This window comes from Epinephelus moara, chromosome 1 (genome assembly GCF_006386435.1).
Source record: "Epinephelus moara isolate mb chromosome 1, YSFRI_EMoa_1.0, whole genome shotgun sequence".
NCBI lineage: Eukaryota > Metazoa > Chordata > Actinopteri > Perciformes > Serranidae > Epinephelus > Epinephelus moara.
In genome coordinates this window covers 37425205-37497293 of record NC_065506.1, presented here as the reverse complement: position 1 = coordinate 37497293, position 72089 = coordinate 37425205, and the positions used below count along the sequence as shown (strand labels likewise).

The 72089-nt window shown below is 40.4% G+C and overlaps 1 protein-coding gene across 1 annotated transcript; it reads left to right on the top strand.

Moving 5' to 3' along the window:
• The first annotated feature begins 28323 nt into the window (after positions 1-28323).
• On the top strand, positions 28324-67052 carry smad3a (SMAD family member 3a). The gene is made up of 8 exons (XM_050053277.1): positions 28324-29035; positions 54505-54698; positions 54963-55097; positions 56255-56377; positions 58396-58608; positions 58762-58899; positions 61388-61532; positions 64542-67052. The coding sequence occupies exons 1-8, from the start codon at positions 28833-28835 to the stop codon at positions 64663-64665; spliced, it is 1275 nt and encodes a 424-aa protein (XP_049909234.1). The 5' UTR covers positions 28324-28832; the 3' UTR covers positions 64666-67052.
• Positions 67053-72089: the final 5037 nt, after the last annotated feature.

Here is a 72089-nt window from a genome sequence, read left to right as displayed (position 1 = left end):
AAGGCTTTTTGTCCCTACGAGGCCACCGTCATTTACCCGACGGGAGGGGTGAGCGAGTGAGCCCTGCAATCTAGAATTTGACCACTGATGTCACTGTTTTCAACCCATTTTACACACTGGCCCTTTAAACACAGATAGGAGTCTGGACACAATCTGGTGTCAAGGTCCTGCACTTTCAAAGCCTGCGCAGCTCATGAATATAATGTTTTGTTACCTGTAAGAAACATTGTCTCTGAACATAATCCAGGCAGTGATTACATTGCCACAACAACCTAATGAAGAAAGCCGTTAAGTAAAACACAAACCTAATTTCTAGGAGACAGAAAATTTGTCTGCTTAAATTTTTTGACCACCGAAAATGTAGCATGTCAACTATGATCCCTGTGTGATAAGCGTTTGACAAAAATGGCCGACATATGCCAACAACAAACATGGTTATGTTTCAATCAACACATTCTCACTGTGACTTTGTCACATATTGCCACTTGGTCGTGGACTTTCCATGTGTACACACGACGTGCAAGGTAGCCTAGGTGTGTATGTTGTTGACATTCTGGGAAGCCGTGTCAACTTCAGCATATTACATGTCTTTTCAAAATACACTTCCTTTCTCACAGGAAATGTAAGTGGACTGCACTTATATAGCGCCTTTCTAGTTTTCCGACCAGTCAAAGTGTTTTTTAAACTACATGTCACGTTGACTTGTTCACACACATTCACACACTGGTGGCCAACGCTACCATACATGGTGCCACCAGCTACTCAGTAAGCATTTGCACGCATTCACACACCCATGGAAGTTCTTGCCCAAGGATACATCAACATGTGGACTGGAAGAGTCGGGATGGAACTGACGATCTTACGATAAGTGGACAACCCGCTCTGCCTCTGAGCCACAGTCATCCCATACAATCTCTTTTCGCCCCCTTCGCTTACATTTTTGTCCGGCTGTGTTTCCCCCTGATGCCATCAGGCGTCACATCATGCAGACGTGAAAGGATGGCTTTTTTCATTTGTGTCTGACGTGGAAGTTGCCACCCAAGCACCGGTATTTGACAACTTCGAAATGAGACTGGGTTGTTTCAGTAGCGTCGTTCAAACAGTGCATGAGACATTTTTATTTTTCTCATGTCAGAGAAACAAGAAATGGTGATTCAACTGATGATCTCATGGGATCCATCGAGTGAATGAAAACCAGAGTTTGACGTAGGGACTGATTTTTGGATCGAGGTGAACGAGGTGGACAGAAAACATGTAAATAAGATTTGCATGCATAAAAATGTGCATGTGGCCTCTGACGAGTTTTGCAGAACCTCATCTGGCAAAAGTTTAAAATTTATTAATGCTGACTGGGTTGTCTCATACTCACACAGTGTCCCTACATATTAAGAAAACATGATTCAGGAATGATTAATGTTAAATCACAGACAGGAAACTTTCCTCTCCGGGTTCAAGACTAACATGTCATTTTCCCTGCATGCTTGAAATGGATGCAGTTACATTTTTTTAAACAGTGAAAACATATACAACACATGGTGGTTAAATAGTGGTCCAATAGTGGTTAGTGTAAATATCATGCCTGGTTATCCTGGCACACAGCCACACCACCCAGACAATAGCTGCAGCACATTTCCAGAGACAAAGAGGATGTTTAAGTATTTTCATAGAAATTTTGATATAATTCATTTTACAAATCCATAACAAAGAGCGATTCTGCTCCAAGACCACACAATCAAGTATCAAACCAACTCCCCTTCTGTTTCCAATTTGTTATTGTTCACAGATAAAAGGTTTCCTTTACAAAACTCGCATTTACTCAAAAAAACAATCACAACCAATCTATGACTTGACTTTTCTTCTTTAAGAGGTCTAAATGTTTTCCATATTGCGGGACTCTAAATGGATGCAGGAAATGCTGTCACTCCACTCTGCTTTCCAAACTTCCAGAATGAGGTTTTGGCTCTGGCAGATGCCAGTGCGGTAGATTCCAGCGCCGTACCGACCCTGCTCAGGTTTCCTCTCGCTGGGAGAGAGACTTCAGGAGTCTCCGCCCTCTCTTGATTCAGATGAACACAGTCATTTCCCCCCTCACTGTCCATTCAACTCATTTCACATCTCGTGGAAATGTGTTTGCTAGACTTGAGGTCAGGCTTGATATTTCCTTCTGGGCACTGCATCCTACTAAACTGACCCAAAGGCATCTAAGTGTTGTTGACCAAACCCATATTTCCTATTGCAAACAGATCTTCCGTCTGCTCAGCACCAACATGCACATAACCGAAGCAGTTGACGATGTTTGAGCTGAAAGATGAACTGAAGCTGTGAGGAAGGAACAACTGGAAAACACAAATACATGCACTGACACTGTAAAGAGCAAGAGAAACAGAAAACAGATGAGAGGTGTGAACATAATAAGATGAAGAAGGAGAACAAATTGTGCAGATTTTACATGTTACATCCAGACTGGTGACATTGTTCTGCAGTCTGGGAGCGTGTGGAGTTCTGGGTTGGGCCCGTCAGAGGTGTTGGAGATCGTATAAACAGCATTTAAAAGTGACAGGAATCAGTGTAAAGAATGAGCCTCTGGCTACACCCTAACGAACCCAGCAACGTCATAAGTCGTTAAACTCGTCTCTGTTCATTTAGAGACTGCGGGTGTATCTATTCCTGAAAACGCTGGGAGGGAAAAACAATGGGAACATTACCTAAGAGGGAATTCTACCAAAAAACGTGAACAAAAATGAAAGAAGAAATGGTAACATTTAAATGTTAAAGACAAATATGTTTTAAAATATATTCTCATACCGATACAGATGTGAGTGCATTTTAGAACGTTATTTTTTGTATCCAAACTAACAGTGATGGATGACAACACAATATACAGCATATACTGTATATTACACTACAGGATCAACTGGTAAGGACACACTGGTCTCTTCAGTTTCACTTGCTGATGGCTGTGCCAGTTGCCAATATAGCCAATGCCTTTGCCAGTGTCAAGAAAATATTCAGCTTGTTTTTCCATGTAAGCTACGTATTTATTAGCCTATTTTTATTATTGATTGTGGTAGTAATATTAAATTATTATTAAATTTAACTTGCCCCATCATAGTTTCACGTTGGCGTCCCCTTGCATACAACCAACGCATGTGACACCAACCAAGAGACAGACCAGGACAGGGTGCTTTTCAAGGTGTGTGTGTGTGTGTGTGTGTGTGTGTGTGTGTGTGTGTGTGTGTGTGTGTGTGTGTGTGAGTGTGTGTGTGTGTGTGTGTGTGTGTGTGGGTGGGTGTGTGTGTGTGGGTGGGTGGGTGTATGTGTGTGCCAGCAGCTCTGTGAGACTGTACAGTGGTGCTCAGTTTGAGCTAAATGCTAACATCAGCATGCTAACAGGCTCACAGTGACAGTGACCATCTTTAGTTTAGCCTCTCACCATGCTAACATGCTAATTATAGACTGTATAAATAGTGGATGTAGCTTCTGTGACGTCACGCTTTGGTTTGTGGACTGTCATTTTGAAGCCTCGAGTTCAGCATTTCGGCCGTCGCCATCTTTTTTTTTTTTTTTTTTGGAGCAAGAAGTGAACATATTTGAACTAGAGCTGTGGAGGAGCAAGAGGTGGATCTGACTCACAGACTGTAGCGATGCCTCGCAGCCTGCCTGTCACTCAAGCCGCCCCACCCTTAAATATACATAGCTTTGGGCCTTAATGAAATGTAAACAGGTAAGTTATTAAAAACAATTTCACCCCTTGTACAGTTGTCATGAATATTGAAATAAGCTGCAGAGACCAAAACTGTTTTTGTACCAGGCTGTAAACATGTTTATTTATGCTGTTAAGTTGAGCATTTTAAGATGGAGGTCAATGGGGATTGACTCAGTTTTGGAGCCAGCCTCAAGTGGCCATTCAATGAACTGCAGTTTTTGGCACTGCTGCTTTGGCTTCATTTTTCAGCCTCAGAGGTTGCTGCTTGATTGGCACTGAACACAAAGTAAAGCTGAAGCTGATGGGAATATCATTAGTCCTACAGGTATTTGGGCATAAACTGAAGTATTGGATGAATTAAAGATGAAAGGTCAGGGGGTCATTGAAGTTATCACAACTTATCCTTAGGGGGACATGAATGTTTGTACAAAATTTATTGGCAATCCATCCAATAGTTGTTGAAATATTTTACTTAAAATCACACGTGTACCTGCTGGTGGTGCTAGATAAAAAAATAATCAGGTTATCACCAAAGCCATTAGGATCCATCGTCTGTGGAACATGACTGTCTGTTCAAAAATTTGTAGCAACTCATCCAATGTATCTTTAAATATTTTAGTCTGGTCTAAAGTGGTGGACTGACTCAAAGACAGTCATTGCCATCCCTTAACATTAAGTGTGGCTAGAAACAGAAAAAGGTGTTTGCTCTATAACACATGTTGTTTTTCCTTCTACTTGCAGAAAACACCTAAATAAACATCAATTAGTTTTAAGTTGTTCCAGAGCTTTTGTTCCACAAGGCTGTTTTCCCACATTTGATCCTTTTGTGTTTGTGTTATACAGCTGTTCAGATCACACTCATTATAGTTAACCTAAACTAAACTAATAACTAAAACCAGGTTTGAAGAAACATTTTAGCTGACTGAAAAAAACAAAACAAATTAGACTTCAAAGAAAACCAAAAACTAATTGAAACAATAATGTATGCTTACAAAACTAAATAGAATAATAATTAAAAATACAGGAAATGTCTTTAGTTTTAGGTTTTGCCAATTTGGTCAAATCTGTCAACACAACAGACATGAGGAGGTAGTGGTGTGTATGTTAGTAGAGACTGAGATGGCTACATGACTGTGAGTCGATTGCCTTCACAAAGGGTTGTGTTTGTATTGTAATACCTAATTTGAACTTTTTTAATCTTGCTCCTGACAAATACCCCCATATTACATAAAAAGCCTAAAACTAACAGTCTACTCAAAGAAATAAAACTAAAATAAAACTAAATATTTTTAAACAACTGAAACGAGCAGAACAGTGCCCTCAGCAGAGTGCAGATCTCCACCAGGCGGCCATGTTCAAGCTGCCCAAGCGGATCATGGTCACTCGTGACTATTCTTGTAGTTCCAACAGACACAGTGCAGCAAGCTTCAGAAGATATGATATAATTATGATGATGAATGTATCTTTAATAACTATAATACAGCCGTATCTCTTTGACCAATTTTGTTTATAATTGTACTTTTAACAGTATTAACTTTGTCTGTAGGCGACAGCACATCGTGTATCATGCCTAACTATAACGGATCATAACATATCGGGTATGGAATTAATCTACAGATGCTCTGAGTCACATTTTTTAAGGGTGTCAGTTATGAGCCAGAATGAAGGCCAAAGTGTGGCCTGCAACAGACAATGAGGCTGTTGTCTGTAGGTGAGAAGATTTCCTGATGAGAGGAGTGAGGATTCAGCAGCCAATGACTGTATAACAGTCAATAAAGCCCCTTTTCTACTGCACGAAAAACCCACTAACACCTGCTAACCATAGGCGTTTCTAGCCCATTTTTGGGGGTGCTCAAGCACCCCTAAATTGAATCCCAGCACCCCTAAAATTTGAGAGATTTTTTTTATTTATTTTTTTACTGTATGTCCTTTTTAGCTAGAAAAGTGTCAAAACCATACAATACTTGGTTGAAACATAATATTCTGATCCCTCCCACCTTTCCCCGACTCGGCTTCTGAGCGCTCTATCTGCACAGAGCAATGCGCTGCCTTCCAGAGTGGTGTAGTGGTGTAAGTACCTGGCTGAAACCAGGCTAAGTGGCACATTTCTTAACTTCTACCACTCAATACCAACACATTATTATCATTACCAGTCCTCATTTTTGCTGCATTTAAACGTAGGTCGCTGTTTATGTTGTTAGGTAGGAGTTAGCTGACATTTTTTCTAGCTAGGAAACGTTACAGGTGGTCAGTACCACTGTCCTCTGTTTGATTGGAATGGAGAGAAGCTAGCTGTTGTGTCATGTGCATGTGTTAATATTAAAGCCAAGGTGCTACTGACTAGCTAACTGACTGGATGCCCATTAACATTATAACTCCTATTGTGTGTATTTGTTATTATTATTTTGTAGATTTCAAGCACTTTTCTTTTTTGAAGTGTATTTTTATTTATGTATTTGTATTATATAATACAGACAAGAAGGAAAAAGGCAGAGACAAACATTGAAAAAGTCGATAACTGTTAATGTGTTAATGTTACATGTTGTGCATTGCATTTCAAATAAAAGTCCAAAAAATAAGTCCAAGGTCCATTTTTGGTATTTTTGGTACTCACTATAGGGGGCTGGTATGTGTATGTTGAGGAGCTGCTGTATCAAAATGAGTTGTCTTCCCCCAGAAATTAGGGTTACGATATGTTTCTTTTATGATTCCAATCCATTCCTCTTTTGCTGTGGCTCAGCATTTAAATAACCTTTATCAGATTTGATGGTTTAGTCACAGAGTTTCCTAAAAAGTGTTGTGCTTTTCTTTCACAAATGTGGGAATGAAAGTGAGTTAAAATGTACAAAACAGTGAAATTTATCTTGCCTGGCCGGGCAGCTCTCTGGGTGCTCAGCACCCCTAAACCTCTGATCCTAGAATCGCCCCTGCCGCTAACATCTGGCTGTTTACCGCAATGGGAACAGTTTCACACCCGGGTCAAACAACTCTGCATTAGACACGGGTATTTATTGCCTCTGGCTCCAATCGGCACTGATGGAAATACTGGGTTGAACTCGGTAATTTCAGCTCCTTTACCGGTGAGATGCAATGACATGCCACTACGAAATACTGTCTATCTCCGTCCAAGCAGCACTCAAACATTGATCCAAATTAGTCTGCAGAGAGTTTGAAAGAGAGACTGAATAACTAGGAAATATATAAAAAGAAGTAACCACCATAAAGTTTTCAAAGGCCTCCATCCTTTCTACTGTTTTCCTGTTCTCCAGCCTGTCCGTGACGTTGAACGTGACAAACCAAAAAACAAAAAGGAAACACTTACACAGAAAGACATGTTTGTCTGTTGCAGAGCCACTCTCATCCACTGGCAATAGGAAAGGAGTTGTTAGCCTGTTTTTTTGTGGGTTTATCCATGTTTAAAAACTTTGCATTCACACACTAATTTTGGTAGAAAAGGGATACAACTCTTAAAAACGCCAAATGACCTTCACAAATCAACTCAAAAACAAAGAAATTAAAAATTCTGCCATGACAAAAGATCTAAATAACAGTTTCTCCATGCTAACAGATGGTGTTTATGTGTGTCCACATTATTGTTTTCAGCTTTCAAGTTATTGTTCAGACGATTTCACTAAATTGATCTACATGTATATAAGACAGGTTTTTCAACAACTGTGAATCACCACAACCAAAAGAGATCCCTGAGCACACACTCATAAATGTGCACATAGAATATTAGGCTGAGTTGGCTTCATTTTTAGCCCTTGAGGTTGCTGCCTGACGGATAAACACACTGACGCACTCACATGACCAAAGGCAAGAAAAAAGGAAATAAGAAAAAATGAAAAATTAAAGGGAAGTATAAGATCTCTGGTCCAGAAGCATTCAGATTTTTAATCAGATAAAATCCAACTAAATTCTGATTAGCTGCAATTTTTGAACTGCTCCTTTAAAGTGCCCTCACTGTAATCGGCCTATATTCATAAAATCATTACAAATCATTAATTACACATTGGAAAAGTAATGGACCAGCTTCAAGCCTTTCATCTTTGTAAGTATAATTACCAGCGCTCTAACCAGCTGTGTACGCACGTCATCTATAAACTGTGGCATCAGCGTTATTTGTGCCCGAGACTTAACTGTACTTTAACATAAAAAAGTGCAAGTCTACATCAGACAACCCCAAACTGTTGGAGACATTAAACGTGACTCTTTCATCTCTTTCCCTTTCTTCTTCCCTTTCTCTCTTTGACACACACAGACATTATTCCTCATATCAAAGCGTTTTATTGAACCGTGGCGGCTAACTGAAGCCACAAAGCCTCATTGTGTGACCTCCTCTTGAACCAGTCAGACGTTATACAGCCATTTTTCATCTCGCGCCCTTTGTCTCAAGCAAGGTGTTAAAAACAGAAATAAAAGGGGGGGAACGGAGAGGTCTCACTTTCAGAGACCTCACTCTCAGCTCGTCGTATTGACAAGAGGAGATAAAACTGCCTTGTTTTCCTGCAGCAGTAACCAGATAGTCTTTCAAAGGGAGAGTTTGGGTGTCGAACAAGAGATGCAGCGAGTGAAGCATCAGATCGAATCAAAGCTCGTGTTCAGGTCTGCGCCGCCGAAGTGTATTAATGGGGATTCTCTCGGGTTTTTTGCAAAGCCGTCAATCAAACCGAGGCGGAGGTGAGAAAGCTATGTCGGCCTGTCAGTGCGCTGGTGTTGCAGGTACTAGCCTGAGCCCTGGAGGCAACATTACCACGACTACTGATGTTCTTAAGATTGTCGGAGGAGTTGTCAACACATGCCCTGCAGTGCTACAGTTGGCCTTCGCTGCTGCATCAAAATCTGATATCTCTTTGCTTAGTGTTTTGTTCTTTTCATTTCTATTGTGGTATGCTGGAAAGTCCTGAACATCAAGACTTCCTCAAGGCCTCAAAAAGCACCAATGTTCTTACAGAAATGAGGAGGAAACCACAGAAATGTTGGTGTAACATTGCACTCAGGTTTGCTTTGTGCTCCAAGATCAAATCTTCAAATGAAATACTCTTCATATGAGAGATGAGACGTGCTAGTTATCCTTTACATGTGCATTGTCGGACTGACACAGGAGACACATTCACACTTGACTAAAAGAATCTGAGGAAGTTTTTTTGAAGGTATTTTCCAAATACACGTCTTTGTTCTTACACTGTATCCAGACTCTTAATTCAAGCATTTACAGAAGAATAACTGTCTCATATTTTCTGTTACACACCCAGTTACTGGAAAGATCAAACCAGTGTGTTTGAGTTATTCGGTCAATTTAGAGTTAGAACTTGAATGGACTGTCTTTTTCCAAACCTCCAGGCAGACTTTGGCTTCTATTTGTTTCATTACAATAAAGAAATCCATTTGTCCAGAAATCACCACAGCATGTACTGGAAAACTGATGTTTGTCATTTAAAGGACCAGTGTGTGAGATTTAGGGAGATTTAGGGTGCTGTCAGACCTAGAGTTGTCTTGCTTTGGTCTGAATCCGGGACTAATTTTTTTACAAAGTTGTATAATTGCCTCAAGTTGGTTCGTGTTCGGTTCAGCATTTGCAAGCGGACCAGATAAAATGCCTTGCGTGAGAAAGCTGCTCTTGATTGGTCAGAATTTCCATGATCCAGAAAGTAAACAGCACGTTGAAGAAGAGTACACGTGCAAGATTAATGTGACACTCTCTAATGTCCAAATTAACCGAACTTATGGGGGCAAACAAACTTGAGTTTGATTGAACCCAACCAAACAGGGCAGGTGTGAAAGCACCCTTAGTGGCACCTAGTGGTCAGGATTGCAGATTGCAACCAGCTGAAACTTCTCCCAGTTAGAATTGCTTCAGTGTTCATTGTTCAGGAGAACAAATTATCAGCAGAGGTCTCTTGCTCTCCAAAACAAACGTACCATGTGATTTAACTCAGAATAAAGCAGTTTCACGTTAAAGAAAAAGATGTTTTTCTGATGCTCTTCTCGCAGGAGGGCTTCTAAATACGGTGGCTGACACGAAAACAAATTTGGAGCAACATGACAGACACCGTGGATGAGGACCTGCTCCCTATGCAGATATAAACAACTCATTCTAAGACAGAGGTCAGCAGCCTTTAATATCAGACGAGCGATTTTGGACTTTCTTTAAAATTTGTCTAGAGCTGCAATACAAATTTGTTCTTTGAAATAAAGGTAACACAGTCTATTAAGTCTTTAGCCTATCATCATTACTAATAGTTCTCAATGTGCATACATTTATATGTTTTACCACAAAGTTGTTACTCTCCAGTAGACTATTTATAATTATTTGGTACTTTTAACGTTGCAGCTTTGGTTGCGAAAGCAAACAAATCTGTCCAAGCAGTATAAAATTCCTGATTATTCTCTTAGACATTTTCTTTTCTGGATTTTTAATCCAAAGCTAGCCTTGCTAGGGAGACTCAAACCCAGCCCCACTACCGAGGTTCACCATCAATAGCTTACAATAATGATAAATGAAAATTAAAACATTAAAATGTTGTTATTCAATTCCATAGAATTTTTGTCAAAGCCACATAGAGCCACCTGAGAAGGGCTGAAGAGCTGCATGCAGCTCCAGAGCCTACCTCTGTTCCAAGATAACAAAAACTCAGTTCTTATTTTAAGATAATTATACACTAAAGAAAAAATACCTGTTAAGATTGTATACCATTTCTGCCAATAGATGTCCCTATTTCCCAATGTATACAAGTTTTACAGTAAAACCTTAACTCAGACAGTAACAGTATGTTGGCACAGTAAATGTCCATGAATGGGAGTATATTTAGAAACACCAATGCCATAGACAATAGCCTCTATACTGAGGATAGTCAGATAATAATATAACAATCAAACTGTGTGTTGTATACAATGAAAGGTCTTTGCAAACATGTGACTTTTAAACCAGAATCTTTTAAGTTGTGACTGAGACAATAGGATGACAGGTCCAGGTGTTTCAAGAATACTGATTTCTTTCTCAGTTGAAAGTTCTAATATCTCACTTAGTAATTAATGTTCATTTATTAGGTTAACAGGGTTTGTTAGGTAGGCATACATTACTATTGAATGTTTAGGTTAACGCTGCTTTCTTGTAGTGTCATAATAATCAGAAAAATGAGTTCCCAACAGAGAAAATTCACATGAACACTTCCGCAAGTCAGAACAACAATTCAGAAAGTCAGCGAAAATTTTAGTACAAGCTGACGTCATATATGCAAAACATGGTGGATGAAAGTAAATGTTTGGTTGATGGTAATAAACTTTTTTAACAAGGTGCATGTCAATGTTTTGCTCACATGTAATTTGTAATATGGTGTTAGGTTGTGACCGTCAGCTACTGTCCACGTAGAGTGACCTAGATTAGTTAGAAAGGTTATTTATCAGCATTATTCATGTAATGCATCATTTTAGTAGTTTTAGGGGATGTACTGCTGCTGCAACAAGTCTGGGACAAAATCACTCTGTAATATAAAGCTTCAAACTGTCATCAACGTGTTCTTTAAATGCTCTAAGCGATAAAATACAACATATCTTTGTTGTAGCATCCATGTTGTTTCCACATAACGACTCAAAGCTTATCAACACACCAAAGTTGGAAGAACGACTTCCCAACTCAGGAAAAGGGACATTCCGAGGGGTCCATGAATGCAGCATAATTCTATGAAAACAGAACTCTTCTTGATATAAAATACAGTTTTAATACACAAAATATTATATTCTGAATAATTCACAGCCGACTTTCCAGGAAAAACGCCTACAAATGAATCATAGCAACCGTAACATCAGAAACTCTGCTGGCTGTTTTTCTTTGTCCCGACTGTTGCTGAATATTCTCTGTTAGTGTATCTGAGTGTTCCATAATTGGGCTGCTGAAATCTCTGCAGGGCATCAAGTACCTGGCACTTCTTCAGATTAAATCATCTCTGGCAGCATGTTGATGTTCACACCTTTGTTTTATCAAAAGATGTTTTGTACCTGTCTGGCACAGATACATTGCCTAAAACCATCCTGACTGACGGCGAATGCAAATCAATTACCAGTCAGTTACCAGCTGGTACCCACATGGATCTGAGCCAGAGACACACCAGCAAAAACACTCACCTAAACTTTATGTACAATTTTAGGCTGACAAAAGGCTGTGTATCATCATAATACGCAGTAAAACTACGTTTCATATATACTGAAAACATGTTGCAGTAATTTAAATAAGACCACATACTTATTTAAAAGTAGGATTTTAAAAGAGAAATCTTTTTATATAAGAGACATAATAAGGTTAAGATTAGTGGGGTTAGATTTCATTCTTGTTCAAGCACATGACAAAAGATTTATCATTACATCTCATCACAAAAGCAGCCTGCACCAAAGTTAAAATAAGGTCAGTATACTGGATTAACATTACACACTAAAAAAACCCTTTTGCTTAACAAACAAACACACCAACTCCCTTCCCTTCTGGTTTCCATCCTCTTACACAACCATAAAATGGATCTGATTGTGTTTTAACATAATGTAAACAGCTGTTAAACAAAACAACAACACGCCAGACATGGGGAATTACACTGTGCATCTGACTCTTCCTGTTGTGATGCAGATATGAAGCACTGTTGACCACACACTCAGACAGACAGACAGATAGTGACACAGATGGACAGATACATGGACAGGCTGGCTGGCAGGCAGACAGGCAGTTAGACTGTCTGGCTCCAAAGGACGCCTGGACACACACACAGTCAGACTTTGTACCATGTCTTTACTTTCTCTTCAGAAACTCAATCCTCCGCTGAGAGTGCTGTGGAGTAAATGATTGTCTTCATCTCTTGAGTGTTTCGTGTGGTGGGCATAGGCGTAGACTTCGTGGAGGTGCACAGGGGACACTTTGATATTTAGAACATGTGCACCCAATAAAACAAAATAAAATGATAAATAAAATAAATTGATGCTGAAAAAGGCTCGAATCGGTGCATAAAAGACATCATATTGCAGGAAATTAATTGTTTGACGCTGAAAATTTTCTCACAAAGGAACCCCAAGCCCTGTTTCCTCCCCACAATACTGAAACAAAACCTACACCCTTGATGGTAGTGATGTTTATGAATGGGCTTTGGATTTCTAAGCTTTTCGGTCACACAGTGGGTTTTTGCTGCCATCTTCTGGCATCAAGTCATACAATGTTTTCTGAGCTCCATTCATGAAATAATGAGAGGAGCTTTTTTCTGCTCTCAGACTGTCCTACAACACTTCTTTGAGTATGTATTATGGCCCTTAACATTTACAATAACTGATACATCCATAACACAATCCTTAATCTTAACTGTCACCGGGTCACATTACAAACCTTAATCCTAAAACAACATCTTAACCCTAAAAAGCTAAGACTAAGGAGTATCTAGTTAGAGCTGTGGTTCCAAAGCTGGCAGTCAGGACTTATGTTTTATGATATAACCATACTGACAGTAACCGTGAAATGTTAAAATGAAATATTGATATGATGTTAATATTACACATATGATAATATTGTGTAAATAAATTAAATTAAATAATTTCTGTTTCTTTCTGTCCTCGCATTGTCTCCCTCTCCATCACCATCTGCTTGCCATTTCACTATCCTTTAAATGTAATTGCACTTGTTGTTTTTTTTGTTTTTTTGGGTTTTTTTGCCTTTAATGTATAGGACAGAGTGAAATGGGGTGAGAGAGAGAGCGGGGGGTGACATGCAGTAAATGGTTGCAAGCCAGACTTGAACCCGCGACCACTGCGTCGAGGCATCGCCTCTGTACATGGGGCGCCGGCACTATCCACTACGCCCCTGTAATTGCACTTCTAGTATGATTTTATTGTTACAGACTCTGGCTCCTCCTCCATATACTTGAATTCTGAGTGTAAATTATTAGACAAAAAAATTAAACAAAGCACACAATGAACAAAGTTAAAGATGCATTTGACTGATGGCATGATGATGATTATTTTTTATTTTCAAATTTTCCATAGATATTGCAATAATACCGTTACTATGACTGCTGTTGGCCATGATAATCATGTAGTGAAAATCTGACATCATGCCAGCCCTATTCAGGATCCATGAGGTGTCCAAAGATAAATGTGAGGACTCACATTAGGGTTTTTTTCTGATGTTGATCTGATTTTTGCGAAACACTGGATACTTTTCCCCTCTCAAATGGACAATGCAAGAAGTAAAAATCATCCTTTGGTTGAACTACTCACAGCCTGTGTTCAGACTGAGGCTGTAACTTTTGATGCGGGGGAGACATTGTTTAATCTGAAGACATCAGAAGTTAAAAACATTGCAATCACCTGTGTTAAAGCATCCCAAAACATCAATCAGCTTGCATATTGTTACAAAAAAAAGATGACACCGTACAATAAGTTTGGTGAAATTATATTATATGACAATATGAGGCAGCTGTTGCTCAGAGGTAGAGGTCCACTAATCAGAAGATCAGCGATTCAATCCCTGGCTCCTCCAGTCTGCATGTCGAAGTATTCTTGAGTAAGACACTGAACCCCAAATTGCTCCTGATGGCTGTTCCATCGGTGTGTGAGTGTGTTAAAAACTGAGTAGCAGGTGGCACCATGTATGGTAGCCTCGGCCACCAGTGTGTGAATGTGTGTGTGTGAATGGGTGAATGTGACTTGTCATGTTAAAAGCTCTTTGAGTGGTCACAGGACTAGAAAGGCGCTACACAAGTGCAGGGCCATTTGCCATTTATTAGTTATGATATTAGTTATATGATATTAGTTACATACAGCCAGCTGGCAAGAACTGGTCCGCCAAAGGGTCCAATCCAGCTCACAGGATGACTTTGCACACCCAATATTGCTGCCAGGAGCAAGTTACACAGTGAGTAGCTTGATTCACGCAAAATGCTGCTTCAGAGAATTTTCCACCCTGAGCAAAATACATTTCTCTGAAGAAAAGGATGACTTATTATGGTCATATCAAAGATATTGTGCAAAATATTTTGAATCAGCAGCTTCAGTACACAAGAATCTGTATCAGACTTCTATCTTAAAACAGTATTGTTGGACCTGTATTGCTAAGGCTCTGCCAAAACTTATGATTTGTGATTCGATTTGTAAATGGTTTGTAAGGCAGGGAATAACTTAACATGCTTTCTCAATAGCTTACACTTTAGTTTGGTGTGGTGATGTCAGCATTTCTACACAGGAGTGAAAGTGTGTAGAAAAATCCACATTTATTGACAGTGAGTTGAAGACTGACTGAACATGGAAAATCTGAGATATGTTGTTGAAACTGCACTTATTTTTCTTAAGACATCTCAGGCCATTCATCATCTGTTCGTAAGTTGATGACATTTTCAGGGATTTCTTTTCAATGTATGTGTTTATTGCTTTTTCAGAGCATAGATAAAACATAGGGAAAAAACAAAGCCAACAGGCAAAGCACATTATATGTAACAGTGGCCACAGTCAGAGTGATTAGTACAAAGTAGTAGAGGTAAAAATTACATAAACAGAAGTGAAAAATGCTCTTAATATGTATACAATTAACTGCATGGTCGGAAAGCATGTGCTAAAATGCTGATTGTAGATATACAGTGGTTACAGACAGGTGAATTTCCAGGGGAAAAAATGAAGGTGTTCTTATGTATAGCGATGGTTTTACTGGTCCAGCCCACTTGAGGTCAAAATATGGGACCCATGGACTAAAGTGAGTTTGACAGCACAGGTCTAACTTTATTCTCATCATGACACCATGATCTGTTTCCATCATCACCAGTAATAGTGTTCGTGTCTTTATTTCAAAATGACCAAATATCATTGCAGATTATATCTAAAAAAAAAGGTGGAATAAATTGAGATGAGCGGCACAAATGTGAGTATCTCATTTCCATGTTGTTCATAATAGAGGACTCTCATTTCCAAACAACATTAGGCAGATCACATCAATGTCTTTGTTTATGCCCCTTCATTATGATCAGCTGCAGCCATTTTTAAAGGCTCATGGAATTTGATAACAACTGCAGCAACAATGGTGCTCCTCTCACTCATATTGTTCAAGTGCAGCAATACAATGGTAGCCCAGGGACATTATTTGCATATTGTCAAGGGGTGTGTGAATAGGGCTTAGGAGAATGAGAAATTATATCAGCCACAAAGAAAAGCAATGGTCTGTGACCAAATGCTCGATCTTCTATGCATATGTTATCTGAGATTGAGGGGTTTTGTTGTCATATAAATGCAAATGGAAAAGCTGGTATGCAGGGATATAATGTGCAATTATGGTTCAAATAGGAATTTTACTCGATCTAATCCACTTTAGTGTTCTGTTAAGTATGATGTGCAGTGGACAGTGTCGCACAAATCCCACATGGTAGTAGCATGATTTTAGACATGATCATTTAACATGTAATCAGTAATAGTGAGGGCTTGTCATGGTGGTTCATCTCCTTCAGGAAAAAAAAATAACATGATAACAATTGGAAATGATAAAATCTAATTATTTGACTGCTAACATGATAGTTTTGATAATTATGGTTTAATTTTGTTCATTTAAAGGAAACGTGAAGTCAAACTGCTCCTCTGTCTCAGCTGCTGGGGATATCTGTGTACAGTAGTGCACATGCTTGTAATTAATCAATGTTGCCACTTGGTGGCGCAATATATCAGCTTTTCTTTCACCAAAAAGAGACAAAAACGAAACGTTCAGAGTCAGCAGAAGCAGCGGATGTTATCTCTCTTTATCATGTGTGGTCACTCAAAGACCTTCACTCAAGAGGGTTCAAGAGGAATCAGTTTCTATAATAATGTTCCATTTGAATAAACACATATTTATTGTGCTCTGGTTTTTGACGCACCTATACATTAAAGATGTTTATAAAAAAATGTTACCTTTGTTTTGAAAAGAGATGGAAAGATTGAATTAAGTTAAAAGGAATGGAATTGACTAAAGGCTGCACGGTTTCCAGTTTAAAGTCCTGGATCAACTGGGAAAACCTGCATGAAGAATGAGTACAAAAAAGGAGATGTTGCTAAGAAGACATGCATGATCAGGAAAACCTTTTATATAGACTACAAAAAAAGCAAAGCAACAATTTGGACTGTACAGTCCTTTACGGCAGGATTTTTGTTGTCTTGTTTGCTTGTTTTTTTGTTAATAAATCCCATGGATTTGATTGTTTTAAAGGTGTCTTATGTGGTTATTTTGGGTCAGTGGTGGAGTTTTGTTCGCCTACAGGGCCGCGCAAGGGTTGTGCATACTGTAATATGGACTTACTGGGAGTATTACAGACATACGGACGTCCTCATGTGTTTATATGACCACCAATACCTGCATTACAGTGCATTTATACAAGTCTTCATAGCCCTTCACTTTTTTATTTTGTCATGTTGGGCTTTTTAAGCAAATTTATTAAAAATAAAAGAAGAAATGTGACACTGACATACGACTCCAGTACTCCCATCTCTCTTGATCATCACTGCAATGTTTCTACGCCTTGATTGGAGTCCAGCTGTGTTATATTTAACTGACTGGTCATGATTTTGAAAGGTGGTCTCACAGCTGACAAATCAGAGCAGAGAAGAATCCAACCCATGAGACCGAAGGAGTTGCCTGCAGAGCTCGGAGACAGGATTGTGTAAATAAAATTGTTTAACAAAAAAAAGTATTTTGCTCCACCCTCTGTACAGAACTAACCCAACTGATGTGCCACCTTCAAAGGAGATGTATTTAGGTGACTGACAGTGTACTCTATGTCTGGCAGGAGATCCAGGTGATTGTTTATAGATTAGTTACATTATATTCTAGATAATCCAAGCATTTAGAATAATTAGTGAAACCATTTATATGGCAGCAGACAACTATTTGCTATGTAAAGATATAGTGTGAACATGTAATTGTCTGAAACATACAGATACACAAACGTCCGCATTCCCAACACAGTGATACAGCAGTGTTGCATCCACCAAGACAGAATTCACGAAGAACAAAGATCAGAAACAGAAATCCCTAAAAAATAAAATGTTAAAAAACAGGAAATAAAATAAATGCATTTGTGGTTTTGGTTCTTTCTTTAACTATGTGTTGGACAAACCACTGTGATATCAGATATCTCTTCCTGCGGTACCTCAGATAACTTCAAGCACTTGGAGGGTGAGTATTTTTAAGGTATGTGTGTTGACTGTTTGTGTGTATCCACGCAACAACACTTAATGTGTCCTCGCTGACAGATATTTCAGCATTAAAGTCTTGGAGGTGACAAGACTCCATCAGCTCACAGTTTACAGGTTATTTATATGTGTGATGATTAAATACAGACGAGCAAAACAGGAGAATGACGACACTACTGTGAATTCTCATTTGTTCTAACAGCGGAGTAAACAAGGACCAGTTAACTTGATTTTCAAGTCAGGTTTACACTAAGCTAAGAGACATTAGTGCAGGGAAATCAAGCTTCTGTGTTTTTATTTTTTGTGTGAAAATGGTGACAAGTTCTGGGATCAGCTATCAGAGATACAATGTAGTATATAAGTAGTTTTATGAATTTAGTAGTAGTTAGTCTAGTCAACCTTGTTAAAGGTGTTGTATAAGGTGCTCAGAGCATTAATACAGCAACAAACAACCTCTTGCTATGTAAAGATCTAGTTAGGTGATGATGTCCTGAGCAGAGAATGAAGTCATGCTCCCTCTGTGTGTGTGTGCTGTTATCAGAGCTTCTCTGTTCTTTGTTGTGGTAGACAGCCTGGCTGTGTGTGCATGTGAGTCCCTGTGTGTGTATCCTACTGGCTAGCAAAATTCCACGACTCTGCACTGTGCCGACACGCCTGTTTCTCTTGATAATGGCAGCAGCGTCTTTGCGAAAGTGTAGCACCCACCATCCCACCATGGCTAACACTCTTAGCTCTGTCAGCACAACCCAGTCTCACTCCGAAGAAAACTGAAGAAAAAAGTCGTCATTTAACGTCAGCATGATACATGGCCAGTCGCTGTTATAGTTTAACAACGCTCTGTGGCGTCAGGGTGAACCGCGGGGGGACAAGAGCGAAAGTTAAGGCGGCAAAAGTCCGAGTTGGGTGGGTGGGAGGCGTGGAAGACAGGTCCCACAAACATCGACCTTCACCCGGGAGAGTGGTGTTTGTGCCCCGTAAGATTGTAAAGCCAAACCCTGTTCTTTTTTCCTAAATTAAACCACGTGCATTAGTTAATGAAGGAAAAAAAAAAACTTAAATTCATAGCATTGTACCGACGTAGTGCGTTTATTATTAAAGAGACTGTATGTAAACGGTAAATTTCCTGTGAAAACAGAAGTGTATTTTGAAAGAAGACAATGCATGTAACAGGCAGAACTTGACACGACGTCAGAGAACATTAACAACCAACGCACCCAGGGTACGTTTCACGTCGTTCATGGATGTGGAAAATCCATGACCCAGTGTCGATATGTGACGAGGTGGGAGTGAGAATGTGTTGGTCAGCACTGTTGTTGTTCCCACTGGTCGTGCTGTTAGCACCTTCAGCTGTTAGCCACCGGCTCAGTCACCTCCATGTTGAGAGCCACGTGCTGGTGATCCCAGTGCTCTGACGGTTGCTGCTACCCACTCAGGATGAACCACCAGTAGGGATACATCTATCAGAGTGGACTACTTCCTCTATAAATGTGGTCATACATATTTTTTCAACTCTGAAACACACTGCACACTGTGTTAATTCTGTGGCTCACAGATATGTTCTTAATGTCATCTAGTGCTTCTTTAAAGACAGGAGTGTGCTCCTTCTCATGTCAAAGACATTAACATGATGAAATAAGACAGGCAGGAAGCTCCCACTGACCGTCTCACTGTAATGAAATCTGTGTACATTGAGCCAGACTCATCAGCAGACATACTATTGAGTCATTTGTAAGAGGGATTTCGTTGGGTAACGGATTACACACTCTCAGCAGCTGATTCTTTGAAAGAAAATGTTTGTCTCTTCCTCTAATGCTCATCAGGTTTATAACTTCAGCTGGATCAACAGCCCAAAGCAATTTAGTCCGAGTTCTCTGATCGAGCATGTGTTGTTAAATGATACCAAATGACCATCTCATGTGTGGCACGGCACTCTGTGCTGCTCGCCTTTGCACAACATCTCAAACTGCATGACCTCAACTCAATATCCTGTCTGCTATCAATGAGATTATGCAGGCATGCTAACAACAGGAAATTTGCTCTCACAGGGATTGACCAGCAGCCATTTATAGTGACTTGTGACTCAGAGGTAAGTCATGGCAGCGGTGCCTCAGACCGCACTGTAAGACAAACTTGTGTTTTAAAAATCAGTCATGGTAGGCATAGGGGGTTATATCTGGGATTGTCATTTCACTCGATGAGTCACAGCTCGGGTGGAGATAAGCTGGAGGTGAAGTTTTCTCGGCAGCTACAAAGATTACGGTCACTATGACTATATAAGGAGCAAGAGTGGAGCTACCTGTGCTGTGAGTCATGTGTTTGTGTTTGATCCAGTCATGTGTGTTCACATAGTATCAGGGAGAAGTGGCATCAGCACAGTCACACAGTGCCGATGAGCAACACGCTCATGACTCTACTGTACCAGTCTGTTACTACAGGACACTCATGCTGGCCCAGTTTTCTTTGTGGGTTTTAGCCAGTGCAGGGGGTCACCCTCTCAACCCTGCTTTAAAGACAAAACGGAAATTTACTCGTGCTACTGTGACAGACACAGAGCGAGCTCCTACTAAAAGCACTAAGGTCATGCCTTTGTTTGCCTTCTCCACGTTTTGGCGAGCTGTGTGGAGTCTAGTAACACATGATAGTATTTCATTGACAGATTCCAGTAGTTTTTGACTTGCAATATTTAAATTTGACAATTTTAAGACCAACAAAGAAGAAAAAGGAGGCGGTATCTGGACCCTCATGTTGGAAAATAACAGTAACAGATAAATAATGCAGGATTTCCTTAAAAAGCAAACATTGTATAGACTCATACAGAAGTAAACCCTCTCAAACATCATTTATGACCCATGTGAAGTGTGTGGCGGTGCATTAATCTGCAGAGACTCTGCCCTCTGCCTGTACTTTCTTCTTATTTTTTGTGTTCAGGACATTCATGGACGTGTTCCCAACAGTTGTTAATGAGGTCGGGGCTTTATAAAAAGGTAGCGACCAGGTGGCTGACCGTAAGCGGCAGACATCCAAGAGACAAGGTGCAGAAAAAATATAAATTTATAGCAAAGCCAAATGCCAACTGAGAGTGAATCTGAAGTTGGCTTTTACTTTCACTTTTGCTGGCGAGCTGTTTACAACAATTTTGCATAGTGTACCTTTGGCCTACAAAATCCTGGCTACAGCCCTGAACTTTTACCAGCATTTTTAATTCCTATAAAGGAGTATGAAATTGAGTTGTTGAAAACACATCACACACTCAAAGCAAAACCTAGAGAAGTGTAGAGCTTTTACAACATGTCTTCATAAATGAGAACACTTCTTAGGCTCTCCTCTGTACACTGTAAGGTTAAATGTTCAGCTGTTACAGTTATCTGGATTTAGTTTGAATTCTGTCCTGCTTTCCTTGAAGAAACACCAAATTAATGTTGTTTTTCAGTTTTGTTTCATTAGAACATAAACACGGTATTATTTTACAGTCCACTGTGGTCCAAGCTGGCAGTACATATACTGTACATTATAGAACATCCAAAATTAGACAGACCTCTAGTATGTATAAGAAGACAACAATCCTTGTGTATATATAGCACACAATCACAAACGTTATTTGTACATAGTTTAGACCAGTGGTTCTCAAATGGTGTGTTGCGGCACATGGTGTGCCATGATGTAAATCCAGGTGTGCTCTGGGATTTTCTGATAACCACACATTATTATTGCAGTATTCAACTGGGCACAAAAAGTTATGAATTAATTTTAATTGAGTATATCAGTATCTTGTGCACACTCATTTCCTGATAAAGAGGCAAACTCTACCTAAAAAATACAATTTAATTTAATTTAATTTAAAAAACGTTCACAGGGAACCTATTTGTCGCCGTTCGTGTGAGGGAATTTAAAGTTTGTGGCACATCACATTATCTTACATTATCTTCCTGTTAAAATGGATGTGTTACTCGTGCTTTGATGTAATTTTAAAAAGTTTAAAATGAGTTCTTGAACAATTTCGATAATAAATATTTCATGATTTATAGTTGGTTGTCGATTGTTATTTGATAACAGTAAATAAAAACAAACATTTATGTCGTGATAAGAGTGATAACACACGTTATAGAGGCTATAGTGCACAGATGTAAATGCAGGTGTGCCATGAGATTTTGGCTTGCCCTTTGGTGGGCAAAAAAAGTTAGAAAACCACTGGTTTACACTGCACAGTACCAACCAGATCACAACCATGTATATACACTATCAGTTACAATCTAATCTGTAAATAGATACTGTTCCTATTTCTTGCCTACAAATAAACATTTTTTGTCTGCTTAACTGTTTTTGGCTTTTTTTGTGAGTTCAGCTGTTTGCCTACATTTGTATATTACTGTGCATTTGTTATGAGCGCTCTGTGTAAGCAAATTGAGAGCAGTCAAATTCCTTGTGTCTGTCAGCCATACACTGTATGAAAATAATGAACGTAGCCATGGTGACTGCACCCATTGTTTGGTAGACTTCAGTTTGAAGCCTCACATTTGTCATTTCAGCTGTTGCCATTTTGATTTTTTGAATCCAGAATTGACCATATTTGGACGAGAGGGTGGAGTTGTGGAGGATTAAAGGGGTGGATCTGACTGCCAGACTTTACTGATGCCTCACCTGTCAGACAGCCTGTCACTCTAGGTGGCCACACCTTTAATTAAATGCATAACTTTAAGCCCTGATAAAATGTAAACAGGTGAGTTATATAAGAATTCACCCTCTGTACAGTTGTCATGAACGGTGAAATTAGTACCAAAACCGTTTTTTTGTACCAGGCTGTTTATTTCAGCTGAAAAGTTGAGCATTTTAACATGGGAGTCTGTGGGGACTGACTTGAAAGCACTTGTCCAAGTCCACAGAGGCTTCATTCCTCTCTTTATTCCTAAGACAGGTGTCCACTTGTTCAAACCAAGTTAATAGTCATTGTATCATGAACAAAACACATTGCCCACCACCAAAATTCAAGCCTGAAAATGTCTGCCCTTCCTCAATTGATTGGTATGTGGCCTTTTGCTGTAATAGAGGGACTAACACAGGGTAACAACTGTAAGTTATTGATTCAAATATTTGTTTACAACAGGAAAACAGCCCTCTATTTTCAGTCATGACCAGCTGACAAAATGCCTCAGCACATCATTATAAAAATGTCTCCAAAACAAAGAAAGTTTAAACTGATCTCCAAAGCGCCACATCTGAAGTATGTTATTTTAACAAACCCAACCTTTATACGTGGTTTGCATTCATGCACACTGCAGCTGAGGATTTTGCTAAGTGACAGGCAATTACACTGAGAGGAAAAATAGCTGTCTTCCTGTTATTCATACAACAGTGAGTTGTGCAACAACCTGAAGTTTCAAAAGATTTGTCACTGGGGACCTATGATCCGAGAAGTGTTTCCTTTGCTTAAGTGGATTATCTGATGCAAACACTGGTCACACATAAATAAACACACGTTTACGGGAATACATTTGTATATAGGTGAAAATGAAGGGAGTGCAAACAAAAGTGAAAAAGACTAAATGTCATCCAGGGTACTGAAATGAGAAAGGAGGGGCCAGCTGAATGTGGAAGGGTGCGTTTTGTGTGTGTGTGTAGGAGGGTTGTGATGTCAAGCCTCCGGTACACCATGTGCTCGTTGGAGGAGCTGTCAGGAGCTGTTGAGCGATTGATGGCTTTCTCAGAGAGAAAACACACTGTGTCACGTTATTGCCAAGGAGATCAGTGAAAACACCTTTATACGTTTCCCAACACCCAAACTGTACACATAAAAACACAAGATTCTGAGAAAAACTGAGTTGTGAGGAGATATTAAATCTGTTGCTAAGACACAAGAGAGAAAGTTGTGACCCCACGGACATTTGTGGCTCCATATGTACAAACTGTACACATTTTTCTGTAAAAGTATTTTTATAGGTAGATTTATAGTTGTATTGCTCCTGATTGATTTGCAGGTTACCTTTTAATTTACACACACAAACCATAATCAATATGATGCATTGTTGTGGATTACGCTACTAAAGAGTATGGTAATAAAATGATCTCCATCTTGAGCAGCTGTAACATTAAAGGTCCAGTGTGAAGGATTTAGGGGGATATATTGGAAGACATGGAATATAATATAATAAGTATGTTTTCCTTATAATGACCTGAAAATAAGAATTGTGTTTTCGTTACCTTAGAATGAATTGTTTATATCATAGGGAGCAGGTCCTTGTTGAGTCTGACATGTTGCACTGCTATGTTTTTACTGCAGCTAAGAACAGACAAACCAAACACTGGCTCTAGATAGAGTAGTTCGTGTTTTTGTGTCAGCCACCATAGTAGTCAGCCACTCCACAATAACAGCATCAGAAAAACACTAATTTTTTTAACGTGAAAATGATGTATTCAGAGTTTTTCCTGTTTAAATCACCGGGTCTGCTTGCTTTCCAGAAGAAGAGACCTCTGCAGATAATTTGGCTCCCGGTAAAAACCTCCCTAAACATCTGGACCGTACATTATCAGAGCAAAAAGATGAGCACATATTGGCAGGTGTTGGGCTAGCAGCTCATCTTCAAAATGCTGAACAGTGTCAGAGAAACACTGATTTGAAACATGAAACTGCTTTATTCAATGTTTTTACCGGTTTCAATTACCAGGAGCCAGATGCATAAAACTATGAAGATTTATAACTAACACTGTGGGTTTGCACAGAGGCAGAAATATACATAAGCGTTGTTTTTGTCAGATTTATAAAACCATGTGTACATCTGATTCTATTTTTAAAATCGTGATCATTGTGGCATCAGACACATGTGCACAAGCCTCATTTCCACACCCACACTTTGCTATTAAGACACGTAGAAACACCCTTAAACACATACTTGCTCCTCCACCACTCATCAAACCTCAATGAGTAATACGTCAAAGAAAGCGTGAGGTCACCAACTGAGTCGCCTTGGCACGGTTCTCTAACAGTGCCCAGGCAGCTGCTAGTATGCTGATATAAGCATGATGTGATTTATAGCATCTGTGCTACTAATGGTGATTCAGTCATAAATTAATGAAAATTACATTTAGAAATGTGCCTTTGATTGACATTTTACGGAGTATTGTGTAGCCGGCAGAAATAATACCACAGTAAGTTAAGTTGGCCAACATCCTGAAAACAATGGTATCCGTCTCTAGGATCATAGCAGCTATCTCGACTAAAACCACGTGTACGCCTGTGCTGAAGAATGCATGAGGTGCGGGCATTCTCGCTGCACTTTCTTCTTATGTGTGGAAAAGACATTAGCATGGCTTTTGTGGGTACACATTGTTTACGCATCTGACCCCTGGTCTGTTTGTTTTGGAGAGGAGGAGACCCTGAAAGATAATTCAGCTCCTGGTAAAAACTTTCTGAACAAAAATTACTGAAGGACTGTAACCGGGAGAAGTTTCAGCTGGTTGCAATCTGCAATCCTCACCACTAGGTGCCACTAAACCCCCTAAATCCCCTAAATCTTAAACACTGTTTCTTTAAAATACATACACCATTTTGAATGCAAGGTTCGCACTTAATTGTAGTGAAGTATTTTTTGATTGAGGTATTGATACTTTTAACCTGCATGATCTTAATACTTCTCCAATTGCTGTCAAATATAGAACTTCCTCTTTTATATTTCACAATCCTGAACTTTTTAAAGACACAAAGTAGTTAATTACATGGAAATGTTTATAAAATAATGAAAAAGCATCTGCACTTTTCTATTTTTGTTTAATATAACATTACTTTTTATGCAATAAAAGTGTGGTAGAATATCACAGTGTTTATGTATTTATATATACACTGTAAAATTATACCACAGATGCAAGAGTTGAATGTGTTGTTGACAAGCACTGGGATTATTTTCTAATCTTTTAGGTTTTTTGGATACTGGATTAAAATGAAGAGGTAAATGCACTGTACAGGAACTAAATAAGTAAATAAAGTAAACTCATTGTGAAGATAAGTTTTAAAATGAATTAAGTAAGTGTTTATCAGCATAATTATAATTTCCTCTTAAAATTGGCCAAACATTGGTCATCTGCTTCCTTATCACATCTATCCAGACACCCACAGTTTCTATTCTTTCTGACCCTTTTACTCCATGGGGACACCAGCTGACATCACACACACACACACACACACACACACACACACACACACACACACACACACACACACACTTTGGACCAAGTCCCTTGGGGTCGAAGCCAGCACAATGTCATTATCAAGCATCGGATTGTACGTGGTCACTGCCCATTCAGTCTTGCTGACGTGCCTTTTGTGCTCTGTAATTCTTCTCACAGAAGGACCCCCCCCTCCACACACACACACACACACACACACTCCACAGTCCCCCAGTCCGCCCTGTCCTGCCCCCCGTCTACTGCGGCCCATCTGTAATCCCATCCCCCACCCTGCACCCCCATATCCGTCCAGTCTCGCCCTGCACTCCTCCAAAACAAACCAGCTGTCTTGGCCGGTCGTGTCCCCGGGGGTGTAAACAGGTGCCGAGAGGGCCGCAGGGCCTCAGCATGTGACACATGGCAGCACGCTCCTCCAGTCTTCTCCTCCAACCTGCCAACACACCAGAGAGGAGAGAAGAGAGTGGTGTGTTTTACAGCTGCAGACTTGATTGTTATCACAGATGAGGAGCTGTTGATGGCTAATAGCAGCGAAACCACAGCATATAAAACTTTCTCATTCCATCAAATCATTGATGCAGAGTAAATGTTCCTGATGGTTAAAAAGTTTATATTTCACAATTATTAATGTAGTTAATAAAGATTTTCTACGTTGTATGTGACATTTTTATTTGTATTCATTAGTGTGCAGTGTGAATCTATTTATCCGACATCTTTTGGCTGTGAGCATGAAGGAAGAACCTTGACATGCCTTCAGAGGGTATAAAAATATACATCGCTGTGTGATCAAAATAGATAAAAGGAAAGGGGTCTGTCCTGCTGAGCCTGAAGCCAGCTGTATTTTTAGCACAAACTACACACTGTGCACAGAGAGGGGGACTGTTGGACGCAGGTCAATGCGCCTGTACACACAAACCAAAATGGTAACCACAGGTCGATGTTACTATTCGTGTATAAGTGTGAACTGTCAATGGAGGCACTGATTCTCTCTTAAAGATAAGATGTGGGATGGTAAAGTTGACAGTACTCCTTCTTTAATTTTGTCTCAATCACACAGTTTAATTTGGTTGTAAAACACTTAATGAATAAACTTTTTGTATGCATATTTTCCTGTGCTATTCGCAGCCTTTCTGAGGCCCTAAGTGTGACGTTATTCTGCCTTTGCCAGCTGATACCTTTTTGTTTTACATTACTTTAAAGTTGGAATTTGTAAATTGACAACCAACAAGTGCACCATCTCCTTTGTGCAGAGCATTGACAACTTTTACAACTCTTTCAAGCGCTTGCAAATACGGCACCCAAGTTTGGAAACTGTTTTTGAACGCAGTAAAGTCTTCCTTTTGAAGCCTAAAGAACAAAGGCAGCCTCACACCCTAAACTGTCCGACTATCACTCTCTCTCTGTGGTGAGCTCAGCTGTGGAACACACTCTATTGTACATCTGGCACTTTGACTCCTTGACATTGTGTGTGGACTAGTGAGTGTGCGAGGGAGGGGGGTGCAAGCATGTGTAAGCGTGTGCAGACTATAGCTGCGGTTTTAGAGGGCTGAGCCACGCTGCAAACCAAACTGCCACCTTGTTGAGTAGGCGTCCTGTGTTCATATCTCTAACAAGCTGAGGCAAGTTATTGGCTCGGCTTGTGTGTGTGTGCATGACTTTTATCACCTTCCATCTTACAGCAGCTCCTAGGTTATCTACCCACGTGGAGACAAACAACCCAGTAGCAATGGAAGCCTTGTGTCAAAGATGATGAATTTCAAACCCCCATAAGTCTTTGCACAGTAAACACACACAGGAATGGATCCTTATGCAAAAGCAGTTAACATGGCTGCCTGTTGGATAATTAAGAGTGTGTGGATTTCCAAAAATAAAATGTAAAAAAAAGAGTCCTCTTAAAAGTTAAAAAGCTCAACTTTATTACCCTGCGGAGGGAAATAAGGAGGTAAGAACATCATGGCCCTCTTTGGACTATAATTACGTTACGTAGATAAACTGAAACAGATGGATGATTTCATTTTGGGGAGTTTTCAAGAGGATTCATAAAGAAAAAAATAAAGCATATTTGTGTATCTGTGCATGTGTGTGATTGTGACAGCTTACTAAGGGCACAGCCACATGTCATTTTTATCAGGGAGCAATAGCAGGGAAAAGGCAGAGATTGTGCAATATCAGGACAGAACATTTGGTCAGCTGCTCGGGCTGGCCTCTCGCAGGTCTGCTGTGCAGTCTGCAGCCTGAATGGTAACTCTCAGCAGCAGCCCCTGCATTTGCATTTGATGCAGACTTCTTGCAGACTTTAGTCGGGGGGACCCAGCACGGCGGATGAATCTGAACTCAACAAAACTTTGCTGATCGGAGGTTAACGCAGCAAAGTGGGGAAAACACTAGCGAGGTACATTTGCTTCAATGTTTGAGCCTTTGGTGGAGTTAAAGACGTAGTTTAGGTGCGACTTGCGTTGGTTGTACTTAAAATAACTCCGGTTTGAAGAGGTGCAGACGGGACTAGCTTCCCTGGCGGAGTGGCACTAAATCCACAGCGCAACAGACTACCGGTGCACAGTTCACCGCTGAGCTCGAGCCAGACAGAGTGCGCTTAAACTGGAGGGTTTAACTCCGGGATGCTTCTGTGTGGCGTCTAATAAACAACAATAATATATATTTTAGCTCACTAACAACTTCATCTCCACTGTTTGGACCGTCTAAGGAGCAGTTTGTTTCCGTGTTTTGTCCAAACCGCCGGGACTTCTCGACACTGGAAGGACTTTAAACTGAACTCAAGATGTCAATTTTGCCTTTCACTCCCCCCATTGTCAAAAGACTTTTGGGCTGGAAGAAGGGAGAGCAGAACGGCCAGGAGGAGAAATGGTGTGAAAAGGCGGTGAAAAGTCTGGTGAAGAAGCTGAAGAAGACAGGACAGCTGGACGAGCTGGAGAAAGCAATCACCACCCAGAATATCAACACAAAATGCATCACTATACCGAGGTAAGGGGAGTTGGAGCGCTGTGTTGATGGTGACCGTGAAGTCAGCATCCTAGCTTGCTGAGGGGGGGCTACTCCAGTCCAGACGTTTAATTACAGATTTGCTACACAAAACTCAAATGTTATCCCAGTGTTTAGCTAACTGTATGTAGCATGTTCACCTATACCTATATACACACATGTAACGTTACGGCATCCTCACTTGACTGATAAGTTTCCACTTCCTGCCTCGCGTCAATATTTCAGAGTCCTGCTTTCCTTTACGTTGATTACACAGGTGGCTAATATAAGTTATGTAAGTATGCTTAACGAGCTAACAGTGGTCCATAAGGAAAGCTAGCAAATCATCGCAGTCAGTTAGCTGCCATGCCATCATATGTGCACTTTGTTTAAGTGACCTGAAACATTTTCAGCAGTTTCTTGTCATCGAATTGACATTTAACTAAAGTAATGTTGTTGAATGAGGGGACATAGTGAGTGCATTGAGTGGCCAGCAGCGCACATGCAATGCAAAAGCACAAATGGAGTCCAAGTTATATAACTTGGCCTTAATCTGGGACGCTTTCTATCGCTGTGGGTGTTAGTGCGTAGGCGAGTCTGTGGAGCTGGGCTCCTGTGTCTCCTTTCATTGCATCTGTACAACCATTTGTCCATCAGCAAGTTATTTAAAATAAACAATCAACACCTGCATTCAACAACAAATTAGTTATTGTAGTTTTATGCATTAGGCTCAATAATAAGCACTCACTTCCATGCCTTGATGAGAGGCTGTTACAGGTAAGAGCTGGTGAGGTGTTGTTTGTAAACAAAGACGATGTCTGACAAAAGTCTGAGCAACAAAATGCAGTGTAGCATCTAACCAGAAATAAAGTGCAGAGTGATGTAGAAATACATAGTGGTAAAATGGACATAACAAACAGTAAGGGCTAGATGTGAATACCCTAGGTATAGTGAACATTTGCAGCAGTTACAGTAGGCATGTGTAGTGCAGATCCTAACACACTACATGTAAATTGCATTTTGAGATAAAAGGACAGCATCTATTATGTACACTCAGAGTCAGTTTTCTTTGCACACTCAGCAGAATTTTGTACAATTTACATACAGTATATCAGTGAGGGTGAAGCTGCAGTGACAGTAATTATAGTCCATTTGATAATCGATAAATTATTGGAGTCATTTTTCAAGTGAAAATATTGAACATCTGTTTTTTCCATCTTTTCAGTTGAGAGGTTTTGATGTTTTACTCTGTCATATGTGGTCGTAACTAGATATCTTGTGGTTTTGGACACAAAACTTTTGAGTTCATCTCCTTGGACTGTGTATTTAAAAGGCATTTATAACAATTTTCAGGCATCTTGACCTAACAATAAGTCGATAAATCAAGGAAATAATTGGCAGATGGATCAGTAATGAAAACAATCCTTTGACTGTATTATAAATAATGGAAAATAAGTGTTCAAAGAAATTCAACAGCCGCACAATCGACAGCCTCCTAAATGATAATGAAGTTGAATCAACGCCTCTTTATAATAGTCTCAACAAAAACTAAACATTGGAACCTTAATGAAAGTAAGGTATTGGTATTGCAGGGTTGTCATATTAGACTTCATTAGTTTCAGTTAGTTGTAACTAATAAACTGGCAACAGAGTGTATGTTCGCAGCTATTTTTACATCTCTACTATTTTTGCAGGTTGTAAGTAACAAATAAAGGCCTCAAAGGTTTGCTTGTGTCCACAGAATCTCACTAGCATGTGTGGGCAATTTAGATTTAATAGCATACTGTGTGTCAGATGAAAATTGAACCCCGCGCAGGGCACTCCCACATTCTTTATTGCCACAAGTGTGCATATCACAGCTTGCACAGGCCTGGGCCAGCGTTCAAAGTTAAGCCTACCCGGAAAGTTAAATAATGTTTGTCATGATCCAGGTTTCATGTTGCCCACCACTAATGCAGAGGGGAAGAGGGAGAGTGCATTAAGATGACCCCAGATCAGAGCTGGCTGTCAGTGTGGGCTAACAGTGTCCCTGGAGAGCTGCTGTTTCTATTAATTCCCCAACGTTCTGGCTCACTGACAGCAGCTGCCTGCGTGTTTAGGCCTGTCCATGAGGAGGTCAGCTCCTATCTCTCTGACATATGAACTCCCTGATGAGGCGCATCGCTACCCCTCTTGATGACGGTTTGCCGTGATGCTGAGTGCCTGAAGAAGCAGGCGATGCGCATTGATTGAGTCAGTAGTTGCATCCGGTGGTGGATTAGCAGATCAAGTATCTGTTGAGGGAATTTTAGGTAGGATTATCAGTACTGAAAAAGGGGGAAACAGGCAATTTACTCATCACAGCTGATTCAGATGTCATCTCTTAAAGGGCCATGTGCCAGAAGTGGATTTTGAAATCTCAAGGCTTATGTTTTCCAGTTGTGTCAAACAAAGTTAAGGCTGTTTATAGGTTTGTCTTAAGTAGCTCCTTCCAGTAAGTTTGTCCTTCGATCTACCTTGCCAAGTGGTAAAAAAATTAGATGGTTAGGAGATTTAGGAAAGCCAGCTGTCAGCTGTCAGCTAGATGACATTTAAAACAGCATGACGGTCTCTGGTTAGAAGCCATGGTATCACAACTTGGTGTGTTTGGTCCAGACACAGTTATTTTTGGGTGTGGGCGGTGTGTGGGTGGTTTATGTGGGCGATGTGTGTGTATGTCCCAATATGTTTACACTGGAGATAAAGCCCGCATTCCATGAAAAAACATTTGTCACAGTCACTTTGATTTAAATTCCAATTCGAAGTAGGAAACAAAGGCCTTTTAACAGCACATCAGGTTGTGCCTATCACTCGGGCAGGGCTGCTGCTTTACGTGCCTTTTAGATCATTGTGGTTTTCACAGTGAGCTGTTTTCACTTTTTTTCAGGAGCAGTAAGCAAAGTGAACGCTGAGGCTCCTGTCCAAGTTCAAGCCTTAGTCACTCAACAACAGGCAATTGTGGCATTGTGGTGTTGACCTACCCTCCCTCCCTCTTTTTCTCCCTCTTTCTCCTTTTAAAGTCCTCTCTTCCTATGAGCTGTAAACTTGGGTTAGTCACAAACACTAGTGTGTAAAATGCGTCAGGCCTTGAAAGTCTACTAGTTTCCAATGATGGATGTGAAGTGCGGTAGCCGGCACTGTTTGAACTTGAAAGGATGACTAACAAAAATGACTTTACCACATCGTGCATTTATTAACAGAAGCTAAGTCTGTTTCAGTTATACCTGTGTGTTGGTAAATATGTGGTTAAAATGCAAGTGCCCCATAACTAAATTTTCCAAAGCCCTCAGTGGCCATTGAAAATTTGACTTTTGTCCCAATTGACGACACCAGCAGTCAGTGTTATTTTCTTTTAGCAATGATTGTTCCTTGACCTTAACCAAGACGATAAAGGTCCTGTAACCTTAAGGAAGTAGGGATTTTACCCAAACCACAGTGTTTCCCTAACATAAACCAAAAAAGTTATTTTAACCCTAGTCTCACTCACCAGACCTTTCTCAAGAAAAGAAAGGTCTGGCTGGGCCGACTCTCACTTTGAAATTGAAGAAAAAAACACCCCGGCTGCTTGTACTTCTTTCAACCAATCACAATTGTTCTGGGCGGTGCCACAGCCCGGCTGCGTTTGCAAAAATATTGCCGGGGGGAAACAGGTTTTGGTGTAACACGCCCACAAAAATATCGCCTACAGGACGCGAACCATGGCAGAAAAATGGCTACAACCCCGCAAGATCAAACACCGCAAAAGTTAGTAAAGGACGTGTTGAAAACGGTTGAAAACTGCTACACAACCGGAGGTGGTAGGGCGGGACTTCAGCGGGTGGCTCGTTCCGCCCAATGAAAGGCTGATCTCTGCAGCGAACTTCCGCCCACTCAGACTATTTTAACCCAAACCATGACCTTTTCCTAATCCTAACCAAGTCATTTTTTGTCAGACCAGGATGTTTTTTTGTCTTTACAATAGTAATTTGTAACTTTTTTGGAAGGCACTAATTTGATGTTATCCTAAGCTGTCAGAAAGTCTTATTTGTGTCCTTCTAGGGGACATTTACACACAGTATATTTTGTTGGTTCACTCTTTAAGCAGTCAAGCATTTACCAAGTTCCTTCTGTAAGACATGTATCTATGTGACTCTCAGTGTTATGTACTCTACACTTGCCGTTAGTTACGCTGCAACAATAGTGTACTGCAAGTTTCTATATTGGTTACTTCCTCAAGATACAATATTAGGTCTGAGTGCATACATTTCTGACGCAGGCTACACACATTTTCTCAAGTTCACACTGACAAGCAAACCTGTAGCAAAACTATATGTATTTAATTTTGTGATTTAAGAAGGAATAGCAGTATTAACATCGACCCACACCAAGCATGCCTGATGTAATTAGCAGGCAGACCATTAAAGCAGACTTGTGTGAAAACTTCTGTCGGGCGTGTATTGTTTCCTGTAATTTTACACTGTCGCATTATGTAACATTTTGTGTATGTACTGAAGGGCTGCAACTAACAGCTATTTTCATAATTTTTTTGATTACTCAAGTCATTGTTCACCCTCTGAAACCCACCATAGACCGTTTTTGTCTTTTTATGGGGGAATCCTTCGAGGAAGATAGAAGGGTTAACAGTATATGCCACATAGAGGTGATACCTATACATCATTTTATCATCTTGTATGTTCTTATACATACTTAACTTTCAAGAACATAACAGAAGTATGCCATTCACATGTTCAGTTATGTCTCATAAGTCGTTGAAGCAATATTCGGATTGATACCATATGTTACACATTTTTGGTACCCTGGAAATCCAGAGTTCTCGCGAGAGCACAATTTGAATTTGCTCAGCGAGTCACTCTGGCAGTCAGTAATGATGCTCATTACCTATGCCCATGAAACCGAGCTGCACCAATCACATCGGTGTATCTGATATAGGCGGGCCAGAGGCGAGCTAAACAGGTGACGACAGCACTGTGACGATGAAGTCCGGAATCAGTCAGTAAACATTGCAAGATGGCTACGGATGAACACCAGTTGTTTGAAACGGCTTTGGCCGATACAATGAACGAGTTAGACTTGGCTTTTTCTCTAAAAGAGGAACAGAAGACGGCGCTCGAATCTTTCCTTTGCAAGAAGGACGTTTTTGCTGTTTTGCCGACTGGATACGGCAAGAGTCTAATCTACCAGTTAGCTCCGCTGGTAGCTAAGCATATACATCACCCCGTGTATTGTTCTGATTGGTCGTAGTGTTATCCAATTGCGAGCAGTGATATTTACAAATGCAAGCTTGGTGCCGCCCTTCGAGATGGGCCATTTTCATTACTCATGGCCAGACCCTAAATCTTTCTAGATTTGGGTCTGGATTTCCAGGCTACATTTTTGGTGCAAAATTAAGCCATTTTATAGACCACTCGAGAATTGATAAAATCTCCAAAAAAATGCTCAGGACCTTGAGGAACACCATAGAAAAATCCATGTTATGATTTGGTATGAAAAGCTTTTGACATTTGGAGATTTCTTCAAGAACTACATATTTTTATCTTGATTTACACTGTTGTCATATACACACAGGCCCAAAATACACAGACGTGCACAAACAGGACCTATACATGCATTAAATGGAGAGATGTCCGAGCGAGGGGGCTGCCTTGGACGGGCACCCCGAGCAGTTGGGGGTTCAGGGCCTTGCTCAACAGCCCCTCAGCAGTGCCCAGGAAGCGAACTGGCACCTCTCCAGCTATTAATTAATGCTCCATACTTTTGGTCCGTACAGGGACTTGAATCAGCTACCCTCCAGCTCCCAAGCGGACTGTTGACTGAGCTATGGCCGGGGTGCCTCTTTGGTACCTATAGAACCCATTTTCATTTAGATATCTTGAGGTGAGAGCTCTAGGGACCCTTTTGAACTTTGGAGCATTATTTAGCCCCTTTTCCGACAAGCTAGCATGACATGGTTGATACTGGTCGATGCCTTAGGTTGTCTAATTTCACATAAAATTGCCACTGACTTGCTAATATCAGCCAAGATTGCTGGCGTCCTGCGGGTCTCTGAGGGTTAAGCCTATAAAATGTCAAAAAAAAATGAAGGAAAGTGAAAAAATGAAGTGAAAAATGTACCGTGCAAGTTCTTGATCAAGGGTCTTGATCATGAACATCGCATTGAAGGGGCAGATTTGATTCTGAAGAGAGACTTTTACAAACTACAACTTATGTAACAATGAATGGAAATTAGTCAGAGGTACAGAGGTACAGTCTCTCAGTAAATCCTTGCATTGTCTAGTCTTGCATGCCAAATGGCAATTATGACACAAACATTGTGTACCCATCTGTAACTGTCCTGTCATGTTTGAACAGAGACAACTTTTTAACAGAACTGTGTAGGGAAGACAAACAGTCCTTAACTGAAAGATAAACACATTAAAGTTTAGGTTCTATGTCTCACAGTGGTTAAAAAGGGGGGAAAGGATCTAATAGGAGCTTATAGAGCAGCAAAATAATGTTGGATTCCAGCAGCAGTTGAGTGGTGGAACACTGGTGGGAAATTAAATAGAATTATTCAAGATGTGTGTTGCATGTATGTGTGTGTTATGTCTTTTCACAAAGCCTGGGGGAGTGGATTCCTCATTCTTACCTACCTTTACTTAGTCTGGGTTTTGGCCAGTGCTGGGGAGTGCTTTGGTCTTGTCCACACACATCCCTCCTGGCAGCGAGACGACAGTCTGATTCACCCTGCTGCATGTCAGGGCAGGAGGGAGGGAGTGAAGGAATCCCAAGCGCAGAAATAAAAGATGGGATGAAACAAAAAAGAATATGGACTGAGAAGAAGAGAGCTGCATCCATTACAAAGCGGAAGAGAAGAACAGAGAGACCCCTATCCATTCACAGGACAAGACCTGTGTCCACAACCATGTAGAGGTGTCGCTGTGATCCAGAACAGCACAATTTATGACTGAAACAGCTTGAAGTCAAAACCAATAGATTTACTTTTGCAATCCCATAGTGGTCCTGTGGTAATCCTCTAATTACAGAAACATGTGGTCACCATTTTGAGTCAAGATTTGTGCTCTTGTTTACTTATTCTTTGATAAAAAAGTTCTGTTTGTCGTCATTCTTAAAACTCACATATCCCATTAGCCCCTTTAACACTGCCTGTTCAAAGCGGGAATATTGCACCGTTATTCTGCCTTGTAGTTCTCTTTTAAAAGTACGGTTGTGGAAAGGGGGGACAGAGTTGTCTTGCCTCTGAGCCGGGAATGGAGGTAGTAACAGTGCCAGAACGATGTCTGTATAAACGGGAAAGCTGGAAGAACGGGATTGTGGATGGCACGGGTGTGACGTTTTGATTGTGACCCACCGCAGGAGAATTTAGTGGCTAACTCAAAGAAGAAGAACAGTGGCTGTAAATGTCCGCAAATTGGGAAAACAATGAGGTCCGTGAGCTCCCTAACGTCTGAGCAGAGGAGTTAATTATGCCATTGTTATTGTTTATAAAGCACATAAGTTATGTGTCACATTAGAGGCTAATGTGTTAAATGTCACACCCGTCACACCTATTTGATTTTGTAATGACGGCATACCATCTAATATCACAGGAGTGGCATGCTGCCGTCGTTGTTTCATTCTGTGTAAAAATGCAAAGGCGGCATAAAGAAGGGGCGTTGTTGCGGCCCTATAGCACAATCTCTGTGTGTAAAAATGGCTATTTCCTCTTCACAGCACTAACAGGTTAATATGTTAACATCATATAATCGTATTTCATACAGATTCATGCTGTGGTGTCGAGCTCTGAGAAAGTGACAGAGTGAGAGAAAGTATGTGAGAGATAAAGGGAAATACAGAGGGATGTGGAGTGGAGTTGGGGATTCCCAGTGTTGTGTCTGGGCTGCAGGGGAGGGCGGAGGTGTGATTTAATGAGGGAGGATACAAATGATAGACAGAATAAGATAGTATAAAAAGAGTGAAAACAACAGAGGGGAGAAATTTGAGGAGCTCATAATAGGAAAGAGAAAGGTACACCAGAGAGCCAAAGGTTTAGATGAAGGAAGAGAAGGAGACAGAATATTTGGCAAGAGGCAGCGTGTTGGATTCTCAGGCTTATCTGAGGGAGACTGTGGTTACTGTGGTTGGCATGCAAAAAAAGAAACACGCTAATAGCTGAGATAGAGTTGTTGTGTTTTCCAGATAGTCAGCAGTTGAGCATCAAAAGAAGCGTGTCTGAGTGTGTCTGGATGACACACATTAAATGACACACAGACACTGCAGCTACTGTGTCAAGAAGATATTTAGGCACACCAGGTCTGCTTGAATACCGCACATACACACTGTACAGTACACATAGCCGCCCTACACATCCTGTCATTTGGCATAGCAGAGGTCTGCGTATCCTGTTTTTATCAATGCGTATTGTTTGTCTGAGTTGTGTGGGAATGTTTGTTTGTGCTTCCTAGTGATTTTCATATTGCCACTACGTCTCGTGAATCAGTTGTTAGCCATCATGTGTGATGGATGCTATTGTTTTCTTACTGTGGTTGAAGTTGGTAGATGACACCGCAAGTGAAATGCTGAAACAACAAATGTCGCTTTTTTGTCAATGGAAATAGACATGATGATGATACACCCAGAGATTTACCTTAAAGCAACACCTGCCCAAGTCAAGTCCAGATTTGAAAACAAATTTGGAGTGGATTTTTAAGTTGAACCAAAGCTTTATTTTACAGGCTGGCATTATTTTCACAATCTATAAATTGTTTGTGTGGTCTATAAAACATCAGAAAACATCATCAAATGCCTCATTTATTTATCATGCCCCAATATTTTCAATTAACTATAAAGTTAAGACACAGGAAAGCAGCTAATTCTCACATTTGACAAGCTTTAACCAACAAATTTGTCATTTTTGATTAAAAAGCGACTTAAACTAGTGCTAGTGTGATGAAAAAAAAGATCCTGCAAGCAGGGCTGCTCAATTAAATGGAAATATTATCGAAATCACAACATGGCCAAGTGCAATATCCAAATCGTAGGAGCTGCAACTTTTTTCATAAAGGTGAAATGTGTCATTATAGAAGAAGCATTTAGTCGCTACAGAGATGCCAGTGCATACAAATCGTATTTCAGATGTAAGGGAACATGCGCATTTGGTACAGACCTAAGCAAAAATCACATCGTCATCATTTTTATATTGTAAAAATTACCGTTTTCACTTTGTGACTCATATTGCAATCACAGTCTCTGTCAAAACAATCACAATGTGATTTTTGTTTTTTTTTTGCTTATCTTGCAGAGCTATCTGTAAGTCACTATAATGACAAACTCTCTCAGAATAATGACTTACTTATCTCAAACAAATGAGTTAGTATCTCAAAATAAAGGCAAATTTCCTCAAAGTAATGACTTCCATTTTTATGATAATGACTTACAGGATCTTTTTTTCGTCGCACTGGCAGGAATAGCCTTTCATAAATTATTAAAAAGTTGTTGATTAATTTTCTGTCAATAGACCAATAAATTAATTCTGGGCAGCTCTAGATTAGATTCTCCAACAAGGTACGTTGCCTATCTTGTTAATATCATGATGCACCCTTTGCAAAGTCCAATATTTATGAAGTCTGACTGGAAATCATAAAATAATCACAGTATCTATATAATAACTGTATTTTTAACGGACACTTAAAGAATCAATACATTTAAGTATGTGGGAGATCCTTGCTGATTCCCTCCTTGCTGTTTTCTCGCAACTTTATCTTTATTGTGCTTCTGTCTACTATCTCTTTTTTACACCCACACACACACACACACACACACTATCTCTCCCTCTTTGCCTCTCATTCACTTAGCTTTCATGTCAAGTATCACACCTGAGTCATCCGAGACAGCATTGTTCGACAGGGACACGATACAACACAGGTCACAGAGAGTTTATGTGTGTTGTCTGTCTGTGTGTGGTTGGCTACTCTAATGATGGTAATAAGCTGCCCTCGACAGTTGGGTTCAGGATTCCTGTCATTGTTTGATTTGCTTGACAGAAAGTGAATACTGCTGCACCGTGTGTGTATGTGTGTGTGTTTGAAGACTACAATACCTGTGTTGTGTTGTTTACCTTGTAACCAAAGAGTATTAACCTGAAAAAAACCTGAATGAGTCAAAGCTCAGTGACTTCACCCGGCTGCTACTGCTGGGTAATAATTTAATTTAATTGTTTACTGTTTCATACAGTGATGATATTATGATACCAATATGCACAATAACATATATTATTTCTGATATTTGCGATGTTTAAATGGGTAGCAGCTGATTATTAATAAGAAAAAGACAAGATGAGGGATGAAACAGTTTTTTTAACAGGCTAATTGAAATCACACTGAATCACATTGGACTGCATGAACTGTCATGTAGTTTTAAGTCATTATGTACTAACAGAAAATATGATTACCGCATTCAGGCCGCTTACTAATATCAAATGGATTTTAAGTCATCGTACATGTTGAAACTCTGTATGTGTGTGTGTGTGTGTGTGTGTGTGTGTGTGTGTGTGTGTGTGTGGTTAGTCAGCTCAGAGGAATGCTCCCTCTGCCTGCCGGGGCCTTGAGGAGGGCGTCGGCTGCTGTTTGGTTTTCGGCTTGCTCCAGGGGTGGAGGGGGTTAGAGAGACAGCTCTGCCTCGACTTGGCCTTCTCACTATCTGCGGGGGAGTGCACGTGCACAGCGCAGAAACACATACACACATATGTACTCAGACACGTTCACCAGACAACAAGTCGGTCTTTGTGCTCCACTGGCCACCACCACCACCACTACTGCTGCTGCTGCTGCTCTGGGTTGCTGGACTACAGCTGGATGTGTGTGGCAAAACAACTTGATGTGAAGGAGCAGTGGTTTAAAAAGAGAGGTGGACATTACGTTTAAGCCACAAGTACAAGTAAACATCTTAAAACACAGAAAGAGAGCAATGGATGGCTGAGAAGGTTGGTAAAAGGATGTTGTGGGATGTTGTTGGGGATAAATAGCGAACATCGTCAAAGATACCACAGTGGCCCATGACTCACTTAAAAAGACAGACAAGAATCCTTATGGGACTCTGGTTGACAAAAATCATCTGTAGTCATGTATTCTATTAGGTTGTCAGAAACAGATGAGATGAGAGCACCACTTCAGCCAGAGTTGAAGAACCCGAAACTTAAGTCCACCAAAGAGCTATGCAGACACTTAACTGTCAAAGATACCAAATATAGCAACACAAGATTTTGACGTCAGGGACCTCATCTGCCACAATTTGTAGAGAATTTTACTGTTGTAATGTACCCTGTTATCAAAATATTAATCCTTAAATTTTCTTGTGACATGCCACCATCTAGGTTGTGAAGTACTAGTGATATTTAACAATGCCTTAATTTGCCTGGACTGCTTGGAACCCTGGGTACTCCGATTTCCGTACACAGTTCAGAAACACGTGATGAGTTGGAGACTCAAAACTGTTTGTAAGGTGTGAATATGTTTGTCTCTTTGTACACTGTTCAGGCATGCGATTCGTAATCTTGTTTACTTATTCTTTGATCAGATAGTTCCTGATTTAAAACTGAATTTCAGCATTTAAAGTCTGCTTTAGTTCTTCTATCTCTGCCTATGTTAAGTAGGGGTGTAACGGTTCTGAAACCGCGACTGAAACTCCAACACTCGGTCAACGTCCTCAGTCAAAGTGTCACAGTTCAGTCTTTTGCATCAGTCCTGTTTCAGTCCTGACAGTTGTTGCTATTATAATGCATAAAGATGGCAGGTTGTGGGTCCGGTTGAGTCTTATTGGATGATTAAAGTGTAGTGCAGATTGGGGCTCATAATGTGGGTGTGGGTATTAAAAAAAAAAAAAAAACCCTGACGCACACATCACTAGTAGGAACATTTTGGTTATCCAGTGGTCAGCAATGTGCATACCAGCCTTCTTTATTTAGTTGATTCATGTGAAGTAAAGATATAAAGTTAATCTACCTGAGTGTTTTTTAGTGTCTTCAGTGTTCTTGTAGTTGATTTAATGCACAGATTCCAGCCCCCACAATACTGATCAGATAACCAGTTTACAATATGGAGGGATGGATAGAAGGATGACAAATATTGTCTACTCTCTTGCTAAGCAATTCAGAAAAACTCTTATGTTTGTCCATAGAAGGTAAAGCCCCGTTTCCACCAAAAACTTTCAGTATAGTACCTTTGGAACCAAAAGTAACTCCTACGGACATGTAACTAGACCCTGGATTGGTTTAGCGTTTCCACCTATTAAACGTCTGCACCTTGTTTGTCGTCCATAGAACAGGGTTGCACGCAGACATTTTCAGAACAAAAAAGAACAGGCTGGAATGAGAGTCTCGTGATGGGAATATGGGATATTTGTTTGTGCATTGAGTCCTTCTCAGGCAAGAGCAGGGGTGTAGTGTTGCCGGAGTGCACCAGAACAAGGCTCTGCAAGGTTATTTTTTTCTCAAGTGAGGATTAGAATATATGCACTTCACGTAATGTGGTCGAAATTTACATATGTTTTTAAACACTTGAAGATCCACTCATTTCTAAAATCGCAAGTCATCCAAGAGAGAGAATAAAAACTAATGGAATGGAAAAGTTGTCATATTGAAATTTGAAGTGTGTTGGTGGAGTCACGTCATCAGCCCATGCACTGAGTAACATTTCAAGTAAACGTTCCACCTTAAAAGTTGCCGCCAAGTTTACTAATGTATGTAAAGCTTGCCACAGTATGAACAGTGGTTACATAAGCTTCAAAACCAGCCACAACTCAGGTCACTCTTGCTCCCTGAGCTCCCTACAATCTATTGACCAATTAACAGACTGCAGTGTCTCTAGCTCCACCTTTTTAGTACTGGAGCAGTGTGCTAGGTACCCCAACAGAGGGGTGACGAAAAATGGCGATGGAAAGGAACGGTTCGATTGGTGCCATTCTCAACTTTTCACAGTGGAAACGGAAAAAATGTGTACTGAACTGAACTGAACTGAACCGGACTGCTTAGTAGAAACGGGGCTTGATTTGTTAAGGATGGGAAACCTTATTTTTTGCTGGTATTTCAACAGAAGTGTACTTTTCTCTCAGTATCCTCAGTGTGAATGTTGAAGGAGCATGTTTTGTAAGTTGGACAGTAAGCACTTGCCACAGCTTTTTTGTTTGTTTGTTTAGTTTTGAGTTGTAGCGACATCTGAGCTCATACAGCTTATTTTTCTGGCCTATATTTCAGATCTCTTCCCGTCAGCTCAGAAAAATATTCACCCCACTGTCAGCCACTGAAGGAAGTCGTGGGACTGATGTCGAGGTTAACTTTTGTAGCTAAAGTTACTGAACAAACTAATCTAAAACTAGTCTCTAAAAGTAACAGGAATGATTAGTTATCAAACATGGAGACGCCATGTTAAATAACAAAAGCTGTATTAAATCTTAAGTTTAAGTTGTCAGTGAAGCTCAGTTGTTTCTAGCCACTGAGTCCCATGTAATATTTTCAATTTGTCAAGTGTTTATCAGTTGTTTATCAAATCACACTCAGTATTCAAACATGCTGCAAATTGTTTCTTTGTGATGATTGAAATTTCACTTTGTGGGATATCATATCCAGGTGGAGGATGAATGATGTGGTTTAAAAGAATGAACAGATTCATTTCACTGGACTAGTAGACCTGCCTACACTCTGCCCTACTGTAGGAAAAAAAAACTTTTTAGGAAAAATGAATTGATGACTTGCATCTGGAATATTTTCAGTCATTCATCATTTTGATTCAGAAAGAGAGGCTGCTCAGCTCATTGACTATTAGCAGTAAAACTAATAGTTCCCAGTCCTCTATTGTGTCCCCGTTTTTGAGGCCAGACTATGTTATTTGTCGTCTAGCCTTGCCGGTCATCTGTCTGCTGGTTTCTTATTTCACATCCTTCACTGGTCCCAGCGCACTCCAGCCCCATGATATCACCTGTGGGTTACAGTCGGACTTGCTTTTCTCTCACACTCTATTCTTGGTTCTCTTCCTTCACACCCCCCTCCTGCTTTTGTAAGAAAAGGAGAAGTTTGATGGGTTTTCCAGAGAGAGTGGGAGGTGTGTGTGTGGAATACGTTCGTCTGTGTGAGTTACACCACTGCTGGAATGAACTCACAAGCCAAGACTTTGAGCACTTTAAGCATTTTCTTTCTGTGATCAAGTTGATGACTGCTGCCTTTCAATGATGAAATATTTGTATGAAACAAAAAATCTGAATAAGAAAGAAAGAATGTTTTGTTATCAATCAGACGTTTGTGAAATTGTCCATGTGTAGATAAACAGACCCAGAGCAAGTTTTTATTTGCCCCCCTATTTTTTTTTTATCATTGATTGGTCTTTCAATTGTTTTCTCAGTTAATCTTTTGATATCTTGTTTTCATCCAAAACCTCAAAGTTAATCAGTTTAATACAACCTAAGACAAAAAACTCTGCATATATTGAGAATCTGGAACCGGAACATGTTTGGAATTTTGCTGAGTAATGATTGAAATGATTGATAAATTATCAAAACCAAATCATTTTGTGCCAGTCCACTAATCTTAATTGAATAATTGGCCAGCTTTATGTTTTTAGTCTCACAGTTTTGCAGAAGAGATTAATTTCTCTACTGACTTTTGGCTTTAGCAGACCAGAATGCAATGCAACCATGAGACAGTATTCTGTTTTAAGTAGAGTTGACTGATGCGAGTACTGTACTTTTTCTACTTAGATAGTTACCTCTTCCAAGAAGGTTATGTTTTCAGTTTGGTTTGTTGGTTTGACTGTTTATCAGCAGGATTATGGAAAATCTTGTGGTCTGATTTTCATAAAACTTGGTGGAAGAGTGTAGCATTGGCCAAGGAGTAACTTATTACATCTTGGAGCAGATCGCAATGTCATCACAGAAACACAAACTCTTTTTCACTTTGTTAACATTGCGAGATAGGGCATTTGACTTGGGCGAAGGTCTGTACTCTCCGAGTGCCCTTCTAGTCATCCCTTTACTGTTTCTGGTAATATTGCAAGAAAAACTGAGTATTTTGTTAACAGAATTTTTGCATCGGGATGGGGTGCCTTCTTTTCAGGTGTTTAGTTACCTGGATTAGCCAAAAACAAATACAACTTCCTGTAAATGAAATTACTGTTGTCATAATAACTTCATAAAATCCTGTCTCACACTATTATAAACCTCTGTGTAGGGTTTTAGCTCAGGACTTGGTAGTATAAAGAAAATCAAAAACCATGACAATATCTCTTCATATTGAAGTTGCTGATATTGTAGGGTTGGCTTTGGGTGCTTTTTAAAAATATTTGCAGAATGAGATTTTTGATAAATAATCATAAGTAATGTGGATATAATAACTAAATGGGTAAAGGCGAATGATAAAACAGCTACAACAGTCTGATAAGCTCAGAAAATGTAATCACTTAACTGTAACAAAGCCTTTAAAACCAGAAAATGGCAACACGTATGATACGACAACGATATTACGATAACCATGATGACCAGCCCTATTTTGGCGTCTGATGGGATTTAAAACTCATGAGTCTGTTTTTGTAAACCGGCCTTCCTGGATTGTTTGATTGTCTCACCAGTATCTGAAACAACACCCTCCGACCAACACAGTCCGTTGCATCGTTTTAATGCATATCTGTTTTTGGTCTATACAACACAGTGACATGGGTTAAACTCATGTCAGTGACAGAACTGAAGGGTCAGTGCACATCTGGATTGTGGTCGTCCTCCTGACACTAGAGCTGAATGTGGATGCTGCTCAGCTTTTCTGAACAGGTGTTTCCAGTAGGGGCTTTAATTCAATGTTAATGTTTTTTAAATAACATTTAACCACTTCCCTAGAACCAGATCTCATGGGAGAGATGAGAAATGAGCGTGCAGAAAGAGAGAGAGAGAACTGAAATTGTGACTATTTTTGTCATTATGTAATGTAATTAATTCTGTGTAATTCTTTGGTTACAGATTTTTTGAGTAGTGACACAACAAGGGATTAACCTGTAACAACTGACACACAAAAACAGATTCATCATGGGTTGAAAATACATTTATTAATGTAACGTAGTAGAAGCAGATGAGGCACTTTTAGGGAAAATCAAATCACCAACAAGCCCTGTGTCAAGTTTCAAAACCAGAACTTCATTGTCGCCCCTTCTCCAGAATTAGTGAATGATTTGCGTCTTCACGTGTTGTTGTTGGAAGACAGCAGCTCTCTGCTAAATGTCATTGGACTGCAGCCCTGTTGGTCGTGTCTCGACAGACCGACCACAGACTTTATGAAAGGCACAAAGGCCATTTCAGCCCTGCGCCCCCACCCTCACCGCTCACTCAGTACTGGGACGGAGGCAGGGCAGTCGGGATAGTGGGACAGTGGGACAGACGGAGGAGAGGGAAGGAGGGGGTTTAGGGGCCCCGTCACAGACACTCTGAGCTGCCCTGAGCTGCTGAGACAGTCTGCCAGCCCTATTGTCCAGCAGCACCCTCCTTTCTTTATCCATCATCCACTTTGTCCTCCCCCCTCTGTGCTCTCATAGGACAGATTGTGACCAGAGACCCTGATGTTTACATGCACTTTCAGGCATCTGAAATGTCTAAATCATTTCTTGTGATTTTTAGATAAAACATGAGAGCAGCAGCTACGAACACTGGAAAACAAAAAGTAGACTCTAAAAGGCATGCAGCTCCTTACACTGTTTGCTGGCATCTTTTTAGTGAGCTTAGACTTTCATTTGAGTTCGAAGCTTGGCAGAGAGTTGTACAGAGTTCATGTCAAAAGGTCTGAGCCCACAGGGAGAGTGTGTGTATGTGTGTGTGCGTGTGTTTGTTCAGCACTGCTCGGACCATCGCCAGTCTGAACACACACACAGTGTATATGTTTGTGTCTCTGAGTGTAACTGGGCATGCCTCAGAGTGTTTGTTTTGCCCCCCTCCCTCCGCAGCTCAGTGAAGCTCAATCTGCTCTGTCTGAGTCTGTTTTCGAGTCAGACAAATACTCACACATGTAAAATTTTTGCATCTAGTCCTCAAGTTACTGACATCTGTGTGTCCTTATTTTCCATCCAAACACATCCTTTACACAGATGATTACTAAATGTGTGAATCCCTTTGAAGTACTCATATCTCACTCCATCATACTTTTGAGTGTGTACGTGTTTGTACGCACAGATTGCACTCCCTACTATCACACAAACAGAGCTGGTTGTGCGTAAAGGTCAGGTTCAGCCTCCGCTATGGGTCATGAAACACAATGATGTTGACACAATTTCCCCCGCGGCAAAAAATCTATACCAATTTGTTGCTTTCCTTTTTGAACATCAATTTCACTCTGACTGTCCCTTGACAGAGTAACGTCAACGCTTCGGCTCTTGTCCTCAATCTGAAAGGGAATCAAGACGAACTAGATGACGCAGGCACGTTTCAACTAGCCTTACATATGTCTACAGAAGGAAATAAAAATGCAGTGCAGGGCAGAAAAGTGGAGGGAAGTTTGCTCAGATATTTAAATTCGTTTTTATTCTGAGTCATCAAGTCAACTTTTTGAAACCTTTGGTAAACTTTATGTGGGATTTTTGTTTTTTGCTCATCGATTAACAGTTGTCAGTTATTTTGATAAATAATCGATTAATCTGTTGACCTCATTTTACAACATCCCCACGTTCTGGCCTCTGAGTAGTGAATATATGCCGCTGTATTTGTTTTATGTGACACTAAATTAAGTATCTTTTTGTTTTGGTCTGACAAAAGGAGCAATCTGACAACATTAAGAAATTTCAGTCGACATTTTATCAACCAAAAGATTTATCAATTAATTGAGAACATGACTGGCATGTTCATTGATGATAAAAATAATGATTAGTTGCAGACCCAGTACTAGCTTTCTGTTTTCAACTTCAAATCATTGTGATCATCACATAGTAGGACTGTGACAATTGTTGTTTAAAATCTGGAATTAAAGTCACAATCAAATGTGTGTGTGAATATAAGTTCTGTGAGATGTAAAATACTTGGCAGAGTTTTTTGTTGATCTGTGGAAAATAAAACAAGTAAAAATGTCAGTAATTTAGTGTCACCAGCTTCTCCAAAGAAAGAATTTGTTTCTTTTCTCTGTTTTATACACCTTCATATACACTTGATCTTTAGGTTTTAGACCTTTCAAAGGACAAAACAAGACATTTGAAGACGTCACATAGGATGCTGGGAAACTGTGATGGGTGCCCTTAACAGTTTTTGACATAATTAAGAAAATCAGATTGATTATTTATTAAAATAATTGTTAATTGCAGACCTTATACAGTATCACGCAGTATACTACTGCATACTCTGAACACACAGTCATCTGGCAACACATGCTGAAGTCCTAAAGGCCTTCTCCAGCCTCAAGTCATACATTATTAATTTTGAAGTTTTGAGCTACTGTTTGCTTTTTTGAAAGTCAAATTTGAGGCACCCAAAACCAATTGTACACACAAAATAAATCTTAAGCATTACAAAAAGAACCTAATCTTATTCATCAGTGTCCATCTTAATTGTTCAGTGTAAATTTATCTGTAAGTAAAGTCTGTGTTGATCAGTTTCTGGTGCTGTAGGGAGGAGCTGTAAGTTGAAAACTGCTGTCCTGGATTCTTGGAAGCCTTCAGATCCCACACATGTCCAACCAGCAGGGAATTTGGGGTCATAGTCTTCCCCCCTTTTTGCCCCCCTGCTTTACATAGTTGAAGAACTCTGTGCTCCAAATCATTTTCAAGTGTTTGCAGGATCTGGAGTTGCCTGTTTAGACGGTGCTGCTCGCTCTTCCTCTAAACAGCAGGCTGAGGCTTGATGGTGGTGCAGGAGTGGTTTTTACTGTGTTTTTCCCATTCAAGTCTCAATAAACTTGTCGTCATAAATTTCTTCATTACAGTGAGTCATTCAGATTGAGGAGGGTATGGTGTGTGTTTGGGCCTGTCCATGTGTTTCATGTGCACAGTGCTTCAAGTGTTGCTGTTTTTCTTCTTGGAGATAAACAATTACATTAAATAAAACTACCACACAAGAGCAAAAAGTGAAATAATATGTGAATACTGTCATGTATACCAGTTAACTTTAAGTAGTGCTATGGAGAAATGGTTTTACGAACGATTCCCTGTTCTGTTTGTATTGCATGTATCCAACATGCATGTCTTATGAAAGGAAATGCTCTCAACATGTTTGGATGTACACCTGTTTTGGTAAGAAACACTGATATAAACAAAAGTTTCTTTTCAAGAAAACATCACAGATGACCGTAACTCCCAGGAACAAACTACAAATCACATCAAGACAGTTCCGACATAGGATGTGTCAAGGTTCCTGTCACAGAAATAGACTGGAGGCCATGTTGCAATGGGATCACTCTAGCTGTAATACAGTGATCTGTGACTTAAAACAAATGTGGGCCAAGGAAACAAGTGTAAAGTGAGGGGGCATTGGCCACTTCTATACCTCATACCTCCCTACTTTCGGCCTAGTCTCGCGTGACCAGCCTCCCTTACTTCGGAATGGGAGTCTGGGGACATTCGTCTTTCGTTTTGTAATAGAAATGGGCGGGAATATCCAGCTGTAAATCCTTAATTTCTCCAATCTTGTGGACGTTGCAGCTCTGCAATATAGCTGAATCAAATGAAATCATATCCATTTTAATCTCTTCTTGCGATGCACTGAACACTTCCTTTTCTGTTGTACTACGGACAACAATTTGGGGAACAGCAATTCCGGTGTAGGCGGGTGTAAGGCAAAGCTAATCAGCCATTGGTCGAGGAAGTACGGAAGTACACGGAATTGGATCCAATCACATCACTGCCGCTTGGAGCCAGTGCTAGTTCTATTACAACTTTCCTATGGGAAATGTCCACAGACGACAGAGTCAGCCAGCGCGCTGACGTCATCGGTGTCTTAAACATCTTAAACATCTTTAAGGGCGCATTCACGTCAGTATAGTCAGTAGTAGTAATAGTAATTTTTACACCTTCAATTGGTTCGGTTCACTTTCACACTGCACTTTTTAAAGCGGACCAAACCGCCTGGACAATGTCTCGCAGTTCCGACAGCTGCTCGTTTGCGGGCTGTATTGCCCGAAACGACCACTGGTCAGGAAGAAAAAATGCACGAGGAAGAAGAAAATCTGGCTCATCGATTGGCCAGGACCGAAAATGGAAATCCACCCCCTTCAGTCATGGACCTTAATATGTTGCTGTTGTAGTTTTTTACCTTGATGAGACACCGATCCGTCGACCGATTAAATCTGCATGGCGCCATCCTCTCGCTAAACAATTTAAAAACTGCTTCTCCCGGTTCGTGCTGTTGGCTTTTTTTTTTTTTTTTTTTTTTTTTTAACCCAAAATGCGCTGCGCTCTACGTCACTTCCTCTCTTTGGTTCGCTGGATAGTCTGTTTGCATCTCCCGCTGTAAGCGAACCGCACCAGTTTTCAAGCAGACCTGAGTGCGCTCGTTTGGTCCGCACTAGAGTTCGAATGAGCGTACACACCACTCCAAACGAACCAAACTATCCGTGGAAGTGGACCAGCGTTCGTTAAAGCGGACCAAATAGCGCCAGTGTAAATGTGTCCTAAATGTGAGGTCAGTCAGGAGGCTGGAGATTCTAATCCTCAACATCCTCACACTAGGTATTACTAGTTAACGTGGTGGGCTGTTGCTATGTTTCACTGAGCAGTTCAGAGTTCAACTTGACATCAACTTCTCCCTGTGTTTCTTCCATTTCTTTACACTCCCAAAGTTTTAGTGAACCTTTTTCTTGTCTTCTTGGATCATTTTGGCTCATTTGTCAACTTCTGCTTTTGTGCATGATCTGTACATCAAGCTGAGACCTTGTGCTGCATGAATATAAATGAACTTGACTTGATTTGACTCCCAGCATTGCTGTCAGCCTGAGCATTGGTGCTGTTGGTCGTTTGCTGTTGCATAAACTCATATTCATTGTTTCTGGTTGGGTGTAGATCCTCTGCTATGCTGTACTGCACATCTGCATTTCAGCTATTGAACTTATTAGTGTGACTCATCATACTTTTACTGTAACTCTTTAAGTGAAAACACTGACTGGAAGGGGCTTTACCAAGAGAAGGACACTAAGTATTGTAGGACACCAAGTAGCTAGTAATGCCACCACAGCCTCAGCCCACGCTGAGTCAAGCCCCACCAAACACCCACTCAGCAACAGGGACCTGACACACATACCACTGACATCAGATCAGCCCTGGCTGACCATTTAACACATCTACAGTGGAGAGGGAGTTTTTCTTTTTCTTTTTTTACTTGTTCTGCTTCAAACAAGTAAAGGAGTAAAAGCACAATAACCCTGCATTAAATAATACCTCTTTGAAGATTGTATATCTCTTTTGTCTTTTCTGATCACACAGTTGTGTTGAGAAACATCTCAGTGTTGTGAGTCTTCTCGTGATCACTGTTCCTCTTTGCAAATGCATTTTACATGTGTTTGCCTCGGGTCATCATGACATTTTGGACAATTTCCCATGATTCACTTTGTAGCTGCGTTTGTTTGCCTAACTGTGATTTAGTTGCTTCAAAGCTACTAACTGTCTTTATAGTTCTTTTATTCTGTTCAACCCTTGGTAAACCGAGTCAGTTACTTTAATGCCAGTGTGACAGCATCTTTTTAGTGAGTTTTGAGGCGACTTACAGAGGTACATCAAGGACTGAATTGCTGTTGCATCAGTCACAGCTTTAAAAAATCATGCAATGTGGTAAAGGGAAACAGCACCAATACATCATGGCAATAGAGGCCAAACACAGGAAAACTGCAATAGAAAAGAGGAACAGTGATCACAAGTAGACCCTCACAGACATTAACTGAAAGACATCTGACAAAATGTGAAAAGCTATAAAACAACTCAAAAAAGATTAACACTATTAGCTTTACAAAGATTGTATTTATTGCAAGGTGCTGTACATGGTTGCATAACAGCCCGAGGTGTTTTTGTTTATTTGTCTACAGACTGTACTTGTGGGAGCAGCCAAATCTCTCAGTCTTGTTGAATGTTTTCTCTCAACACTGAGTTCAAAAGCAGAGTAGTGGGCCGAGCACTGTTGTTTGTCCTTGGTTTAAAAGCCTGGAGTCTGGGAGGTCTTTGATCAGACACTGTGTTAACATTGAGACATCCCTAGCGGCATTACATTGTTATGTTCTTAGCTGTGATATAACAGAAATATTATTTTTTTGTGTTGTTGTGTTGCTCACTTCCCTTTTTGATGTGTCAGCAGTGATATCCTGCATGATGTTGCTTTGGCTCACTCTGATAAATGACTTATTACTAAGGACAAGCTTTAATAGAAACAGTACAAAACAGCCTGAACTAAACAGATTGTACAAAGAGCGAGACATCATTTCTGCTTTTGTTGTGACATTTATGAAGGAAAAACCTGCTGTTTTATGTATTGTTGATTGGACATAATAGCATTTGATGGTTGTGGACAGCTCTGCCGTCAACTTTCACTTCTCTAATAGTGGCTACTTGATCACTAAAGTGTAAAACCCCAAGAAATGGCTGTTTTTTTTTTTTTTACAAACTGTGAAAAACGTAGGCAGTTAGATTACAGCTTTTAATCATTAGCTGTCTATAACAGGATCCCCTCTTAACCTCTTGTTATGTTACGTGCGTAGAAATGGAATGAATAGAAAGGACATTTTAGTGTTTGCTGTGGTCGTTTGACTAGTAAAACAGTAAATGGTGATTATTGCTAGTTTGAGAACTCCGCTTAATTGCTTTGTCAACTCGTCATAAAAAAATATCTCATTCAAACTTGACAGAAACAAAATAAAACTCACCAAAACCATCATAAGTAGACTTGCTGGTCATCTAGTTAGTTAGTCCACTGTTCCAACAGTCATCAGCCCAGGTTTGGTTGAAATGAACCCCTAAATCATTGAGTTGCTGTGAAAATAGCCACTGTTCAGCTGTCCACTGGGCTGTGGCTCTTTATGGAAGGCAGCTAGAGTAACTTAACATCACTCTTTCAACAAACATGCAATTAATGGCAGCAAAAGAAACAGGTAAAAACATTTTCGGTAATATTTAAAAATAAGCTTGTTTATTTGAAAATTTAGCCCACTTCTCTGCTGCTGATTTGGTTGTTACTTCAAAATCTCACCTCAGTGAGTTTGCAACTTGCCGAAAGTCGGTTTGTTTATACAGAAGTCAAGCCTTTGCACACTGAGTCCGATTTTTTTTCCCGGATGCGTTTTTTTAATCCGTCATCCGAAAAAAATCGTTACACAGAGAAACCTTGCACGCTCATACCGATGTTTTTCATTGTTCTATATGTTGTGAAAATTTGCAATACGTGACAAATTAAAAGACACATTTCCTCCTTTGCCTCTTTCCACTGGCGTTACCTCACTGGCTGTCACCACTTCCTCCCTGTCTTTCATGTGTAGTCCACATCCTCCTCCTCGTCATCATCATCCACCTGAGTATTACTATTTGACCTATTGAAAGTGAGCCGTCTGGGTTATGAAATGATTCAGTGCGCCCTGTTCCTCTGTCTTGTTGCGCCTGTGTCCCGCTGTCACGTTCTTCACTGATTCTTGGTCAATCATCTCTAAAGGCTTCTGATAGATGCGAAAAATGCAGTAAATCAAACGTTTCGGACTCGGTGTGCAAACGTTATTGACACAACGTGAAGTCATATTTATTTGAAGACGTAGCAGACTAAAGGCCTTTGCACCTTTGTCCAAAATTGTCACACAACGGTTGCAAAGGCAACGATACACATAAAAATCAATTCTACTCTCAATGTGTTTCTATGGTCACGTGACTTTCATCACATGGGGAAGCACATCATTTAAGGTTTGTAAGGTCCAGCACATTTCTTCTAAATTATATCAACTTATTTTTACAGGATTTGGCCTCTTATCAGGCTGTTGGATGCAGATTTGTGGTGCCAGTCAGCTGTACATTTACACACCAGCTCTCACTTTCAGGCGTTAATGTGTTTTCAGCTTTCCTCCTCTGATAGTCTGCCTCTTCTACTGTATGCTCCTGTATGCTTGTGTGCACATAAAGTACTCAGACACCATTTACAAATTCAAGACACCCTCCCCCCTGACACACACTCTCCAGCCCCTTTTAAAGTACAGAGGCAGTGAATGAAAGCCTTTGCCATGAAAAATTAAAACACCATTATCTGCTTTCTGGATGTACAATGGCTGACCCAGATGGGGCACTGCTGAGTTTTCAGTAGCTGAACAGTACACAGCCTTGTTTTTATGTGGCAACTGACATTTGTCCTTCTAAAGGGCTTTAGCGTACGCTTTTGACCCTTACTCTGTATTTGTGTGTGAGAGTGAGTGGGCGAGACAGAGAGATGGTGGGGGCATATGTGGTCGTTGCCTCTTGCATAAGATGATGAGTGTGTTTTTGGGTCATTGTGCTCTGAGATTACAGGCTGCATCCCCATTCTGACAATGTGCATTACTGTATGGCAGCAGAAATCATCATTCTGCCAGCAGTATTGTATGTCAGATGAGTGCAGATGTTACACAACACAATGAAAATCCTGTTTTACTTACTGAAATCTCATTGCCGGTTGTTTATTATTAGACATCACCTCATATCCAGTGCACACACACAGCTGGGACCCTCATTAGTAGAAGGTAGTGTAGGAGACCTGACATCAACAATAGTAAATACTGTACCACACCTAGTGTCTGATGTGTGAATTCTTCCTCTACATCTTCATCTTTTTCTTTTTCTTCTTCTTCTTGATATTATTATTATTATTATTACATTTTGGACATGAACCCTGGTCAGGTATCACTTTACAATTTGAAAATACCCGTGTTTATACCAAAGCCACAGGCTGCAACAGCCAGTCAGAAATCAGTGCCAAATCCGAAACACCTGAGTCAATAACCACATCGAAAACTGTTCAAAACATCCTTAAAATGAGGCAAACAATATATATACCAACGTCCATAGAATGCAATCTAAGATAAGAGATGTATTAAAAATAACTAGTTTTTTATGGCAAAACAAAATTAGATTTTCATTGTACTAAGTGCACAAAGGTGATAGGGAGGACAGATCACACAATAACTTGTCAGAGTCTCATATCTGGACTGGTAATTCATCATAACCGTGAAGAAGAGAGAAGATCACATATCTCTAAATGAAGACGTGGCAATATGATTAAATACTATTATTCAAATTATGAAATTTTAAGTAAACATTCAAATATTCCACATAATATCAAGTCAATATTTCAAGTAAAAACCCAAGTAAATAGTTAAATGGCAGACATGTTATGCATATGGGGCCAAGAAATAATCAAAATACCAAACAATAAAACTTTTTTGTTTACGATTGAAAATGTTTAAAGTCACATGAGTCAGTATTTCAAACAGAAGGTTACAGATGACTGACAAACCTTTCTGCTTCTTCCTCTCATCCTGCCTGCAGGTCTCTGGATGGCCGTCTGCAGGTCTCCCACAGAAAAGGTTTGCCCCACGTCATCTACTGCCGTCTGTGGCGCTGGCCCGACCTGCAGTCCCACCATGAGCTGCGGGCGGTGGAGCTGTGCGAGTACGCCTTCCACACGAAGAAGGATGAAGTGTGTGTCAACCCGTATCACTACCAGAGAGTAGAGACGCCAGGTACGAAAGCTTGGAGAGTGTTTATCCCTTATTTAGATTTTTATGAAGGAATGGAAGTTTCTTTTCCAATAATATGAAGGATACAGTTTGTCCAGATTTATTTCACCTTCAACTTCATCCTACTTTTTAATTGCATTATTTATTGTTTGTTAATGAATTTAATTGCATTATATATTTATTTACATTGCCCATTATGAAGCCAATGGCTGTTGTTATGTTCTAAGGAGCTATTTGTGTTTGTGTGTCTTCATGTCCATTATACAGTACTCCCACCAGTGCTGGTGCCCAGACACACAGAAATCCCCAGCGAGTTCCCGCCTCTGGATGATTACAGCCATTCAATCCCAGAAAACACCAACTTTCCTGCTGGTATCGAGCCCCAGAGCAACTACATACCAGGTACCAGCATGGTTCCTTAGAGGACTCACACTCAGATACTTTTACACCAACACAAGAATCTGATTTGTTTTCCAGTGTTGAGCTGTAAAAATTTAACAGCCGTGGGTCAGGAAGTGCATCACATTTTTGTCTTTTCTGACATTTTATGACTTCACTTCTAAGAGAAGATTTGATCTTGTGGACAGATAGTTGTAAGGGCTATTATCGGTTAACCTGGTCTTAAGTTCAAGAGTTGAGTGCTGACAAGCTTCTGTTCCTGCGTTGTTGCTGAGCAATGTTAGAAAATGATTGATTTAAATAAATTGGAGGTGCTTCCTCGTTTGAGCAGAATCTTGTATCGGCGACCTGCTAAAAAAGGTGACTCACGGGGTGGTATTTTGTCTAAATTTTATATCCGCGTTTGTTTCGGGGTGAAGAAAAAGTACATGTGGGTCATATCGCAGGTGTTGGGTGATAAATATATTATGATAAAATGAGAAGAAAAATAATATAATTTAAAGTTTTAATCCTCTTACTGCTGACTTCATGTTTCGTTTCTGTCTTCTGTGCCAGCTGGAATATGAGAATAAGCATAGACAGTTAATTTAAATTGTATTACTTGGCTTTACTTTCATGAAAAAATATATCATCCTGCTTAACTTGTATAAAATGTCCATAAATGATTACTTTAAATGTGCTGCCTAATCATATTATTTAAACAGCGCATGGTTATGATAGGATTTGTGATTTTAGGTCAGGCTGTGGATCTCGTGTCGACGGGTTGGGTTATAATGGGTTACATGTGCGGGTGGTTGGGCGGGTGCAGTTTTGCATGTCAAGGTTCCGGTTTTAGAGCAGGTCTTGAAAATCAGATCTGTGCAGGACTCATGATACATGTTTGTTGTCAATCTGAATGTGTTGATGATTGTTATCTGACATGGCTTCAACATACTCATCAGTCATTTTTAAACACACATGGGAACTGAAATTTTGCTGTGTTAGATATTCATTTTATGTAATGTGAATAGTTTGCCAGTGTGTATTATTGTCCTCCTTATGTTTTTGTATTGTGTTGTGCCAGCCACTACACAGCAGAGATTTCCACCCGATCTATTTTAGGAAACTTTGCCACGAATGTGATGAATTATTTTCTGTCTTTATGGTTTTGTGTCTCTCAGAAACGCCACCACCAGGCTACCTCAGTGAGGATGGCGAGACCGATCACCAGATGACCCACAGCATGGACACAAGCTCCCCAAACTTGTCACCAAACCCTGTTTCACCCACACACAGCAACTTAGGTAAGGACTGTGCGTCTGTGTGTGTGCGTAAGAGTGTGTTTGTGTACTTTTCTGTCTGTCTGCCCTCACTTACAGACAAATGTTTCAATAGTGTATCTCCCCAGTGGGAATTCTCTGTTTGATTTGACTCCAGTTTTGTAAGAGGAAACCAGGTGATGAAAGAAGCCTTTGTCTTCCCTGTTACGCAGGCCAAGACACCATTCAGCCCACGCTCACTTCAATGACAATATCCTATGTTTATTCTATCAGGATGGAAAAACGCCAGGGGGGCTTGGCTGGAAAGCGTCTGGTGAAATAACAAAATCACACCAGTTTCATTTGGCAGTGCCGTCCAGCTCTGTTCTGGACTTCAAAGCCGAGGACAAAATGTCGGGGTTGTTAGACAGTGGCCATGTTGAGGGGAAAAAGAGCAAATTAACGGAACCAGTTGAAGTTACTGAAAATGATCATGGATAAGCCTGTAATTTGACCATTTTGGCTCCAGCGTCCCACCAGTGAGGGTTGAGTTTCCACATTTCGTCTGGTAGAAGCTTCTGGGAAACAGCGTATGGGTTTGACATTTTGTGACGCAAGCTCAGCCAAATGTTTTCTTTGGTTGGGGTTTTTCTTCCCCCTCTAAGTCCACCTCAGCCCCTTTTCTCCTCGCATTTTGCATCTTCTTTGCTCCTGTTCATTTTCATTTTCTCCCCCATCTGTTTTCTGGCCGATACTCCTCTGATTTGCACCAACCTTGACTCCTGTCTCCTGTTATCCATTTGTTTTTTCCCCTCCTGTATTGTTTTAAGCATTGAATTTCTTTCTTTCTTTCGATTTTCTTTTCTGTGGTATTTTGCAGGAGTTTTCATCAGATAACTTGAACAGCTCTGTTTGGAAATAATTACACATAACATAATTGTTGGGGTGATTTTGTAGGAGAGCACATCTGCATAGAAAATAAAATACTTATAAAAAATAAAAGCTGAAAAATTAGTTTTTACTCTGAGGACTTTCTTGATAGGGAGGAGGGGGGCGGTTGGTAGTTTAATGCACTGGTTGCCTCACCATGACTCCATTGTATTCATATATTACTCTTCTATCAATCCAGGCTAAAGTCAATAATTTAACATGTCATATTAATAATGCATGCTGTTTACCCTAAAATAAGGGGGCTTCCTTATGTTGCTCCCCTCCTGCTCCTCTCTCATTTTTAGGTTGTGGTTGACTGCAAGCCAGACGTGCTTTGGTTGTTAAACATACAGACTTCTCTTATAGATTATTATGAGTGTTAACGTTATCTTTCCAGCCTTGCGGCTCCGAGCTGTAGATGGGAGACTCCTGGTTTCTTTAGGATAAGTCACAAAACTTTAGCCTGGCTTGCGGCTGGTAACTAGTTTGGCAACTGTGAAGACTGTGGGGTAAAGACTGATTGTGAGATGTTGTGATAAAATTGCATTAAAGCTTTATCTCTTCTGTGGAGTGAACACAAACCACAGCCCTTCTTTACAGTCGCTTTACTGGAAGCTGAGCTTATCTCAACACTTTATGCTGACTGCTGTCGCTTTGGAAAAGCATGCTCTTTACTGTCTGTGGCACTTGCCAGCCCGTTTTTTGTGCTTTTACACACACACGCACACACACGCAGGGGAGTCTCGCTTCCCGTAACAAACGCTGCCAAACTACATCACATACNTATCTCAACACTTTATGCTGACTGCTGTCGCTTTGGAAAAGCATGCTCCTTACTGTCTGTGGCACTTGCCAGCCCGTTTTTTGTGCTTTTACACACACACACACACACACATGCAGGGGAGTCTCGCTTCCCGTAACAAACGCTGCCAAACTACATCACATACACATGTAACCTGTATTAAAGGGGAGGGCTTGACCGGTAACATAAGTCATGAAAATGACACGTCCTGCGATGTGATGATTGTGTGTGAGCACATTGCAACATCAATGCTGAAACAATATGTTGTTGTCTACTTCCTATTTGGGTTTGATGAAATCAAACTGTATCTTTCTCCATCTCTCTGTGTCAGATCTTCAACCAGTGACATACTGCGAGCCGGCCTTCTGGTGCTCTATCTCATACTACGAGTTGAACCAGCGAGTAGGAGAAACCTTCCACGCCTCACAGCCCTCGCTGACAGTGGATGGCTTCACGGACCCCTCCAACTCGGAGCGTTTCTGCCTGGGCCTGTTGTCCAACGTCAACCGCAACGCAGCTGTGGAGTTAACGCGCAGGCATATTGGTGAGACATCATTCAGTGCACATATAATTCATTTATAATCACATGCTCATTTTTAGAGCTACTCCAAACATGACGTGAGTCTACATTTGTGATTACTGCTCATTTCTTCATTGTGGCATTTTATCTGAGTTTGTTCTGTCTGTTTTCCTCAAGGCCGTGGTGTGCGGCTGTATTACATCGGAGGAGAAGTCTTCGCTGAGTGTCTCAGTGACAGCGCCATCTTTGTCCAGAGCCCCAACTGTAACCAACGCTACGGCTGGCACCCTGCCACAGTCTGCAAGATCCCTCCAGGTGTGTGCCAAGCTGACAGAGGCAGTTTTCTCATACGATGTAGCACACAACAGGAGATAGTCTGTGTCGGAAGCATTCTCGCCTTCTGAAAATACGGTGGCGCCTTGGTAGACCGTGCAGGAGGCAGGATGTGATGCAGATTACACTGTGGCCACATAGCCGCTCAAAGTTTGGTCTTAAACAACAGAGTCACTTGCCGTTTCATTTCAGCTTTGGCCCTTACCAACACACATTCCCGTATCTTGTCATCTCTCCAGTTAGGCATTTTTATCGCCATCTTCGTGTAAATGGCCCTCTTTTTTCACCGCCAGACGTTATTTTTTTTACAGTTTCGGGTAGGCCGCATCATAGAAACATCATGAACACGCCAACTCACTCGACAATTACCTGCTCTTTTCACGCATGGACTCAATCGGAAATTACGCCTGCTATGTACTAGGGAGTTGGCAGGGTAAAGCCCACTTAATCTCTGATTAAACTGATTCGGACATTTGCGTTCTCACATACAGCTCCTCTGGGTAATGTCTAGATAAATGCAGAGTTGCAGTGCATGTGTCAAAATGGCTAGAGACACCTTTTTCCAGTGTCCACCATGAAGTTGTGCTGTTCTTAACTTTAATAACTGAGTGAAGTCCTCGGGGCAGGAATATACTTCTGGAGACACAAGTTAAAATTGCAGAGGTGGATGACTTTTCCACTTCACAAATCCTCCAGTTTGAGCACTTTCAATGTCTATGGCAAAACTGACGACATTGGAGGATTGTTACCCAGCCAAGTTGTGATTAATCTAAGTTTAGTTAATTCTTTTAAAATGGATGATTCAGAGCAGAACAGCAGAGGACACATCAGGCCCATCACTTTCCCTCACCACCAGTCCAGGGCTGTCCTCGTTGGTTAAAGTTTTCCTCTCCACAGTAGTCTGTTTACTTTTACCACATGATTTGTAAAATTGGTACAAGTTTTCCCTTAAAACACATCACACAAGTCCTAATAGAGTTTTGCTGTTGGCAGCAAGATGTTTACACAACGCATTGCTGCCCTTTGTTTTCTGAGTCACTCGTATCCTTCCCAGACATGCACATCTTTATCTGCATGTGATGACAGTTTTACATGTTTGTTTCATGTCTGAATAAGCACCTGGGTTTCTTTGATGTAAAGGTCATGTATGAGGTCCAACCCCGTAACACTATTAACACAACACAAGTCTGAAGTGATTGCTGTCTGATTAACGTAAAGGCTGCAAAAGATTACATAACCAGAGAAATTAAATGCGTATCTTATTGAATGCATATGCTGATCACTGTGTCAAGTATCATCTAGAAATTGAAAAATTAAAGTTCCCTTGAAATGAAAAATACATTTTCCCAGTTGTAATCTTGTTAACTGAGCATTTATTTCTGTTTATAAGCTAAATACATGTTCGAAAATAATAGTATTCAAGTATTTTTTACATCAAATCCAGTCTTTCTTCTTCCTGTAAAACCAGGTAAAACTTTCAAATGTTTGATGACTCATCCTCCACTCAGGGGCGTTTACAAAAGTCCATCCAATCACATGAGACTTTGAGCCACAAGCTAGCCACACAGGTCACACTCCACCAACTGTGGGTTGTAGTGACTAACAAAGCAATATGGAGACAGAGAATAGAGAGAATATGGCAAAACCTTTGATTTCATTTCCGAAACACTGTGGTGCAAGTCTAATTCATTAATCTCCCCCTTGTCCTCCTCCCTATCTAACCGCAAGGGAAGTCTTAGTGGAGCCAACAGTCTGCTCAGCCACGAACGAATCGCGCTAAACTCTAAGCCGGCCCACTTAAGCGGTCCAGTAAATTGCGCAAGATTTGATTTAAATCAGTCTTGTAACTGTACAGTGCTCAAAAAGATAGTTTCACTGGGAAATTCATCACAGTACTGAAGCACAAGATGCCTTAACTTCTGTTTCACTGGGACTTTTATGTATGAAACTGTGTGAATCAGGTGATTTTACAATTCTAGGGAGATTCCTTTCCCTGTCAAATTAGGCTAAATAAATTGTGAGCCTGTAGAAACACAGTAACATGCAGGCCAGCTGTCTCCCTCCTTATATTAACTTTCATCCACAGTTCCCACCCATGTTTAAAAGAATGCTCCACTGATTTAGTTTTGCATTCCTGCATCATTGCTCGGCACACGATAAACAGTTAAAGAAAACAGTTTCAGAATTGAATCAGCAGAACCAGAGAAATAATCTTTTTTATTCCATGCATTCTTGTCAAAACCTGGCGCCTCCATTACTCATGATGCAGTGTTACATCATCTGAGGCAGTTTATCAGGTTTCTGCTCCCTCTGGAGCCGCAAAAGACTTTATACGAGTTCCCCTTAAAGCCACACCGCCCCAAAAGCTGCCCCCAGCCTTATGTACATGTGCATCATGTCTTAATACCACAGTTATTGTGACCAGCTGTTGTGGCCTGACTTTTGGTTCTGTGCTGGTTGTTTCCTCCAGGATGTAACCTGAAGATCTTCAACAACCAGGAGTTTGCTGCCCTGCTAGCCCAGTCAGTCAACCAGGGCTTTGAGGCTGTGTACCAGCTCACGAGGATGTGCACCATCCGCATGAGCTTCGTCAAGGGCTGGGGAGCCGAGTACAGGTAAGCTGCTCATCAGCTTTGGGTTCATGACAACCGCTCACACGTTTCCTAAACGGTAAACCTCGACCGCTACAAAGCTGAACTGCTTAACACATGATAAAACCCACAGCCAACTTGTCAGCAACAGTATAGGCGCTGTTGTGCAAAGATCAAATCCTTAGCAAGCCCTTATGTAAACACAGACAATAGAAACAAACAGACTGTGAATCACATCCCACAGTCCAGCCGCCCCCGCTCTCAGGCATCTGCTCACACTCTGGTGAGTCCGGTGTGACGTCGCCGGGCCCTCATCAATAGGAACAGGCCCCAGTTGGCACGCCAGACTATTTTTAAACAAACACACATGTGCTGTGTCAAAAAGAGATGTCAGACTTTCCCTCTTCCATCCCCTCCCTGTTTTCCATACTGTCTGACTCACTGATAGTGAAAAAGGACGAGACGGAATAAAAGGCGAGCCGGTGATTGGCTGAAAGTTGGCTCTGCTGAGGAGGTTTCCTCAAGGGGGAAACCTTCGTGCTGCGAGCGACTGCTCACCAGTCCTGTCCAGACCAAATGCTGACATGTGGAGACAGTTAAAAACAGGATTCAGGTTACTGGACCAGCCGGGCCTCCACCCACACCTCACTGTCTCTGTCTTTTCCCATGCTGACTGTCGGATGTTTTTAACCTTTTTGTCCCTTTTACCTGTTCTTTCTTTAATCCAGTAAAAGAAAAAGTCCACAAAATGTGAACAGGCAGATGTAAAGATGAATGAAAGATCTCACTTTTGCATCCTTGTTGCACCTAATTTATTCAGACAGAAGCTTTATTGCCAGCAGTCATGAAACAAACCATATAAACCAGAGGGAAATCATGCAGCTGGCAAGTGTCTCCGTTCATCTGGCTCTGCCAGTGCATAAATTAGATGTATAACAACGTACAGGATACGTTTTGCCTGCTGTTGTCGTTGGCAGTGACTGAGAGATTATGGTGTTTGATTCACTTTGCTCATTCAAGCTGGATTAAAACATGGGGTGTGGATCTTTATTTTCTCACCAAATGAAATCAGTTTTGAATGATTTGTCAGGCAATTCAACACAACACAAAGAAGTCAGCGGCAGAGAACAGAGGCTGAAATGACAGGGTTACTATCACAGGGTGAGGCACACTGAAACCAGAATCCTTTCGGAAATCTGATCCGTCTTTTTTTATAGAACATACAAACTCTTGTGCATTTTTTAATATAGCGTCTGCAATGTTTTCTGCAGCTGATGTTGCTCTTTCACTAGGCACTTTAGACATAAGAGCAGTCATTTAACTCCACTCACACTCATACATTATTCTACTTTGAACACGATTGCCTCTCCTCTTTATGGGAAAAGCAGTGAGGGTTTTTGTATGAAGGCCGTGGGGAATCACAGATGTGCCAAAGGATATGGAGATCAAATGTTGAATGTGTGGAAAGCTTTATTTATATTGCCTCTTCTAAAGTTTTAGTTTTTCAAGAACCAAAAACAACAGAAATAAATTACCCTCTCAAAACCATTTTTAAAGAACATGTAAGTGGAGAAAACTTACCATCAACTTACCAAATGTTCGTGAGATAGAACATCCTCTTTTCAGTTTCGGTATGATACCTATAAAATCACATTTTTTCCTGAGCATTATTTCAGCAGAGAGACATAGAGGATAGCAAGCGCTAGCCAAGGTCATATTTATTCTGGTTTAGCTTAACTCATCACTAAAACACAATTATTGTAGGCACGAAATAAAGATGACAACACAAATAGAAAAGACCAGGTTGGTTTTTCAGCTCACCTAATACTTTTGGCTCAGTTGACATTAAACTGATTTTAAAGGGGACCTATCATGCCTCTATGTATTTTGTGTCTTATTTGTTTGTATTAAACATGTCAGAAGTTCTAAATAATGAGGTAAACATATGTAGAAGTAATCCCTCAGCCTTAAGACTGTTCTGAATACTCAGTTTTTCTACTCTGGCTACAGTATGATGTCATCGCGTGTCAGATTTCTCCATCTGGTCGTCAGCTCCAGGCACGCTGCTGCACATTTTTCTATTATGTAGCTTACACTGCTACATGTAGCTACATGCTAACATCAGGGAAACATGTCAGCTTGGTTGCCAATGTCATAAACTTCTCCCTGATTTCGGATCATATTCCTGCTTCAATATGTTCGGTTGTGTTGGGAAGCTTTTGTTAGTGTTTTTTTAGGGTGGAAAGTGGCGCCATTCTCTGTTACAGTTATTTATTCGGCTGCAGAGATATGGAAGACCCAGAAAGTTTGACTTATTAGAGCAGACTGGGTTTATTCAGGAAGAGGGCGTAAAGAGAGAGGCGCTAAAACTGAGCATTTCAGACAGAGGGTGAATTCAGGTGTTCCAGCCATAGACTGTAAAACTAATAGGCGTAGCGACCATGACGTCACCCATTGGTTTGTGGACTCCCATTTTGAAGCATTGAGTTTGGCACTTAGGCCATCACCATCTTGGGTTTTTTGAGCTAGAAGTGACCATTTTTGGGGAGGATGGCGCTGCGGGGGAGTGACGGGTGATTGTGAAGCTGAGGATGCTACACACACACTGGCAGCCAGCGTGCACTAAATGTTTTGGCCTCTCTGTACTGGCTTCATTATTTAGCCCCAGAGGTCCCCGCTTGGTTTCAACAACGACAGTATAAGGAGTGTGTAAGTGTTATCTGACCGGTAAACTATGTAAACATGTTCTTATAGAAACCAAAAATGCAAGTACCTGAAACCTGAAAATGGGCATAATAGGTCCTCTTTAAATTCTGTCTTAACTGGCATTAAGATGTCTTAAAAATGGAACTCAGAAATCTACATACATCCAGTGTTGGTGTTTTCTTTCTTTTTGTTTTCTCAGGTCAGCTTCTCAGCTTATATGACAGCTAAAATGAAAGTAGTTTGACTTTGCTGACTTTGTAAGTTTACTCTCATCAGCCTTCCCTGTGTTCTCAACATCTGTCTCTGCTTTCCCTGTGTTTCTCCCAGGCGACAGACGGTGACCAGCACCCCCTGCTGGATCGAGCTGCACCTGAACGGCCCCCTGCAGTGGCTCGACAAGGTGCTCACACAAATGGGCTCCCCCAGCATCCGCTGCTCCAGCGTCTCTTAGGGAAACCCTTCATCCACCCACTTCCTGTCAGTGACTAAAAAAACACACAGACTGCACGCAGGCAAGAACGGCTACACAAACCCGGAAAGATGACGAGCCCCCCTCACTCAGCCAATCCTCACTCTGTAACTCAATCCTTCCTCCCCACCAGCTGTCAGTAGCACTTTTTATATACATGTTGTTTGTGGCAAAAGGGGACAAGTGCATTAAAGCAGTACCATGTTAGTATGATCTCCACAGTTTGTCCTGAATAATTATTCTGGCAGATTTTAAAGTGCCAGAAAGGCTGTAGCAGTGGGAGGAGGGTTTTTTTGTTTGTCTTTTCAGTTAAGAGATTCTTATTTCTTTCCTCTTTTGTTTAAATTTCATTTTTCATGATTTTTACGTTTGTTTTGTACAGATGTTAACGTGAACCGTGGACATAAAAATGAACTTTTGTAAGCATTAATGACAGTTTTGTTCAACGTTTAAGATCATGTAAAATGCATTTCACTTGACTTTGTTTCTGTATTTGGGCATTTGATAGGTTATGAAGACATTTACAAATGTGACCCAGAGAGACGGATTGAAAATGATCATATAACGGAGATGTTAACCACCGTTTTTAAACACTGTGTGAAGGAATATACTGTTAGCCTAATATCTGTTTAGGTTTTCATACTGTCATTTCATGCAGTCTATGTCACTCTGACTCGGCAGATAACAGTGTTTAACTCAACATCTTTCATACAGGAACAAATGTTACAGTAAAAACAAGAAATCAGTCACTCTAGATAAAGCAGACGGGAGGTACAACCTTTAAACCCATACATGAGTACTTAAAGACATTGGCATTCATCAGATGTCATCAGGAGGATGATGCACTTTTGTAAAATGTTAATATTCTCATGAGGCAATGCTGGCAGAGAACATTCAGTTGTAGTTCACAGCTGCAATAAGGTTATATGAAATATTTTCCTGCATTAATTTCAGGAAGCTTTGCCAATTTGCAAAATACTTTTGCATTGTACTGTGTAGTAGGTAGCATAGGATCACACAGAACTTGAAAACATCTCACAGACTGCGCTATTCTGCAAACCTGTAGTTAAATTATCATTTGAACACACATGATGTAGTTGGAATACGTGTGTTTGCTCCGCAGACGGCTGTGTAAAGAGAGCAGGAAGAGGCCTTTGCTTTTTATTTTTTAATTTTCTTTCTCAGCAGTCCATAACATTGGTCTTATTTTTAGCCATCAGTGATATCGACTTTTTGCACACTCAGGACCGTAAAAGAAAAAAAAAAAGCTGAATTATGTACAGAAACCAGTGAAAAGGACGGATGCATGACTCTCGAGACTTTAAAATCTATTTTGCTACCAATTATTTTTGTAGGACAGTTAAGGTGATAACTAAGTGTTTTTGCATGACATGACAGAAAATACTGCGAGCAGGTGTGGGGATACGAACCTCGTATTTTTGTACCTGTGAAGACGAGGCAGTTTGAGTACAAAGCACAGCTTTCTACAAAGGGAAATGTTTAGACAGATAGAGGCGTGTAAATAACAGTAGTAACTAATAACTCCTCGAAATCTGAAGTCTCTGTGTATTTTTTTTTTTTTTTTTTAGCTCTATGTACATGTAGTACATACTTACACACGTGTTATAATGTGACCGTTAACCTTTATAATGTTGATGGTTTTGGAAAACAGAGGCTCAAAAATGCACAAGGAAAATGTTGAGTAAATATTGAGAGAAGCTTTTGCTGGAATAGGAAAGCATAGTCTTAGTTTGGGTCCTGTTTCCTGTCAGCTACCCGCTGTGGTGGAAGTGGATCGATTTCCTTCTGGTTCTATAACACTAGACAAAGACACAGTGGGCGAACACGGACGATGTATTGAACCCTTTTACAGTACTTATTTACATTAACCCAGCTTTTGATGTTAATGCCAGCCCAGTGGTGCTAATCTTTAACATTTTAGGGACTCAAGAGAACAGCAAAGCCATACGATTTTAAAGCTGGTAGATTTTTAATCTCTATTAAATGATGATGACTTGTTCAAACTATAATGTGGGATTGTTTCAGAGACAGTAGCATCTACCGATCTGAGACAAGACAGCTCTCTGTAGAGCTTCTAGTGTCCTTAAACGCAGCAATCCTGACCCTGACGGGCTCTTTAACCCCGCGGTCAATGTAATTACCCAGTAGGGAATATTTTGCAAACAAATTTGTCTTTTTTATACACTCTTCAAGTTATAGTGCTTGTGCTTTCCCCCTTGTTTAAATTGTTCACTGTAATCGTTATTATTAGTCGTGATTTATGTGTTTGTGCTTTGAATTGGTCTCTTTAGATGTCTTGTATAAAATTATACCCTTTATTTTTCTCTGCCTATAAAAAGTTGATGTGATGCTCTATATTTTTGTTTATTTTTGTTGGTCTATGAATAAAATATATATCTCATGGTGATACTGGGGCCGAGTAAGAAGGAAACTCAAGCTCGATATTACAAACCTTTAAATGGAGACTAAGGTATTTCTCCAATGTGGACCCTATTTTCCCTTGTTTTTGTGTCTAAGTAACTAATGGAGACAAAAAGTACTTGTTTTTGCCTCTGACAGGCTCACATTGAGATTTTAAGTGTGACAACATTGCATGAAACTTTGCGTCAAAAGGGGCCAGTTGAGGTGGTTCAGGCATCTGCTCATGATCCTCCTGGGCGCCTCCCGTTAGAGGTGTTCCAGGCACCTTCAACTGGTACAAGGCCCCGGGGCAGACCCAAAAGACGCTGGAGAGATTACATATCTCGTCTGGTCTGGGAACCCCTCAGGATCCCCCAGGAGGAGCTGAAAAGCGTTGCTTGGGAGAGGAGCATCCGGAGTACTTTGCTCAGCCTGCTGCCCCTGTGACCCAGCCTCGGATAAGTGGTTGAAAATGGAATTGAACCCCCACAGAGAAATTAAACGTTTTTCTTAGCTTTCGCTCTCCTGCTTGTTAGTGTGCGTCACGAAATCTCACTCGAGGAGAAGTCTCGTGATGAAATCAGCTAAATATTCTACCATGATACTGAAAATCTTTTATCACAATAAGCTACGCTTTCTGTACTCCAACACAACAAACACTTCCCGGCACTCCTCTCTCAAACTCTTCACCACTTTTGTTTTTCCTGCAACAAGTCACATCTCGCCAGATTTAGGAATGAGACTTCTCCTTGAGTGAGACTTGGTCACAATAACAAAAACGCCAGCGAATGGTAAAGAAAATTGTTTCATTTCTCCGTAGGGTCTTTTATGTAACGTTAGACACTTACAATCTGAGCCCGTCAGTGGCAAAAACAAACATTTGTTGGACCTAAATTGACAGTGCAGAGTTGCCTATAGGGATTACATTGCAGCCTGTTTTGCTGCTGTGGCTGCAGTGTTCTTGCTCAATACTGGACCAATGTCAAAAATTGTTGTCTCCATTAGTCATTTAATCCCACTGCCAAAAAACCCCACTAACACCTGCTAACAATTCACTCTTGTATTTACTGTAAAACTTCAATTTGTAGCCCAGAGTATTATTTGCTTAAATCACTGAACACCACAGACTTATGTTTGGGACAGGCCCTTGATTCCCAAAACTGTTGCTCAGCAAAGATGGGAAATATTTATTTAAACCAGTGTGAATATTACTTGTATAAAAATTTGTTTCAATTACGAATCATTTGATCTAGATCCGACAGACAGCTTCAACAGTTACAACACTAGTTTTACGGCACCCGTGGGTGTCCAACAATCCAGTTTTATTACATCCAAAGAACTTCTATAAAAATGAACTGCTCAGCAGCCAGACCAGGCTTCTAATTGAGACAGGCCTTTATTTGTCAAAATGTGTAGCCAAACCAGGCTAATAGAAGGGACGAGGTGTTTAATTGGGACTAGACTTTTACTTGAAGTTTTACACTGCAGTAGTCACACATATTTATCGGCTCTGGCTCCGATCAGCAGCGATAGAAATACAACACCCGGGTGAACGCACTAATTTTAGCCTCTTTACCGGTGAGATACAATGACACGCCTGCACAAAATACTGTCCGTCTCAAACTAAGTAGTGCTGAAATAACGTTACAAATTGGTCTGTGCTGAGTTTGAAAGAGAAGCTGAATAGGTAAGAGATATAAAGATGTTTACCCTGGCCTCCAAGCTTCTTTCTAATGTTTACTAACCTGTTTTCCAGCCTGTTTGTGACGTTAGCTTGACACAGTAGAAAACAAAGAGGCATGCTTGTCTGCTGCAGAGCCGTGTTCACAGCTCTGGTCAACTGGCAAGAGGTATATAGGCAATAGGCTATTTTTAGCTTGTCTTCCTGTGTTTAAAAAACCTGCGTACACAAGCAAGTTTTGGTGGAGAAGGGTTATTAAACACAAAAACATGAGAAAATAGGTCCCAGGTTCAAAAACACCAAGTTTTCCTTTGATGTCAAACCACATCTGTGTCTCAGTAACAATTAAGGTTATTTTTTTACCCAAATTCACTTTGTTGAGCTTAATCAATCAAATATGGAATAATTTCAACATTAGAAACTGACTTGATTTTACAGCTTAATGAGTTTTGTTAGCATGAAACGTACTTAAAGGCAGTCATTACAGACGTCTCTGGACACACTTCAGGTTCTTAGTCTCTGTGTTCTTCTGTAGTTTGGGGATTTCCTGGTCTGTGGTGGATAATTTGGCACTGTCCTCAGAAGCAGACAGAAACAGTAATTACAGACCCAAAGCAGACACTGTAGGCTCTTCACTTATTGCTGCGTTACAAGTTAATGCAAACCATAACCGTTCCTGCCGTCACAGAGGCACGACATGGCTTTGAATATGAATGCTGGCTTTGTTCTGATGCCTGTGAGGTAAAGACGGCTGAACAACCTGCGAGGCATGTCAGGAAACACTTCACTGTGGGGACAAATAGTTTAGGTGTGTAAGGATATCGGTTGTCGAAGTGAGAGGGAGCAGGAGGTTTTAATTCTGCTGGTTCCCTCCTTGTAATATCTGTTTTTATAACAGTCACTGCAGTGGTAAAAATCTTCATCATGAATTATTTAACATTTTAGTACTATACATATACGACTGTGTGTTGGCATCAAAAGCTGAAGCAGAAACTTCTGCACAGTCAGCTTTTCATTACATCTCCACCACAGTCTCCTGTTGTTAGAGCCCAGTTCTGCCTCAGCTTCCTTCCACACAAACAAACTTAATAATTAAACACACACACGGAGCTGAGACTGTATATGTGTACGTGTGTGTGTACATACTGCTGCTGGATAGGAGACTGCTTTGTTTCTCAAAGGATTAGCACACTACTGGAGCTGTTATCTTAAGGTATATGGTGTACAGTCAGCAAAATAAAAACAGCTTTATACAGTTTTTGAACACAGTTTTTAAGCTGTTTGACTCATTGGTTTGAAAAGAATGTGTATTCTTTAATATATTGGCAGTTTGTGAGCACTTAGGTTATAGAAACATAGACAGGTGTACACAAAAACTTTTATTTTGGAGATTTTTGTAAAACTCTGACCAAGATTTGTGCCAGAAATACAGTTTAATGTACTTCAACTTACTTATTAGAAAGTCATGTTCTTCTGAAGGGTAGCTCAAGATCACTCTAAACAAACACGGTGCTAAACAGTACCTTAAAATGGTTCTTTGGCCTGTAATCATAGGGGAACCTGTTTTGGTGCGACACAACGCTACATAATTATTTTTGATTTTTTGAGCCTAGGGTCCCTTAAGTAATGCCAGAAAATACAATTAACGAGTCAATATGCTTCTAAATGACACTTTTACTTTAAATATTATTGAAATATTAATCAGTTCTTATGAATCGTTGGACAGGTTATCATGTCCTCTGTTGGAGGCACTGGAATATTTGTCGTGTACATGGGGGCAGGAGGTTATGAGCCACTGGTTTAATGTGTTATCCTCACGAAATACACTGTGTCTAAACTAAACTAATTAAAGCTGAAGAACTATTAAAGTACCTCTAAAGAATAATACAGGGACTTTAAAGGTTCTCTTTAGAGTTTTTCCCTAGTAAATTAAATAAACTAAGATAAAGAACCAGTATAAAACCTCCTAAGAATAATACAGAGGCTTTAACGGTTCTCTACTTGTTCTTTAGCTTAGTTCAGTGGTTCTCAAATGGTGTGCCGCACCACACTGGTGTGCCGTGGGATTTTGTAATAACCACACATTTTTATTGCAATATTCAACTGGACCTATAAAAAGAGTGAATGAATGAATTTTTAATTGACTGTATCAGTATGTAGTGCGCACAAATTTCCTAAGAAAGATGCAAAATCTACCAAAAAAAAAGTATTTAATTAAAAAAAAAAAAAAAAACCTTCATGGGGAACCTATTTGTGGCCATTCATGCGTGGGAATTTTAAGTGTGTGACACATCCAAAGCCCTGATTGGCAGCCAGTGTGAGGGATGATAACATTTAAAAGGAGACAATGGATCACTTTATTGTACGGAGCAAATTACAACAAAGCACCAGCGAAGACGACCTGCCACTGAAAGAAAAGAAAAAAAACTGTCTGTACAGTACCTGTCTTATTTTTCTTATTTCTATTGTCTTATGTCATGGTAAGAGTGACACATGTTATAGAAGCTGTTGTGCACAGATATTGCAGGTGTGCCTTGAGATTTTGGCTTGACAAGTTTATTTTAGTTTCCTGGGGAAAGAACCAGTAGAGAACCTGTAAAGAATAATACAGGTGCTTTAAACGTTCTATATTGACTCTTAATCGTAGTTTAGTTTAGTTTATTGGGGAAGGAACCAGTATAGAACCTCTTAAGATCCATACAGGGGCTTAAAGACTTCTTTGTGTAGCAGTGGTGCTATATAGTGCCTCATCCCACGCCAAAGAACCTCTAAGGAACCAACACTTTTTGTGTGTAAATATAAAATAATTTCAGGTTAATGCTCTAAACTAAATAAAGACCTGGATGGATCCTGTCCACAGGGTTGGTCAGTGTATCACAGTCACACAGAACATGGTATCAGGTAGCAGACACTGTTGTTTTTTTCTTGAGAGCGTGGGGAGTGGTTCCTGTCTGAGTGAAAATCATTTATAAATCATGATTTGTTCCACACAGACTGAAGCCATTTTAAAAATGAGTGAAGAGTAGGAGGGTGGGAAATGTGTTCAAGTGCATTATGTTCTGTTATCACTGAAACATCTAAATATTTTCACTCATAATGTTATGTCTGCTAAAACCCTCACAACTCCCCACATTATCTCATAAATAGAACCAACCTAGATTTTTATTATTATTTGGATGAACTGTGGCGTGATATCACTCACAGCTCATGTCACAGAGGAGGTACACCCAAAATTTAACATGTGTCTGTTTAGTCCTTACTGTTTTCAATTAAACACAAATGCACCCATACAGAGGAAACCATA

Excerpts from the sequence above, each read along its gene's own strand:
- smad3a (XM_050053277.1), top strand. The coding sequence starts at position 28,833 with ATGTCAATTTTGCCTTTCACTCCCCCCATTGTCAAAAGACTTTTGGGC. Across the intron at positions 29,036-54,504 it reads AAATGCATCACTATACCGAG|GTCTCTGGATGGCCGTCTGC; the intron begins GTAAGGGGAGTT and ends TCCTGCCTGCAG. Across the intron at positions 55,098-56,254 it reads CCAGAGCAACTACATACCAG|AAACGCCACCACCAGGCTAC; the intron begins GTACCAGCATGG and ends TGTGTCTCTCAG.